Raw genomic sequence first — 72,089 nt, 5'->3', positions numbered from 1 at the left:
GTACTTACAGATTTTCACGGAACCTCCACATTCTCCTGAAATCCTAAAAATAGACATTCCCATTTAGTGCCATTGACATTCAATCTAAGGATTTTATACTTTACTTTTATTAAAGGTACAACACTTTCTAAACAATCAGTTTTACAGACAATTCCAAACGACAATCAAACTAAGTTGTAGAAGGATCTTCCTATTTTAAGATATCAGATTATCACAATGATGCAATATTGCAGTTTCTAAGTGGCCCATTTATCATACTATATTTGCGGCTAAACCTGTTGGCCGCAAATATTAGGTATCTCCTGAATGTATGTAGGAGGGACCGCAGCAGGAATCTCCGATCCCTGCTGCTATCCCTCCTGTACCGCCATCGGCCGCGTCCCCCTTAGGTTTCTATAGGGGATGCGAAGCTGCCCAATGTATCAACATCGGGCATCCCGGCTTCGCATCCCTGGACTTTCGATCATTCCGAGATGGCGATAGCCCATTGTAGCCTATGGGCTCCTGATCGCACTGCTGCCCCCTGGTCAGCTATGTTGGCGGGGGGTCAGCGGTAACCGCTGGCTTCTGGCTGAGCACATTGCAGGGACAGACTACTTTCGGAGCACTGTCCCTGCGAGCGGGGGATTATACATCCTACTGTTAGGATCACATTTTTACAATACAAGATGGTAATTCTTCCATTCCAGTGTGCTTTTGTAATGTTTGCTTTATGGATTTCTTATTAATGAATGGAGTGCCGTCCTCCTACCAAAGACTATATATATATATATATATATATATATATATATATATATATATATATATATATATATATATATATATATACTGTATATACACACAGCAAACTGTATGTGTTTTTTTAGTACAATTCTGAATTTATAGATTTAAGAAGCTGAGTAGATATGTACCTGCACTCCTCTCCTTCCAGTAGTTTCCTGTAGGTGGCGATCTCAATATCCAGAGCCAGTTTGACACTCATCAGTTCCTGGTAGTCTCGCAGCTGGCGAGCCATGTCCTGCTTGGCATTCTGAAGAGCATCCTCTAATTCCTCTAATTTTTTCTTGGCATCTTTAACAGCCATCTCTCCACGTTGCTCAGCTTCTGATATGGCAGATTCAAATTTGGCTCTCTAGTGGGACATATCAGAATCAGAATCAACTTTATTGGCCATGTGTGCTTGCGCGCACTAGGAATTTTGGTACTTGTGTACTATCACGGTGCCCATCGCATCGCAGACCATAAGGCATGCGATGCGATGCGACGAGATTTCCCCCGATGTCATACAATGTTAAAATTGTATAGCATTATATATGGCATACAATGCCATACAATGCGATGCAATGCGATTTTAAATTGTATAAGCACCGTAATGGGGGCTTACAATGTTAAATGCACCCCCACGCCACCCCCACTATGAACGTGAACCCGAAGCGTGGCGAGCGCAGCGAGCCCGCGAGGGGCGGCGGTACGCGTCCTCCGACCTTTTCATACCCCCACTATCCACGTCGGCGTGGAGTTGATTTTATATAGAGTGGCAAGCACAGCGAGCCACCGAGCCCGAAGCATGGCGAGCGGCCGCGGAATACATGTAAAGTAATACGCGTCCCCTTGCGGGGCTCGCTGCGCTCACCACGCTTCGGGCTCGGTGGCTCGCTGCGCTCGCCACACTATATAAAATCAACTCCACGCCAACGTGGATAGTGGGGGTATGAAAAGGTCGGAAGACGCGTACCGCTGCCCCGCGCGGGCTCGCTGCGCTCACCACGCTTCGGGTTGGCGTTCATACTGGGGGTGGCGTGGGGATGCATTTAACATTGTAAGCACCCATTAGGTGCATTGAGACATTACATGCGGTGAACACATACCCGCCAAGCAGCACAGCGCATAGGCAGCCATCAGCGGCGCCACTGGTCGCTGCAGCAGCCTGGTAGGTAACAGTGGCCCTTATTTTGATCGGCACGGTACGGCCCGCGTGCGGCCGTACCGCCGATGTTTTTTGTCTGCACATGCGCAGAGGTCATTCTGCGCATGTGCAGCCCCCTTCGCCGCAGACGGATTTCGTCCGCCGCAAAGGGGGCGTATAGGGGCGTGAGGGGCTTCAGCCCCTCATTTCCCTATGTGTACGCCCCGCGTTTCATGGGCGTTCCCATGAAAACGCGGGGCGTATGCATGGTAATGAGGGCATGACGCCCTCATTACCATGACATGGGGGCGGAAAGCTGACGTCGCCGGATGTCAGCTTTCAGCCCCCTTACAAGCTCCCACACGGACGATTGTCCGTGTGGTCTGAGCTTGCGGGAGCTGCCGCGGCGTGCGGGCCTGCCTTCGATGGTCGTCGACCATCGAAGGCAGGGGGCAGCTCCCACCATGGTGGAGGCGTAGCCTCCACCATTTTTGTGCGGATCGCCAGCCGTCCGTGTATGGACGGCCGTGGCGATCCGTCCGGTGGGCGGCCCTTGGTTTGTGCGGTCGGAGCCCCGTGTGCGGCTCTGACCGCACCAACCAGAATAAGGGCCAGTATGAGCAGGGACAGTACAGTTATCACACAGGGGACACATGCCCGCTGAGCTGCATAGCGCCTAGGCAGCCATCAGCGGCGCCACTGGTCACTGCAGCAGCCCGGTAGGTAACAGTATGAGCAGGGACAGTACAGTTATCACACAGGGGACACATGCCCGCCGAGCTGCTTAGCGCCTAGGCAGCCATCAGCGGCGCCACTGGTCACTGCAGCAGCCTGGTAGGTAACACTATGAGCAAACACATCACAGTTATAGCAGAGACAGTACAGTTATCACACAGGTTACATATAGTTATCACACAGATTACAAATGGCTGAGTGCACAGATCCTAGGCTGCCATTTGCTGCGCTATTTGCGGTGTTTGTAAGGGGGGGGGCGGCGGCAGGGGCGCGGGTAGAGAAAGTCACTGAGGCCTGGGGAGAGTCAGTCATATTAAGCATATATGCAAAATTTATGATTGCTTTCCCATTTTACACACAGATTAAAAAAAAAGGAAAAAGTAGAACTATATTGCCCATGAACGAAAAAAACCTGAAAATGTGGTCTTTGGGTAGTGGTCTATATTCTCTGTCAGCAAAAATATTTTGTGGTAGCCTTATATATTGACATTACAATGTAGTGGTGACACAAACTGAAAAATAAGAATTTAAAGTTCTCGAAGCCTTACAGACTAGGCAGGTCCCACTTGGTACTGTCTCCTATGCTGCCAGCTACACATACGTGGCAGGCCGCAGCTGACGGATCCAACCGCAGCAAGTGTCGCCTAAGCCTAAGGTGTAAATGTACTAAGATGGGAGTTCTATTGAAGATGAAATGTTGCCCATAGCAACCAATCAGATATGAGGCCAGATGCACTAAGCTTCAAAAGTGATAAAATGGAGAGTGATAAACAACCACTTGGTTGGTTGTTTTTCACTCTCCATTTTATCACTTTTGAAGCTTATTGCATCTGGACCAAAATCTGTTCTCTTCTAGAAGGTGCTAAATAAAGAAGAAGTAGAATGAGATTGGTCACATTCAATAATCAATAGAACTCTCATCTTAGTAAATGTACCCTTAAATGTCTAATTCTGAGGAGCCTAGCAACAATAGCAAGTAACTTTCAACCTGGAACAAGTCATGTTGCAATGCAAGGAGTGTAATGCTTATTTTAGTGCAGGGTAAATACTAGCTGCTGTAGTACTGTATGTAGCTAACAAATTCTGGCCAGCTTTATTTATACACTGCACTTGAGATTTGGACGCATCCCTACGAAATTGAAAACTCTGCACCTTTTGCATCTGCCCCACCAAAAAGTGCAACATGGTATTGCCAAGTTGACTTGCTTTATTTTTGCTTAGCTCCGTCCCAGCTCCAAATCACGCCTAATCGTGGCTATATTTTGAAGAAGAAAAAAACTACAACAGAAATACCATATTACTTATTTTTGTGTTATTTTTAATGCATGGTAGTGCTGCACTCCAGAAGTATTTGAAATTATGAAAGCTGCCATTTCAATATATGTTCAATATCACATCATTGAAGTTGCCTGCTTTTCATATTTTATAATCATTTATATTTATAATCTTTAAATAGATTTTAAAAAAGCTTAGATGTAAAAATGCAGCAATGATGTAACTGGAAGAGATTCGACTACATAGCATAGCAGCACTGAAAACATTATTTTTGTATAAGAATTTTTGTGCTGATTTGTTACAGTATATATAAATGACCCTTTTTATGTGAAAATGTTTATAGGTATCAATGCTTTTGAAAGGGTAGTGCTTGTCAGGTATCGAAATGTTTCATTCTTAACAATACTGTATGTGCCAAAACTGAAGTTATACTAAGTCTATGCTTCTTTCCAAATGTAGATCTTTCCATTGACAAGCAGTGGCGTAACCACTGTAAGGCAGCCCCAGCAGCCGCTTGGGGGAGCAAGCAGCAGCAGGGTCTGTGTGGGCGCTGGCACCCGCTCGACGTACTGACATGCTGCTGCCTGCCGCTGCCCACTGACTGAGCACTGGAGGTGAGTCAGTTGCAGCGCGGGTGCGGCCATGGCAGAGATTACAAATCCCCCCACTGATTCAATTAACTGTACACAGAATCAGCTATTGGCTACTGTGTACAGGATGGGCGGGCGGATGAGCCAAGGGAAGCAGCAGTGTCTGCTGGTCTCTCTTCCTCTCTCCTGCCTCAGCTTCTCCGTTATGCGTGTGATGTCATCACATCACGTGCTGGGGAAACATGCTGGAGAAAAGCCTGGAGGGGGGCACCACAAACTTTTTGTCAGGGGGGAGCAAAATTTATAGCTACGCCACTGTTGACAAGCCATTGAGGTCAAACAGCAACTAACTAATTTGTCCAGCGCTAAACAGCCAAGCCATAGGGCAAAAGATTTTTTGATGACATCATGCAATTCAATTTCCATTGAAATGTTTAGATTTTCACCAAGTGGACGGGGTTCTTAAATGAGATGTTGGCATGGGTGGAGGTCCAGAAATTTGTACAAGCCATTGAGAGGCATTAGGGGGAGCGAGTGTATTGCTTTCAAAGTACAGAGTACATTTTGCAGAGTAAGATTATAAAAATGTGATCGATGAGTGGGCAAAGATGAAGGAGTTTGGGTCTCATACTTATAATGGGGCGTGCATTGCCCATTCAAATTGTACTCCAGCCCTTTTTATGAGGTGAACATTACTTTATGTGAAACAAGTGTTTCAAATGCTATCTGTAATAAAACCAGTCCCGATTCCCCCTCAAGCTATTGACATATTATATAATAAAAATAAATGAGCCTAACCCAAACATATTTTAGGCAGAAAACTGAAAAGGTAGTGTATGGGGTGACTCTGGAACACATTAAACCTAGAGAAGTAGCGATTTGAGGTGATGAAAGAACTTGTAAATTAAGGGGAACCTCAACATCTTGGGTTTTGAAGGCCATCAGGCCATCTAAACGACTCTGTACATTGGTATTTTTGTTTTAGGCTATAGATGAGAATTACCTGAGCTTTGGCATTATCAATCTCTCCCTTTAGCCGTTGAACAACTCTGGTGGTATCAGCAATCTCATTCTTAGTACTGCGCAGATCATCCCCATGTCTTCCTGCGGTCACCTGCAGCTCTTCATACTGCAGGGAAAAAAAATTATATTAAACTGACCCATCTACAATTTCCACACACTAGGTTAAGCCTTAATTAAATACCACTAAACCCAGTGCTGTATACAGACAAATGTCTTTCTAGTAGGGTGGGATGGTCAGTTTCTCCAGTGTGCACTTACTTTTGACTTATACCAGGTTTCTGCCTCAGTTCTACTGTTCTTAGCAATCTCTTCATATTGAGCTTTGACTTCTGCAATGATGCTGTCCATGTCCAATACTCGGTTGTTATCCATGGACACAATGACTGAGGTGTCAGAGATCTGAGATTGAAGCTGTTCTATCTCCTGTAAAAGTATTTTAAAAGTTCAGAATTTAGTAGCAATGAAGATATTTAAAAAAAATAAACATTGTTGGCCAAATTTAATAGCTTTCAAGTTCGGCATTACATAGTGACCATAGAACACTGTATACCATATTTGCTTTAAATTTCTGCTCGGGTTATTACCATGTCAAACATAGTTCTTGTGAAGTTGATCTCATCAGTCAGCGACTCGACCTTGGACTGCAAATCAGTCTTGATCATAAAAGCGGAATCTACATCCTGCAATAAAAACACAAGTGTAGGTGATCCTTGTCCACTAGGTCTGTGTTATTTAAATCTGGTACATCCATTACCTTTTTAAGTACTACAAATTCATTTTCTGCAGCTGTACGCCTGTTGAGTTCATCTTCATACCTGTTAAAATAAGTTGAGACAATTCATCCTGAGTTGTATGTTCTAATTGTACATGGCGGTAGCATTTAAGAAACTTTGAGAGTACTTTTTCTTGTAGTCTTCCACTAAATCCTCCATGTTCTTCTTCTCTCCTTCTAAGCGTGACTTCTCACTTCCCAAACTTTCCAACTGTCTCCTGAGATTGTTTATGTAGGACTCGAAAAGTGGTTCTATGTTGCTCTTCACCGTTTTTTGCTGTTGCAGTAAAGACCACTTGGTCTCTAGCATCTTATTCTGTTGCTCTAAGAAGCGCACCTATAGAATTACAAGACATTAACTGCTTAAAAATATTGTCATTATAATGTGCTTGCATTGCATGCAGTGGGTCATATTATACAATAGATAATCAAGGGAGGTAAGAAATAATGCAATAACATACTGTATATATGTATATCCATATATATATATATATATATATATATATATATATATATATATATATATATATATATATATGGGGGGATCCACTTCCTGCGCTTATAATGTCGGAGCAGCACCTCTGAGGGGTCTTCTGTTAGGCAAGACCCAAATGATAGAAATGAAAAAATGAGGGGGTTTTCAGAGGGCGCTTTTGTTAGTAACACAATCACTTTATATTGACATTAACATTTAATATAAAATGTACAAACATATAAAAAGACCATATTAGGGTATCCAACATACACAAATGGTGAACAATTATATGTTAATATAGCTCAATTCAATTCAGTTGGTCGATAAGGTTGAAAACAAGCAGCCCAACGAGTTTCGTCATATCATGACTTCATCAGGGGCAGAGTATGCAACTGACAGTAACTATGTTTGTCCTATAAAAGAGTATCCGTAGGTGGGTAATTCAATATCTGTCCGATACAATTCAGGGCAACATAAGATTTGTCCTCAGACTGAGTGATTAATTGGGGATTTGCAGGATGAGAAATCACCAAAATACAATGAACAGGAGCAGTAGTATACAGCAGGGGTTCACCACAGGATCCTTGAAAGAAACGGCACATATGGTGGATGATATTGTGGACTATATCTTCATATACTAAAGGACTTGTTTTTAGCATAACATATGTGTGGTATTTAGCATAACTTATGTGCGGTATTTAGCATAACATATGTGTGGTATTTAGCATAACATATGTGCGGTATTTAGCATAACATATGTGCAGTATTAAGCATACCTTGTCAATAAAAGAGGCAAATTTGTTGTTTAGAGTCTTGATTTGTTCTTTCTCCTCTTTCCGTACTCTCTGGATATTTGGGTCAATCTCCAAGTTGAGTGGTGTGAGGAGGTTTTGGTTGACAGTAACATTTGTAATGGCACAGTGTCCAGCACCAGCACCACCAAACCCAGCTCCACCAAAGCCTGCGCCACCAAAACCAGAACCTCCAAAACTAGCACCACCAAAACCAGCTCCCCCCATGCCACGGGTAGATCCCCAACCAGCTCCCATACCAGAACCAAAGCCACCACTAGCGCCAGCCCCAGTATGTCCGTATCCACTCATTCCGGGATGATAGCTTCCAACTGAAATCTTCCGTGTTCCTCCAGAGCCAACATTATAGGCACTTCTGCTGTAGTGTGGCTGGAAAGAAGAGCCACCAGTAACATTTCTCCTAGAAGAGCTCACACTGTGCCCACTCACGTTCCTTGGCATAGAGGAAGAGCTAAAGTTTCTGTGGCTAGAGCTACAGTGAGAGGCTTGGTTAGACATAGCTGCACTAACTAGTGATGCGACAGATTGCAGTACAAGCTCTAGAAAGTCCTTCTGAAATATAGTCACCGTCTCTTTTTATATACAGTTAAGTGGGTTTGGCAGTGTTATTGAATCCAAAAAAAATGCCCTATCATTGTATTTTATTAGCCTAAAGTGCTGGCATTGCATGTGAAATTGCCATCTTTCGCAGAAACAAAAGGCAACACACCTTCCACATTAAAATATAAAAACATTTTTACTGTTTGCATTCCCCCACCTATTAATTTGTAGTGGAAGTTAAGAGGAACAATAAAAAACCTAAAATCAAGATTTCATCATTAACTTTCAACATGAATTATGACGTGTCGGCTGTGCTATTTTTACATTTTCTGTTTGACTCGTAGGACTCTTATATTTTACTAAATATCTTACATAAAATTATTTTTAGGAACAGATTTTGTGTCCTTTTATTGGGTAAAACATTTCTGCTTTAATTAGTGTGGTATATATTACTATATATCAGCATAACCTTCAGTTCCAAGGAAGTGTAGAATGGTTGCTGTTTTACTTCCTTTGTGATGTATTGCATTTGTTTCTGGAGAATTTCAGCAGGATGTTTCATGTATGTATGTGTGTGTATAAATGTGGTGTTTATGTTATATGACTCCTTGTGATCAGAGGAGCTGGCCAAGCATGGACAGATACAGAACTTCCATGCTGAGGCTGTGCAGTAGAGACAATGTCTAGATCGACAGTCAAAACGGTCAGCCCCAAAATGTAGACATGCACAAGGTTGACACATGCAAAAGGTCAATATGTGGAAATGTTGACATGCATTTTTAACATTTTTGGTGTCCGTTTCAACACCTGAGCACGGGGCTCCCACAATTAGTGTAGCATGTACCTTCCCATGGCTCACTTCACTCCCCATGCTTCATGCCAGGTGCCTCATTATGCTACCACTGTGCTCGGACCACTTTACTATTCCCAATCAGAGTCCATGTGGATGGGATAAGTATAAAAAGTAAACAATTTTTTTTTTAAATCACGAAAAGTTCATGTTGACCTTTTCATGCATCAACCTTTGCCATGTCAATATATTGATTGTGTTGAAGCTTTGACGATGTTGACCATATGTATGTCAGCCATATGGAGTCAACCTATTGACTGATGACCGTCCTAGACATTTTCTGTAAGTTGTCAGGATATCCAATACTGGATGTGATCTAGCAGTAGTAGGGATAGACCTGAAATTAGCATCCTAGTTTAACATGAGCTCTGTATCTGTGGTATTTGGAACCGCCCGTTACTTCCATGGTATTGGGAACCAGCCATTACTTCTAATAGGATACATTATTTCCATGGGCGGTATTCAATGTGGGGGACAGTGCTGATAGCTCGCCTTCAGAGTATTCACCTCACTCGCTGTTTCCACCTCGCCTGCTCTCTGAGGCGAGGTGGAAACGGCGAGTGCGGCCATCAAAACAGTGAGGCTTGCCGATATATGCAGCGGGTTCCATGCATAGGCAGCAAGCCTTGCCGTTCCGGGGAATCCTCGCTGCCCTCTGACGGCAAGGATTTCCCCAGAATGAAGAATAGGCAGAGCGGCCAGTGAGGGGGTTGGCGGCGAGGATGACATTTACTCACTAAAAAAGCCACTGCCTGGAGGGCAGCTGACTTCTGCTGACATCAGCTGCTTGCTCCCCGCCCCCACATTATGGGCACATTTACATGGGAACGCCCAGCGTTTCCATGGGGATGCCCATGAAACACTGGGCATTCCCATTGGCCCCGCCCCACACCCCTGCTAGGTGCGAATTGGATGGCGAATGAGTACTTAACCACACCCATTTGCACAAAGTGGCTGCACATGTGCATAAAAGTTTATGTGCATGCGCAGTCACTCACCAACGCTTACTGATCAGAATAACCCCAATTGCGATTTGGCCATAGGTAAAATACACTGTATGTGCGGCTTAGTTAAAATTGCATTGCCTGCACTGTCTATTTTGACGGGATATCAGCAAGGCAGGGCCAGGAATTGATATCACCCACAAGCGAAAAAGGGTGCAATTTACACTAGATTTTATTTTAGTCAGGCTCCTCCCAAATCTAACTCACTCTACACATTTTTATTTTTACCCACCTGCATTGCAATATGGTTTTGCCCAGGTACACAGTTACTTGCTCTTTTTGATCTTATTCCCAAATCAGAATGAGACCCTTTAAAAAAGTTTTTTATATTTTCCAAAATACAGAGATTGAGAAATACATAGAAGCATCAAATGAAATATTCTGCAAATTCAACAATAAAAAAATGCCTGTATAATATAATTATAACAAGTTATATTATAAAAATGATAATACAGTAGGTAATTATATCATGCCTGTATAATATAATTACTGAAAATAGATACATATTAGTATTAAGTCATCACATTTTATTCAATAAATATGGAACAACTTTTAATTTATGACCATGACCAATGAAAGAAAAATCAGAAAGTACAGATGCGGGATAATCCCCAACAATCCTGAATTATCAGCTCATTACTCATGCCGTTACCACACTCTGTAATTGCCACATGGTGCATGTGAAACAGGCACTCATATAATATATATATATATATTTCCTTTGGGTTGGGTTCAGACCTCATACTGACACACGGTAGAGTTGGTATGATACAAATATAGAATGCATGCTATACTTTACTCAGTATGGAAACTCTACTGGGTGGAGAGATTGAGAAGCCTTCATTTTTTATAGGCTTTTAGATAGTGTTATTATATTACTTCCTCAAGTCCACTGACTAAGGTAAGGGAACTCAATTAGGTGTAAGTTTGCAAAAGGCTTTAAACTCGAACACTTTGCCTATAAATTTTGCACCCTTTGCCTTCATGTGCGCACTCGAGATTCACGCAATTCATTTAGAAATTACAATTCACATTTCTCTTGTGAATTTTGTCCAAGTGTGAACTGAGAATGCTTCTTTAAAAAAGTTGAATCATTTTTAATTCTTATGAATGAATGAATTTTATTTAACTACAAAGGAATTAAATAAAAAAAATGCCCAAATGAGTAGAAAAACGGTTATTTGGGGGTATTTTAAAGATACTTTATTTAAATCTTTAAAAAAAAATAAGTAATCATCATCGGAATAAATACTTTCGTTATTGGTCTAAACCAGTGCTTCCCAAACTGTGCGCCTAGGCTCCTTGGGGTGCCTCGGGACACTTGCAGGGGTGCCTCGGGTTGGTTTTCCAGGACCAATTCAAATTATTTGTGATCAATTATTTCTGGACAAAACCAGTGCTGGTGGCTGCCAATCATAAAATGTGTACAACCAGAACCAAATCCTGCCATTTACCACATAACTGACCCTAAGAAGCACATATAAACACAATCTACTTAATTTGATATATATTTTTTGGGGTATAGGGGTGCCATGGAAAAATGATGATACTCTAGGGTGCTATGATTAGAAAAAGATTGGGAACCCCTGGTCTAAATAGCTAATTGAAAACATCCAAATGTGTCATTATGGAGGGTGTATGCAGGGTTCTAAAGCAAGTCCCAATTTATTTTACTTAAATCAGATTTTCTATACTTTTTCAGCTGCTCAGGGGGTGCAGACAAAAACAGGTGGATTTACAGTGAAACTTTTTGGAAGGGGGAATAATAAATAAAGTGCAAACATTGCATACAAAATATAAGAGAGACGCACAGATCTGCAGAGATCTAATCTGTACAGATCCCCCTGCTAAATGTATAGCAGTAATTAAAATTTATTAAACAAAGATAACTTGAAGAAGAGCCATAGGTGTGATCCCTTAGTACAGGGGTGTCAAACACAAGGCCCGCGGGCCAAATCCGGCCCGCCAGACCTCTTTATGTGGCCCGCGCAGTCGCCGACAGCCTTCACCTTTTATTCTCCATTTTTTTTTTAAACAAGAAAGCCGCCTCTTCAGCGCATGCGCGGCAGCCTACAAGCCAGAGAACGTCTGCCCTCTAGCGCAGTGCCGCCGGTCGTCAACCCCACCTCCGCTCCCACCTGCTGTATAGGAGCCAGAGAGAGGAAAGAGCAGGTCCGTCGTGGTGAATGGTGCTGCTGCTGCTGTGCGCTCCAGGTCACTTACTGCTGAGTGTGCACTGCACAGTGACCGGGAGCATGCTGCCCCCCACTCCTGGATAGATAGTGCGAGGAGCGCTACTCACAGGAGGAGGGGGAAATGCGCCTGTATGAGAGCGCAGCTGTGTCCTTGGTGGTGGAGCAGCTCAGACTGGAGTGGACGCATCAGAGCGGGTAAGTGTCAAACTCTCTGCCTATGTGTGTGTGTGTGCACTGGCACATTGCAGCCCATCATTAATTGCTGTGTCCCATGATAATAAGCAGGACATATGCCCTAAGACTGAGTGCTGCCCCCCTGTGCAGGCAGCGTGTGCCCTAATGCACTGCAGTTCACAGCAATAGCAGGAGGGATATGCTACTGCTGAGTTACAGTGGTATTATTTGGGACATACTTGTATGAAGGACACTATTATGATAATAAAGAGTGGACAAATAGTCCTACAGATACAACCGGCCCTTTGAGGGTGACCAAACTGCTGATGCGGCCCCCGATGAATTTGAGTTTGACACCCCTGCCGTAGTAGAATAAAACCCCTTTACTCTCGACTATTATAATACCTGGAATCTCTGAGGAGACAAACAGGGGAAAGTATTCCAAAAGATTGATCAGAATACAAAGTAACAAGTTTAAATATACAGCACTGAACAGAAACTGGCAACAATTGCCTAATTTCTAGTGATACATTTATAGCGCTAGTGTTGCAAAAGACAGGAGAGAGTTTGTTAGGCAAACCCCAGGATACTAGAATGTACACTAAACAACTTTCATAATTTACCACATAATTAAATACTGCCACCGAGGGCAATAGCAGCCCGAGCATAAACTGTTACTAGAAGGGCAGACACACACGATTTAACAGTGAAAACTGTTTTTTAAAACACTTTTTTTTTCTTTTTTCTAATCTTCACATATCTATACTTTAATTCTCACCTATATTTTAAAAACACAAAAAAATATTAATAAAATAAAATAGAATATTTACACTCTAATAAAATACATACCCTATACTACAAATGGTATTTTTAGGGAAGCTCAAATAAAAGTGAAGTTTTATAATCCCAAAATCCCCTTTTCAGTGAAATCCTATTATGGTATCTACAGAGTGCACCTAACATATCTCATTCTTTTTCTTGTTCATTTTCATGGGATTTACATTGAAATAGGAATGCGAGATTGGAACTGAATTGTGAATTTGCTGAGAATCCACCTGCCTGCACCAAACTCACAACTAACTGAATTCCCACCTAGATGTCACCCTCAGATCATCCCTCTATTCCTTACACCACATTAATTCTGTATACCAGGCCCTGCTGATTTCCCTATTACAATACCTCCAGTATCTGACCCTTCGTCACTCTGGAGGCAACAAATGTTTTTAATTATATCACCTCCCACCTTGACTATTACAGCCTATCACTATCTGATCTTCCTTTATGCTGTCACTACTATCTTCAATCTATCCTTTATGCTGCTTCCATACCTGATCTTACTGTCTCTGCTCAAATTCCCCTCTTTTTCAATACTTCCATTGGTGATTATTCCCCATACATACATTAATCATGTTTAATCTCATCATTCTAAGGCTTGGTACACACTTGGTCATCCTGAATTGTGGCTGATCAGACCACTGATGTAACAATACATTGATTGTCTATAAAAATTGGATTATATAGATATATTGTTCATTAGCTGCATTCAGCTGCATGCTGCTGGCTGCCAGTTCATCCCAATGGCTGTGCGACCAGGCCAATTCCTCAACCCCGGGCTCGCCACATAGGAGCATGAGATGGTGCGTACATACTACCCAATATGCACAATATATCTGAAAGATCGGATGACATATCACATTGTGTGTACCCAGCTTAACTTAAAGCAATAAATAAGGGGACGCCAGACCTTTATGGACGCCATAGCAGAAAATTGAAGGTGCCACTGCCACCATCTTGAATTACACTTCTCTCCCTAGTAGTGTCCTAGTTTATTTTATGAATTATATTGGTGTCCCTTTTCATATTATGCTATACGTTAGTGCCTCAAGCAGGGGCGTAACTATAGCACCGCAGCCCCCGCCACCGCAGGGGGGGCGCTGTGCATGTGGGGGCGCCGGGGGCTGCGGTGCTATAGTTAAACCCCCCCCCCCCAATCCCCCGCAGACTGTCACTTACCTATCGCGCTGGTCCCGGCGGCTCCGTTCTTCTGCTGAGGACCACCACAAAATGGCCGCCCCCATATAGCACACAGTTCTCTGAAACTGTCTGCTGTATGGGGGCGGCCATTTTCTGGTGGTCCTCAGCAGAAGAACGGCTGTGGGGGATTGAGCGGGGGCTTGCATGGGCGGCGGGGTAGGGGTGCTCGGCGGGGCGGCGGGGTAGGGGTGCTCGGCGGGGCGGCGACGGGGGGGGGCGCCCCCCACTAACGTGTAGCTACGTTACGCCACATACGCCACTGGTCTCAAGTTAACAATATGCCACCTTGTTCTAAAGCCAGTACATACACAAAGGACCCAGGATTCCAGGATCCTAGCAGACAACTTTCTGACTTGGGTGAAGATGTAATAGGCCCCAGAGATGGGCACTCTAAGGGCAGTATTCAATGAGCATTTTGGCGATGTGCGGCGAATCCTGTTTAGGATTCGCTGCACATTCGCCACTGCTCGCCGCGTTCCGGAGCCTCGCCGGCTCCAGTGTTCAACGAGTCAGGGGCTCGCTGCCCCTGACCGGCGAATTTTAACTCCTGCGGCGATGCCGCAGGGAGCCTGAGGACGGCGGCAGGCAGGGAGATGGAAGTCTCCCTGCCTGCCCCAGAACGTTTGTGGGGGGGAGGTGGGCTCCCCGGGTGCCAGGCAGCACAGGCTGCCCCCCGGGGGTGTCAGCAGGGGACCGGGTATATTCACTACACCCGATCATGCATATGTAATGATCGGGTGAAGTGAATATATGAATATCTAATGAGCGGCTCGGCTCCGGCACCCTGCTGGCTGGTCTGTGTAAAAAATATATATATATTTTTTAAAATTACAGCACATGAATAAAAATAGCATGCCCCTCCTCAGAATAAAATTACACCAAATGTAAAAAAACAAAACACTTTATTTTAAAAGTTCACATTCCACTTCACCATAAAAAGATAGCCATTGCTACTCGGTGAATCATGGCGAAAAAAACCTTGAAATGTATTCGCCATCTGGTCATTGAATAGGGTGATTCACCGTTTTAGTCAAAAATTCGCCTTACAGCACAAAATCGCCATAAATACATGGCGAATCAGCCTCATTGAATACCGCCCTAAGTATCTGGGCCCCATAGAATTGGCACTCACTGTACAAACTATAGCTACACCCATGCAATCAATCACTTCTTGATCTACAAACTCATCTTAGTAGATACTTCCTCTAGTCCATTCTATCCTTCAATCCGCTTCTCCCTCCACCTGCCCATTCGATTATATCCCATCCAATATTATCCGTCGTCTCAGTCAGTGGGTCTGCTCTCTCCTGGCTCATCTCTTTAGTCTTTCCCTATCCTCTGGGATCTTCCCCTCCTCCTTCAAACACGCTCTTGTCTCCCCAATTCTCAAAAAATCAAATCTGGACCCCAACTCTCCGTCCAACTACAGGCCCATCTCCCTCCTCCCTTTTGCCTCCAAGCTCCTAGAACGTCTGGCCTATAATCGTCTCCTAAGCCACCTTACTGATAACTCCATTCTAGACCCCCTCCAATCCGGGTTCTGCCCTTTACTTTCCACTGAAACTGCCCTGACCAAAGTCACTAACGATCTACTATCGGCTAAATCCAAAGGCCTCTTCTCTATCCTCATCCAGCTTGATCTGTCGGCTGCCTTTGACACTGTTGACCACCCTCTCCTGCTCAACACCCTCCGCTCCTTTGGCATCACTGGCACGGTCTTCTCATGGTTCACCTCATACCTCTCCAATCGCTCCTTCTCCGTATGCACTCCGAGCCCTTCCTCTCCTACTACCCCACAGCCAGTCGGTGTTCCCCAAGGGTCAGTCCTTGGCCCTCTCTTCTCTCTCTACACCACATCTCTGGGCACCCTCATCAGCTCCTATGGCTTCCATTACCACCTTTATGCTGATGATACCCTAATCTATTTCTCCTCCCCCGACCTATCCCCATCACTCCTGTCCAAGGTTTCCGAATGCCTCACGGCAATCTCAGCCTGGATGACCCAACGCTTCCTGAAACTAAACATGGCTAAAACTGAACTTCTAATCTTCCATCCCCCGAACATTCCCTCTTCTCCCACTATCTCCATCAGCATTGGTGAAACCGAAATCACCTCGACCGACCAAACGCTCTGCCTCTGTTTCATCATTGACTCCTCCCTCTCTTTCACCCCCCACATTTGTGCTCTCTCACAGTCTTGCCACTTTCACCTCCGCAACATCTTGCGCATCAGACCATTCCTCTCCACTGACGCGACCAAAATTCTCATTCACTCTCTTGTCATCTCCCGCCTTGACTACACAACATCCTTCTCTCTGGGCTACCTCTCGCCCGGAGCGCCCCTCTCCAATCCATTCTTAACGCTGCTGCTAGGCTCATCTTCCTCTCCCGCTGCTCTACCTCCACCTCCCCCCTCTGTCTATCTCTTCACTGGCTCCCCATTCCTTTCCTGGTTCTCTTTAAACTCCTCACCACCACCTACAAGGCTCTCTCCTCCACCGCTCCTTACCTCTCTTCACTGATCTCTATCCACACTCCCTCCTGTCCTCTTAGCTCCGCCGCCGACCGCCGACTGACCTCTCACCTAATTACCTCCTCCCACTCCCGTGTCCAAGATTTCTCTCGCACTGCCCCCCTGCACTGGAACAACCTCCCGCCACCCATCAGGCTTTCTGATTCCCTTACCTCCTTCGAGCGCTCCCTCAAAACCCACTTCTTCCGTTTAGCCTATCCCTCCTCCTCCTAACCTATTTTGCTCCTCCTATCCTGCCTACCCTACCCCTCCATCCGTTCCTACTTATCATATTGTTTTTCGTTCGTCCACCCACCTCCTTTTAGTCTGTTAACTCTTATGAGTAGGGCCCTCCTTCCTCACGTACTCACCCTACCTCTTTACCTCACCAGTGCTCCTGCCCGGTTCTTCCCTGCCTCTACTTCATCTTCAGTCTCCTCAACAATTTCCACACCTACTTCAGAACTGATGCTGATTTTAGTTCTACCAGCTATACCCCTATTTATGCTTTATTTTATCAACACACCCTGTACGTTACCTTGTAATTTGTTTTTTTGTTTGCTATGTACGGCGCTGCGGACACTTTGTGGCGCCATTATAAATAAACGTACTACTACTCTCTCAGCTCTTCCTCACAATCTTAACTCGTGCCTTCCAGTTTTCCCTAGTCCCTGCAGTCACCCACTTAATTCTCACCCTGCACTATCTACTGTATGTCTCCAGTGAAACCCACTTTCTCAGCAGCTCTGACCCTGTCTCTCTGCTCTCTCCATACACTGGGTCACTTTTATTATATGTCATTCATTTTTATGTAGATATAACTGTATGATTTTTTTACACCCCTTGTACTATGTCTTTCAAGTTATTTTATTGTTTTTGTGTTTTATTGTAATTTTTATTTTGTTTTGTATTTTACTCACTGCATGGCTCTACAGACATTTTGTTATGGCTTATAATTGAATTATACCATTTATATACCACAAAAGTAGTTTTGATGTCACTCTCCCCACTCCCTGCCTTGGCCATTACTACCCTGCTTACTTTTTGCCCTCAGGCTTGCTCGTGCCTCATGTCACCTGACTGTCTTCCCTCTCCCTATAGATTGTAAATTACTTTGGAGCAAATACCTCTTTCCTCTTGTTCCCACAGCTGCTGCTGCTGCTAACACTACTACTACTAATACAGCTACCTCTACTACTATTACTACTGCACTGCTACCTCTACTACCACTACTACTACCACTACTACTACTGCTACTACTACTATTACTACTACCTCTACTACTACTACTACTACTACTACTACTACTACTACTGCTACCTGTAATGCTACTACTACTACTGCTCTGCTACCTCTACTGTTACTACTACTACTAATACTACTGCTGCCTCTAATGCTACCTCTACTACTACTACTACTACTACTACTACTACTACTACTACTACTACTACTACTACCACTACTACTACTACTGCTACTACTACTATTACCTCTACTACTACTACTACTACTACTACTACTACTACTACTGCCAGGGCTATTTTTCAGCAGGCTTTAGCAGGAACTGAGGCCCTTATTCTAGTTCACTCTTACTGACAAAATATTTCTTATATGGACAAAACCATGTGCACTGCAGGTGAGGCAGGTGTTAAACCCCACCCAAATCTAATTATCTCTGCACAAGTAACACCTGCCTCACCTGCAGTGCACATGGTTTTGTCCATCTAATAAATATTTTGTCAGAAAGAGTGAACTAGAATAAGGGCCTCAGTTCCTGCTGGAGTCTGCTGAAAAATAGCCCTGACTACTGCTACCTGTACTACTACTACTACTACTACTACTACTACTACTACTGCTACCTGTACTACTACTACTACTGCTACCTGTACTACTACTACTACTACTACTACTACTACTACTGCTGCTCTGCTACCTCTACTGTTACTACTACTGCTACCACTACTACTAATACTACTGCTGCCTCTAATTCTACCTCTACTACTACTACTACTACAACTAATACTACTGCTACCTCTACTACTACCACTATTACTACTACCTCTACTACTACTACTACTACTACTACTACTACTACTACTACTACTACTACTACTACTGCTCTGCTACCTCTACTGTGCCTTCTACTGCTACCACTACTACTAATACTACTGCTGCCTCTAATGCTACCTCTACTACTACTACTACTACAACTAATACTACTGCTACCTCTACTACTACTGCTCCTACTACTACTACTACTATATCTATTACTAATACTAATGATACTGCTACCTACTACTGCTACCTTTACTACTACAACAACTCATACCACCACTTAGCTTCTACTAGTAAGGTAAAGGTTGTAATTTTAATTGTTAAAAAATGTAAAGTTTTTTTTTTTAAAGCCACCTCAACAGTTAAGATTCTTAAGGACATTTTTGAAAATAGCACAATCTGAATTATGTTACAATAAAAACAAATACAACAAGCACATTTAGAATGATTGCATTTTACTGATCAGTAAACATAAATGTAAGAATTTTAGCAAAAGCATAGACAAACAGAAATACTGTACAACCCTAATCTTATATTTTACACGCAGATTTGATATAGGTAATATTTGGAAATCAAGGTGATGTGAAAACACAAACTAGCATGGTGAAGGGATTATATGGATAAAATTGCATGATTTTAGTCAATATATTAATCTATACAGAAGAGCTTGTTGATAGTAACAATTTATCTTCTTAAAACGTTTCTATGATAAAATATTTAGAGATTGAGTACAATGCTTTAGCCCAAACTACTGTAGGATCTTAAACCTTCCGGGTGGTTGAGGATGATGTTGTTGTTACAACTTTTAAACTGGAATTACTGCCACTTCCAGAAGCAACGGATGGTTTTAAACTGTTGACACTGTAGGTTCCACCACCAATTCCTTGTCCACCACTAACAGCACCAAGGCCATATCCACCAATAGCAAATCCACTTCCTCCACCGACACTGAATCCGCTTCCACTGCCAACATTATAACCGCTTCCACTGCCAACTCCATAACTGTGTCCTGCTCCACTGGTGCTATAGTTTGAGCTCATGACAGCTGTTGAATGAATAATACACAGTTAGTTATACAGTATGCTTAATTCTCTAGATAACAAACTCAACCTACAAAGTCAACTTACAGATGTTTACCGGCCCAACTCCTTCTCCATTCAACCTAAAAAAAAATAGAACATAATTATAGACATATAGCCACATAATTTAAAAAATATCTGCTTTCAGTAATAATAAAATGAACTTATTACCAATAAATATAATATTTAGTCTTAATATTAGAAATAATATTTTTTTACCTGCTCTCTTCCCCTTCCAGCAATTTCCTGTAGGTGGCAATCTCAATATCTAGAGCCAGCTTGACATTCATAAGTTCCTGATAATCTTTCAGTTGGAGAGCCATGTCCTGTTTGGCCTTCTGCAGAGCAGCCTCCAAGTCAGTAAGCTTCTTTTTGGCATCCTTCACTGCAAGCTCCCCGCGCTGTTCAGCATCAGCAATTGCAGCCTGCATTTTGGCAATCTAGATTCATACATATACAAGTTTAATTAGATCATCTGTATAACAACAATGAAGATTTCCATCGGTCAAGGTGAAAAAGAAGACATAAAACATGACCTTTGTCAGCCTACAGCATATAAATCTTTTTTTTCTTACTTATAAACAGCAGCAATTTGTGGCCTGTGTGAAGGAAAGGCACTGCCACTGCTTATGCTGCCTGGTCTCTGACATCTTGCCATTGCCACCTTGTCCCTATTATCGGACAGGTCGCACCACCTATTCAGTGTAATTGACATGTGCCAGTACTAATTCATGTGCAGTAGCAGTCATGGTACCACGCATAGACAAACCCTCAGGTTCCATGGACTGCATTGGCTGCAGTCCATAGAAACTAAATAGGAATGACAATCAGGAAGGGAGTGCTTCCTACAGGAATACAGCTATCTGCTTATTACAGACTGGTCTGGCGGTCCCGGAGGGAGGAAATACCTCCCAATGGGACTGCCTTTTATGCGGGTGACTGGCAGGTAGGGCTTCCAATAGAAAGTCACTGTCAGTCACAGTGTAGTCAGTGCAGTCTCACGGACTGCATCTGCCTCACTGACACGAGCTAAGGTGGTAGAATTTACTGAGGGGCTACAGTCCTGTAGCCCATAGGTAACTTCTGACATTGATTGTCAATCTAAACATTATCTACGGTAATCAAGATCATTATAGCCATATACTATTTCAACACTATGAGTGGCATGCAATACTTATTGACATTATTATTAGTAAATGTAGTAGCCTATGACGCTAGAATAATTTAGTACTCTAAGGAATTTCTGCTATTAGTTTCATAAAACAAGAACCCTAAATTGCTTAATTCTTGTTCCAGGTATGTTATAAAAGTCTATAATACTTTTCACAGAAATTGTTACAGTATAATAACCCTTATTCTCTAAACCGTAGTATTTACTTCTGACATGTTCAGTATTAATCCCTAGAACTATTCTATTACCTGTTTCTTCACGTTGTCGATTTCAGAGCGCAGTCTGGTAATTAAACGATTGAGCTCTGAGATCTCAGACTTGGTGTTCTTCAGGTCATCACCATGACTTCCAGCAGTGACCCGCAGCTCCTCGTACTGCAGACACAGCAAAAGACAGTTACAGCATTAGGCACTTTGAATTGAGTGAAATCAGATCTAATATTTAAAATAATCTAATCTGTGTGAGACATCAATACTGATGTTTGAAAATCTCTTTTTTCAAATTTAAAATATTGAAAATCTAAATTTTACATAAAAGCAATACAAACATGTTGTATACTGTACAGTAGGTCCTATGGATCCGATATGATTTCCCGGCGGTCGGGATCCCGGCGGTCGGAATCCCGACACTGGAATCCCGACCGCCGAAATCCCGACAAGGGGGGGACATGGATCGCCCCCCCCTTGCGGGCTCGCTGCGCTCGCCACGCAGCGGGCCCGGTGCCTCGCTACGCTCGGCACGCTATTTTATTCTCCCTCTATGGGTGTCGTGGACACCCACGGAGGGAGAAAGTTTCGGGATTTCGGCGGTCGGGATTCCAGTGTCGGGATTCCGACCGCCGGGATCCCGACCGCCGGGAAATTAACCGCATCCCGGTCCTATTTTATGTTGTTGCTGTGATTTCTTTTAGCACACGATGAGTTTATCAGAGTAATACGTTCCACTCCATCAAAATACCAATAGCAAAGATCTATATTCAATGCTGTATATGGAAGGAGGAGATGATCAATCATCATAAAGTGATATTTAAAAAATGCACTCACTTTGTTCTGGTACCAGGACTCAGCTTCTGCCCGGCTCCTGTTGGCGATCTCTTCATACTGGGCTTTCACCTCCTGTATGATACTCTGTAGGTTTAGATCTCTGTTATTGTCCATGGACAATACAACAGAAGTGTCTGAGACCTGGCTATGCATTTGGGCAAGTTCCTGAAATAAGAACAAAGATTAATTAATACTAATAGTAGTATATCTAGTCCATGCTCTGGTCCTCAGACCTCAGTTACCTCAGAGGTGGATTTTCCACACATCAGCAGCAGGTGCCAAGGGGCCCTATAAAGATAACCTGGCTGTCTAAAATATTAAATTTACTTAGTGCTATGGTTTAATCCATTTCATTGGTATTTAAACTATATATCCACCCAGTTCAAAGCTTAAATCCAATATCCTAGGGGCAAAGGCATCCTGCTGTGGTGCCATAAATGTTAGAATGGGTTGGGCAATGTTCTTTCATATGTTCTTATTGTTCATAGTTTTTATTCTTTCACATTTTTTACTGAAAAATCTGCCACAAACCAAACATCTAACACATCCACAAACAGGTTAGTAGCCCTGGCCATCCACTTTGTTACTGCCAGTGCTATCTTTCAGCAGGGACCAGCAGGAACTCAGTTCCTGAACCTCTAATTTATTTAAATATGACATCATCAGGAACTGGGCCCCTGAACTGTTCTGGAGTGCCTCTGTTTCTAAATAAAATATATACATCTCTCTCTTTCTCTCTCTCATTCTCTCTCACTCTCTCTTCATTCTATTGATCCACCCCCCAGATACAGAGTTCCTGGACCTATTTTTCCAGAAAAATAGTACTGGTTACTGGTGGTCATTAAAGGAGGCCATGGATAGTCATTGTTGACATGTTATCATTATATATATATATATATATATATATATATATATATATATATATATATATATATATATGTGGCCATCCACTTTGTTACTGGTCATTAAAGAAGGCCATGAATAGTCATTTTCGATATATTATCATATTATATTAGTGTGTTATACTGTACATCAGCAATAACTAGAGTATTACCGCTTCATATAGAGCTCTCAAGAAGTTGATCTCATCGGTCAGTGCAGACTCCTTGGATTCCAGCTCTACCTTGCTCATGTAGGCAGCATCCACGTCCTAATAAAATAATAGAATCAGACATCATTGCATATCTTATCAGCATTGAATTGATGGATGCCATTCTTGTCTCGTGTTTACCTTTTTAAGCACCACAAATTCATTTTCTGCAGCTGTGCGCTTGTGAATTTCATCTTCATATCTGTTGGCATGCAGACACAATAATACTATTTAATGATTATTACTGTTACTATTGCCAAATAACTATAAAAATAGAAACTTCCTTGCACTATGTACAGCTATGTACAACTAAGTTGTAAGTGTAGAAAACAACTGCAGGTTGAGTATCCCTTATCCAAAATGCTCGGGACCAAAAGATTTTTTCAGTATTTTGGATTTTTTTTATATTTCAATGATATATCTTGAGGTATCTTGCATTTCTGTTGTACAAAAACATCAAACACATGAAATAAACACAAATATATTTTATTTGAGCATGAAATAAGGTTTCAAAACATGGAACAAAGTTTGTGTAGTTTCTCAGGCCCTGACTTTGAATTTATTTACAGTTTCTTATATAGCGCAGCAGATTCCGTTGCGCTTTACAATAGTATGCCAAGCAATCATTTTCTTGCACATATTTAGTGCCAGTTACACATCATGTCCTCAGCAGTGCTGATACAGATGTACCCATTTACCCATTTACGTGTTTATAGCAAGACATTTTATTGTCTTACTTTCTTGAATGTATGGTTTTCGGAATCATTTGGATAACAGATTTTTGGATAAGGAATACTCAACCTGTACTAGAAATTATTAGATTTTTAAACATTCTATAACTACTTTATAGTTATGACTGTCATTGGTGCTGATGTACTACACATCCCGGCTAGGAAAACCGTATTACACAACCAGGGCAGCCGAGAGGAATGCCGGGCCCCGGTAAAATTTGGGGGGCGTGGCCTAAGTGTGTGTTGTGGGAACCTCCCACACTTAGGCCACGCCCCCAAAATGTTTAGAGGAGGGTGAAAGAAAACTCTAAAAACTGTAATCTCAGAAGCAGCACACACCTACAGCATATGCTGTGCTGACAGCAGGCTCAGCATGACCTCTCACGCTGTCAGTGCTGAGCATGCTGTCAGCACAGCACATGCTGTAGAAGTGTGTGCTACTGTTGCTACCCGGGAGGGATGGAGGGGGAAGGGAGGGGTCAGACCAGGGCCCCTGCGGGGCCCCTTCAGCAAGTGTGGGCCCGGGTAATTAGTACCCGCTCCCCCCCTCTCTCGGCTCCCCTGTACACAACCACTACTGGAAGATCTCCATATGTCATCTGATTGGACATACAGAAAGACTGATATGCATGGTAATATTAAATGATATTTGGTGGACTCCATGTATGAACAGTGTTGTTTTAACCCGTTGAGTGCCAACATATTTGTGAGAGATGTGCAAAATATCTGCTAAAAATGCTAGCGCCGCTCACATTTGTTATATAAATGCAAAGAAATAATGTTGTGTAAAACAAGATTATTTTTCCTATATAATGTAAATATTCCAGGTCAATATAATAATGAATAAAAATATTTCCTTGGCTATTTTCACACCTATTTTGATAGATTCAATTGGCACTCAAAGGGTTAATGTACCTTGTACTATTAGACCAGGAACAGTCTTTATTGGTATATTTAGTTATAGAAGTTGACTTACTTGGCCTTGAATTCCTCTACAGCATCCTGCATGTGCCTTAATTCACCATCCAAACGTGTCTTATCACTAGATAGGCTGTCTAGCTGTCTCTGCAGTCCATTAATGTAGGCTTCAAAGAGGGGATCAATATTATTTTTCACGGTCTTGACTCCCTGCTCTTGCAGAAGCTTCCATTTGGTCTCCAGAACTTGGTTCTGCTGTTCTAAGAATCTGACCTAAAATAAAAATAACCAGATTCTAAATAAAAAGGCCAGCAACAGCAGGTTAGCAAGAGACAGAAAATTGGGGTATAAAGGGAAGCCGGTAATAAAGCAAAAGTACACCTTGTCGTTATAAATAGTAATTGCATGTTCTTACCTTGTCAATGAAGGATGCAAACTTGTTGTTAAGAGTCTTAATTTGCTCTCTTTCTTCTGTGCGCACTTTCTGAATTGCTGGGTCGATTTGCAGATTAAGAGGTGTTAATAGGTTTTGGTTAATCGTAACCTGTTGGATTCCACCAGGTGGGCACACCGGAAATTGAGAACTTCCACCAAATCCTTGACCAACACCAAACCCAGAATTGTTTCCAAATCCTGAACTACTTCCAGCTCCAAAACCAGAACTATTTCCATAATGGGACTGAAAGCTTGAATTGGAAATTCTTTTGTTTCCTGTTAAATTGTATAGGCTTGAGCTACCAAAGCCACCAGAACTAGCCCGGCCACTATTTACACCTCCATAACAAGAGCGAGTAGCCGAGGATGAGCTAAAGTTGCGATTGTTTGCCATGGTTGGGGCAGCAGAAGCAGCACTGAAGCCTTTTCTTGTGGTGCTGTATGTTGTTTGGCGGCTCACAGACATGGTCCTCTAGAACTGATGCTGAGGTAGAGCACTGAAGAAAGGCAAAGTAAATGGCTCAGTGATCAAACTCCCCTTTTTATCTGTCTTAGCAGAAGGGTTTGGTCACAGAGTTGTCGATGCATCATCTTGCATCAATGATGGGTTTGGTATGCCTCCTAGCAATACAAACACTGAGCTTATCTGATTAACTCACACCTTTAATATAAAGTGCAAAAATTCTGCCTGTATGGGAAATTACTGTTATTATTATTATCCATTTCTAAATTTTAGAAAAACTTTTGTCTTTACAAACAAGAAGAGACAGGACTAAGATGAATTAGTGGGAACTCTGGAAAGCAATAGCTCACATTAGATAGTGATCATCGTGATTTCAAGACAACAATGTGAATATAAAAAAAAATCCTAATTAACTAAATTAAATGATATAACTGTAAAAAGAAACCTGAAATAATAATAAAGAGGGTGTGCTGCTCAAATGCTAAAACAATATAAAGAAATGAAATGAATATTTATCCTTGCAGCCATAATAAATGAACATAAAGAAATGTCATCATTGGGTTAATGCAGTGGTTCTCAAACTCGGTCCTCAGGACCCCACACAGTTAATGTTTTCCAGGTCACCCATCAGGTGCACTCATTACTGTCTGACACGCTTTAAAAGATCCACAGGTGGAGCTAATTATTTTACTTGATTCTGTGAGGAGACCTGCAAAACATGCACTGTGTGGGGTCCTGAGGACTGAGTTTGAGAACCTGTGGATTAATGTATATTGTTGAAGTACTGATATAAAACAGTCATCCACTGAATAATACAGTTAAAAAGTACATGTTACAGTAGGTGTACAATTTGTCATCATTTTAGAAAAGTACAACTTGTGCGAGAGGCATACTATTTATGTTGTCAACATTAAATCGACTTATATTTCTAATAACAGAATGACAATGACAATATGAGTATACATGAACTCGCCCTGCAAATCGCCCAGGATTTAATATAATTGGGGAATCATTAGTTAGAATATGCAGGTCATACCATGTGACATATATGCCTCTTTATAGTATAAATGTGATTGGTCAAAAAATCCTGGACTAGAGTAAGTTACCAGCACTGGACAATTCAGTCAAACCAAGGCAACAATTGTTTTAAAATTAGGAAAGGATAAAGCATTTTTAACTTAAGTACCCCATACACTAGAATGATTTTGTATGATTTCATTAGATTTACATTTTTGGGCTGATATACAGTATATCATTTAAAAAGTGTCAAATCGTTTGTGTTTTCCATCCAACCTGGTCCAATGCGCAGTCCCATGAGTGTCGGATAGAAGCCCCTAGATTGGGGCTGCACAAGTTACATCTGCCCCACCTGCAGTGCACATGGTTTTGTCGTTTTGTCCATCTAAGAAGGAATTTGTCAGAAAGAGTGAACCAAATGAACCCCCTAAATTTCCCCCTAGGTATTCACTCTGTATACCAATCCTTCTGATTTCCCTATTACAATACCTCCAGTATCTGACCCTTCATCACTCTGGAGGCAACCAAATCTTTTAATTATATCACCTCCCACCTTGACAATTGCAGCCTATCACTCTCTGGTCTTCCTTTATACTGTCACTACCATCTTAAATCTATCCTTTATGCTGCTTCCTTACCTGATCTTACTGTCTCTGCTCTAACTCAACTTCCTGTTTTTTTCAATGCCTCCATTCGTTATTAATCCCAATACATAATGATGTTTAATCTCCTCATTCTACTGCTTTGTAAACATTAGGTCATCCTGGATTGTGACTGAGAGAACTACTGATGAAACAATACATTGTTTGTCCATACACACTGGATTATATAGAATGCTGCCAAGTGACGTATTGTTCATTAGCCATATTCAGCTGCATGCTATTGGCCGCTGGTTCATCCCAATAGACCAATTCAATGATCCTGATCTGACATATTGCCTGGTGTGTACAAGAGATGAGCGGTTCAGATTTTAAGAAATCTGAACTGCATCAACTTTATGGATCTTGGGTGATCCAAGCTGTAGCTCGGATCTGTATCTGACTTGCACTATATCCGAGGCGCAATGTAATACTGTGTGTGTACTGGTACAGTGTGGTGGAATCCTGTGTTTGAGTGTGGTTTAACCTCATTGTGTGCTGCTCGGGGGAAGGAAAGGAGGAATGATGATGAGGTATCTACCATGGTAAAATGTGTATAAGTGGCTTTAGTGTAGTGTAACATGTATAAGGGTATTCCTGTGGTGTAAGGGTACTACTGTGTAGTGTATCACATATAAGGGTACTAGTGTGTTGTGTAACATGTATAAGGGTACTACTGTGTGGTGTAACACGTATAAAAGTACAACTGTGTGGTGTACTGTGTACTGGACAATACTGTGTGGTGTATTGACTACTGTGCTGTGTATTTGAGCCTCTGCTCTGTCATTTAGCATCACCCCCAACCCACTGCAGCCTTTGACCATAGAAACAAAACAGGCCAAAATTCTGTGATTTAAAAATATATACAGATCCAAAACCAGCAAGGGCCCAACTTAAGTTTCAAAGTAATAGGACACCATAGCAACAAATTTGAAGGACCAATTGTTCCCATCCTGAGACACCTCTCTCAATAGTAATTGTTTATTTTAAGCCCCATTGTAGTGCATTTTATGAATGATAGTTGTGCCCCTTTTATATTATGCTATATTATTGTGCCCCAAATTAACAATATGCCACATTGTTCTTAAGCCAGTACACATGTCACACAGAGAGTGTTCACGGTATACCACACAGGGCTTAGGGTGGCAATTACAGGATCCTAGGAGACAATTCTATGCCCTGGGTGCAGATGTATTAGGCCCAATAAGTGAGCCCTCTAAGTATCTGGGTAGGGTGACCAACTCATCCCTTTAATCCGAGACACATATTAATTACACAGGTTCTGTGGCAGTTTAAAACCAGGTGAAATGGAGTCTTGAGGTGTGGCAGTTTAAAACCAGGTGAAAGACAGCCACAGATCATGTGTAATTAATATGTGTCCCAGATTAAAGGGATGAGTTGGTCACCCTATATCTGGGCCCAATAGCAATGGCACTCTCTGCACAAATTATAGCTACACCCATGTAATCAATCACTTCTACATCTACAATCAATGGCTGTACTGGCTTGGTAGTACACCAGTTACTCCTTGTATATTGGGATTTGTAGTGTTATTTGTTACTTATGTTACATTTGTTTTGGTTACAGTAATGTGATGTGGCGTTTTGGTGTTTACCCTGTATTGTTCTAATGTGTGCCACACTCTATGTATGTCGCTGCAAACTACTTGTGGCACCTTATAAATAAAATGTAATAATAATACTACTACAGCACTAATATTACTACTGCTATCTCTACTACTATTACTGTTACTTCTACTACTACTACGACTACTACTACTACTACTACTACTACTACTACTACTACTACTACTACTAATAATAATAATAATAATAAAAACAACACTGCTATATATAAGCAGTTGAGTATCTCTTATCCAGATATCTGTTATCCAAATTATTTTGAAAAATATGTTTTTCGGGATGACCTTTTTTTTTTTTTTTGCTAAAAGTCATGTTGACATGAAATGTAAATGGCACTACTGGAGACATCTGTAACTGGCACTACTGGGGACATGCTATGTAACAGGCACTACTTGGGACATGATATGTAACTGCCAATAAATATGTGCAATAAAATGATTGCTTAAAACTAAAACTCAGTGCCTGATATAGTACACAAAGTTGTTTAATGTTTTGCAATGTGCCGAACAAGAGTATATAGCTTCAATTAGTAATATAAAGGCTGTACTTTGATATGGTAAAAATATATATAGTCCTTTTTAAAGCCATCTGAACAGTTAGGATACATGAGGACATTTTTGAAAATAGCATTAGCTGAATTATGGTCAGGGCCGGCGCTACCCGCTCAGCAGAGGATGCAGAGCAGGAAGGCGCCAGGCTGCAGAGGCACCACTGTAGCCGCTCAGCATCCCCTGCTGCTGTGTGTTAAGTTGATCATGCTGGCTGCTGCTACTGCTGCTCCTGCCACAGCGTAGGACAGGCAGAGCAGAGGCAGTTAGGAGAGCCCTCCCAGGAACCCCTGAAGTCTGAACAGCTCCAAACAGCGGGTCCCAAAAAGGGGCAGAGCTACACAGATTGAAGGGACGGGGCTAAACGGCATAAAGGGATGGAGTTACACCTGAGAAGAATTGATGTATTTCCATGATCAGCATACTTACTGTAGGTAAGTGGAGGGAGAATCGGTGAGTGATTAGTGTGTGTGTGTGTGTGTGTGTGTATGTGTGTGTGGCCATTATGTATGGTAGCAGCATACTGTGGGCATCAGTCGCATAACTATACTCCCGCAGCCCCCCGCCATGGCGGGGAGGAGTAGAGAAAGTGTGGGTGCCAGCGGGTCTGCATGGCTATAGTTACCCGCTGCCGCCATCAGCCGTGACCTGCCGCCAGCTCATCTGTTTGCAGTCACGGACTCACGGCTCTCCTGGCTCCCTCCTGCTGCTTATGAAAAGAGACACTCAGAAAATGGCTGCCCCCATTCTGCAGACCATTTTTGTGGATGCTAGAGGAGGCGGTGGCCTCCTCTAGCATCCTTAAAAATGGTCTGCTGTATGGGGTAGCCATTTTTTGAGTGTCCCTTTTCATTAACAGCAGGAGCTGGGAGAGCCGGGACTGGACCGCAGACAAGACCAGCAGCGGATGTGGCGGATGTGGGAGGGGTAAGGGGCGGGGGCAGTACGGTGGGGTAAGGTGGGGGGGGTTTGGGGTAGGGGAGAGTGCTACTAACATAATATAATTGGGGGGGGGGGCGCTGCCAACATTTTTGGCAGGGGGTCGAAAAAATTATAGTTACGCCACTGGTGGGCATCATAGGTGTAAGCAGCACTGCTACAGGGGGCCTTACACGTGTAAGTGGTGCTGTTACTGGAGGCATTATGGGTATAAGACAAGATTTACAGAGAAAGAAAGAATGTCCTTGGTAAGGTGCACCTCGAAGAAAATGTAAAATTTAACTTTTATTAGTACATACTTAAAAGGCTGCGAAATTTATTAAAAATAACATATAACATATACGGGTGGGAAACACACAATATTTAAAAAACTATGGTGGCAGGCAGAGATGGCTATCCAGTATTAATATTAGGCTGATTGATGCAGGCTACCTAAGTCCATGGAGTTATCGCGAAATGTGCACACTGGAGTTAGAAGAAGTTTTTTAACCCACTCCTACCTGGCACCTTATATCTATAACTCCATGAGTAAGTGTCGCGATCTACTCTCAATTTCGCGATAACTCCATGGACTTAGGTAGCCTGCATCAATCAGCCTAATATTAATACTGGATAGCCATCTCTGCCTGCCACCATAGTTTTTTAAATATTGTGTGTTTCCCACCCGTATATGTTATATGTTATTTTTAATAAATTTCGCAGCCTTTTAAGTATGTACTAATAAAAGTTAAATTTTACATTTTCTTCGAGGTACACCTTACCAAGGACATTCTTTCTTTCTCTGTAAATCTTGTCCTAAACTGTTGTGTCCAAAGGTAGCACACCCCTATAGGTCCTATATAATATCACTTATGACCATATGCATTAAGGGGTCCGGATTATCACTAATCATCTTGTGCGACTGACACAACCTATCCCTCTAATTATGGGTATAAGGACAGCTGGTACTGTGGGGCATTATGCGTGGAATCAGCGCTGTAACTGGGTGCATTATGCATGTAAGCGCTGCTGTTACTGTAGGCATTATGTGTAAACAATGCTGCTCCTGGGGGCATTACACATTTTAGTGGTGCTGTTACTGGACGCATTATGGGTATAAAGACAGCTGGTACTGCGGGCATTATGCATGGAAGCAGTGTTGCTAATGGGTGCATTATGCATGTTAGCGTTGCTGTTACTGCAGGCATTATGTGTACGTGATGCTGCTACTGGGGGCAATATAGGTGTACAAAGCAAGCAGAACCCAGTAAGCTTGGTGGGGTGATGCCAAGTCAAAGAGGTGTTCCCTTCAACCAGCTATCCCGCTCTGGATCCCCAGCCATCCGATTCCTGATGTTTAAATGAAACAAATCAGAAGCTGGGATAAGCAGACAGGGAGCTGCACCTTAGGGGCTCAGAGTTGCTGACACCATGTTATCCCACCTGGGCAAGAAGAATGTAACTCCCCCTCGGCAACAAGCATGTAATCCACCCTGGGCAACTAGCATGTAACTACCTATGGCAGCGAACATGTAAACCCCGTGACAATGAACATGCATTTACTGTGGTAGTGAGCATATAACCCCCGGTAAGGAGCCTGAAACCCCCTGGCAATGAGCATGTAACCTCTGGCAACGAGCATGTAACTCCTGGCAACAAGAGTGTAACTCCTGGCAACAAGCATGTAACTCCTGACAATGTAGCTAAGCGCATTTATGTGGAATAATATGGAATGGGCCTTATGGTGTGTGTCATAATGTGTATTGGGCAATATGGTGTGTGGTATAATATGTAGTGGACATTATGGTGTGTGGCGTAATGTGTAATGGTATTACGGTGTGTGACAGTGTGTAAAAGGCATTACAGTGTTTGTAATCTTGGAGTATTGTGTCTAAGGGGCTCTTTATTGTGCAGTGTGTCTAAGGAGCTTTAGCTTGCACAATACGTATAAGTGGCATTACCATGTGGTAAAATGTGAAAAAAAGAAACTACTGTTTAAAGTAATGTAGATTGGTAATATTATGTGGCCACGCCCCTTCCCCGCTAAGTATTATCCTAAACTTCCCTGATTTTAGTATGTGTGTGTGGGCACCAATTGCTTTTTGGTTCAGGGCACCGAAATGTTTTGTTACGGCACTGCTGCTACTAGGCACATTATGTGTATACAAATTACTACTGTTACTTGCATTCTACACCTTTTTTATGGGAGGGCGCAATTTTATATTGTGCAGGGGGGCGCCGAACACCCTAGCACCAGCCCTGATTATGGTACTAAAAAAAATGCAAATACAACAAGCACTTTTAGAATGATTGCAGTTTACTGATCAGGTCCCATAAATGAAAGCATTTTAGCAGAAGCATAAACAAAGCAGAAAATCAGCACTGATTTTATATTTTACACACAGATTTGAGGTAGACAATATTTTCAGGCGTTGAGAAAACACAAACTATCATGGAGAGTCACACTAGTGCCTAACACTAGTGTAGTTTTCCTTAAGCCCAGTCCTCGTGGAACATTATCATTGCGTGTTTCATAGATCATATTGCTGGAGCACAGGTATATTAATTGACTAAAGGTGCCCTTAACGATGTATTGGGGCAATCAACCAATCCCAAGATTGTCACAGTGGGGATCAGGGAATGGAATCAGACATTTTGAATATGCAATCATACAAGCCCACCGCTCAGCACATCCTGTTGGTGGATCAGTACTTTCAGCAGGTCAGCAGAGTGGAGGATTGTGCCCACTATGAGCATCTTAACCCAACAGATCTAAAGATGGTACTAATAGTTCCTGAGGATACTTTGAAAACATGCACTCTTAGGGTTCCATGAGGGCTGAATTTGAGAAACCCTACAATAGTGTTTCTAGAATCCAGCCCACATGGCACTCTGACATGCACAAACAGGTGAAATAATACATATCACCTGTTAATCTGGTAAAATGTGCAAGTCAGTCATTAACACAACTGTGCTATAATAAGGTGATATAGAAAACATGCAATGTTAGGGATAAGAACTTGATTTAGGAAACACTGGAACATTATACTATTCAAAGCCAGTCTTTGCTTTGCTCTAAACAATAAGTGCACATCATTGTGTTTTTGTTTCTGGTGAAGGGGTTATATGGATAAGTTTGCAATAATTTAACCCATACAGAACATGTTGTTGATAGCAAAAATTTAACGTCTTTAAACATATGTCTAATTTCTATGATAAAATATTCAGTGGATGGGTACAATGCTTCAGCCCATACTGTAGGTTCCTAAACCTTCCGGGTGGTTGAGGATGTTGTTGTTACAACTTTCATACTGGAATTTCTGCCACTTCCAGACACAACGGATGGTTTGACACTGTAGCTTCCACCACCAATTCCTTGTCCTCCACTAATGGCACCATGGCCATATCCACCAATACCGAATCCACTTCCACCACCGACACTGAATCCGCTTCCACTGCCAACATTATATCCGCTTCCACTGCCAACTCCGTAACTGTGACCTGCTCCACTGGTGCTATAGTTTGAGCTCATAACAGCTGTTGAAGGAATAATAGACAGTTAGTTATACAGTATGCTTGATTCTCCAGATAACAAACTTAGGACCTAATGCTGGTCGACATGCAACGCTGCGAATTTCGCAACATTTTGTGTGGATTAAACGCCAACCACCGCTCGCACAGATGCCTGAAAACCCCCTCCCCCCTTTGCTTACTGAGTACCCCACATGGTTGCGAATGGATGTTTTACATTAACATCTATTCACAGCCTTGGGTGTGGGGGACAAATCATTGATTTGGAAGGTACACGCAAAACTAAGGCTCTCTCTGGTTTCTTAGCTTTTTGTGTTCCCTGTACGGGAAGAGCAAGCTGACATCCGGTGATAAACTATACTACATTCGGTGATACACTGGTAGTTGTGAATGGGATGACAAACTAGCAGTTCACTGTGCCAGTTCACACTCAGCATATGCACAAGAGCAGAAATGCGCATTAGGAACACATTGCTCCCCCATGCAAACGCGTGGAAAGAGAACGTATCACAATAAGGCCCTTAATCTGCAAAGTCAACTTACAAATGTTTACTGGCCCAACACCTTCTCCAGTCAACCTGAAAAAAATAGAACAAAATTATAGACATACAGTATAGCCATATAATTTTAGCAATATCTGTTTTCAGGAATAATCACATGCTATTATTACCAATAAATATAATGTCATTATTAGAAAGAACCAGTTTTTACCTGCTCTCTTCCCCTTCCAGCAGTTTCCTGTAGGTGGCGATCTCAATATCCAGAGCCAGCTTGACATTCATCAGTTCCTGGTACTCTTTCATTTGGAGAGCCATGTCCTGCTTTGCCTTCTGCAGAGCAGCCTCCAAGTCAGTAAGCTTTTTTTTGGCATCCTTCACTGCAAGCTCCCCGCGCTGTTCAGCATCAGCAATTGCAGCCTGCATTTTGGTAATCTAGATTCATACATATAAAAGTTTAATTAGATCATCTATATTACAACTATGAAGATTTCCATTGGTCAAGGGGAAAAAGAAGACATAAAACATGACCTGTGCCAGCCTGCCACTGCTTGTGCTGCCTGGTCTTTGTCATCTTGTCCCTTTTACCTCATCATCTTCATTGGCTAGGTAGCGCCACATATACAATGTAACTGACAGGTGCTGGTACAAACTCATGTGCAGTAACAGCGATGGTACCATGCATACACAAATCCACAGCTTCTATGGACTGCATTGTTAGCAGCCTATAAGAACCAGCTAGGGATGACAATCAAGAAGGGAGTGGCTTCCTACAGGAAGCCAGCTCTCTGGTTATCAAAGCCCAGTCTGGCAATCACGGAGGAAGGAAACACCTCCCAATGGGACTGTCTGTCATTCGGGTGACTGACAAGTAGGTTTTCCAATAGAAAGTCAATGTCAGTCACAGTGTAGCCAGTGCAGTCTCACGGACTACATTTGGCTCACTGAAATGAGCTAAGGTGGTAGAATTTAGGGGTTGCAATCCTGTAGCCCATAGATAACTTCTGCCATTGATTGCAAATTCTTATATTAGGAAAAGAAAGGTATGCAGCGCTGTCAAAAATCACAAATGCATTGGATTGACTTTACGTAATTTTTATATTGATAAAATAAATGACAATTTAATATACCATTGGATTAAATATATTAGCATAGGTGTGTAGGAGATTCCGGTCCGTCCAGGCTGGCTCAGGCATCTGCTGGTTCGGGCATCTGCCCAGGTATCGGCTGGTTCGGGCATCTGCCCGAACCAGCCTGGACGGACTGGAAACTCCTACACACCCAGCAGCATCAGTGGTGTTTTTCCACACCTATATTGGATGTTTAAACATTTGTTTTTAACAATATAATTTTTAAATGTATTCTTATTTTATGCCTATGCTAATATGTTTTATCCAATGGTGTATTAAATTGTCATTTATTTTATCAAAATAAAAATTATGTAAAGTCAATCCAATGCATTTGTGATTTTTGACAGCGCTGCATACCTTTATTTTCCTAATTTTGGTTTTCTTGTCCCAGGTTTGACACACCTGGTATTTTGCAGCTGCTACTTAGTCAAGCAGCTCCTCCGTATTGCGCCTCTACGGGTACACTTTCACATACCTGGTTGAGGTAGAAAGGATACCCTTTTATTTTCCCAAATCTATATATTATCCTATATGGTAATCAAGTTCATTAGAGCCATAGACTATTTCAAAACTATGAGTGGCATGGAACACTTATTGACATTATTGTTAGTAAATGTAGTAGCCTATGATGCTGGAAAAATTAAGCACTCTAAGAAATTGCTGCTATTTGTTTAATAAAACCAACCCCCTAAATTGCTTAATTCTTGTTCCAGGTATGTTTTCTAGGCTATAATAATTTCTACAGAAATTGTTGCAGTATAATAACCCTTATTCTCTAAACAATAGTATTTACTATCTGACATGTTCAGTATTAATCCCTAGCACTATTCCAATTACCTGTTTCTTCACGTTGTCGATTTCAGAGCGCAGTCTGGTAATTAAACGATTTAGCTCTGAGATCTCAGACTTGGTGTTCTTCAGGTCATCACCATGACTTCCAGCAGTGACCCGCAGCTCCTCGTACTGCAGACACAGCAAAAGACAGTTACAGCATTCGGCACTTTAAATTGAGTGAAATCAGATCTAATATTTTAAATAATCTAATCTGTGTGAGACATCAATACTGATGTTTGGAAAAATCTGTTGTAATGTACTGTATGTAGCTTCTCTTTTTTTCAAAATTAAAATATTGAAAATCTAAATTTTACATAAAAGCAATACAAACATGTTATATACTGTACAGTACGTCCTATTTTATGTTGTTGCTGTGATTCCTTTTAGCACACAATGAGTTTATCAGAGTAATACGTTCCACTCCATCAAAATATCAATAGCAAAGATCTATATTCAATGCTGTATATGGAAGGAGGAGATGCTCAATCATCATAAAGTGATATTTAAAAAATGCACTCACTTTGTTCTGGTACCAGGACTCAGCTTCTGCCCGGCTCCTGTTGGCGATCTCTTCATACTGGGCTTTGACCTCCTGTATGATACTCTGTAGGTTTAGATCTCTGTTATTGTCCATGGACAATACAACAGAAGTGTCTGAGACCTGGCTGTGCATTTGGGAAAGTTCCTGAAATAAGAACAAAGATTAATTAATGCTAATAGTAGTATATCTAGTCAACAATCTGATCCCCTGACCTTAATGCTAGCTCAAAGGTGAAATTTCCACAAGACAACCTAGAAGCCTGCCTAAGTCACCGCAGGTCCCAAGGGGCCCTATTAAGAGAGGAGCATTACATGACTACCACTTGAAGTTATAACATCAAGTGTACCTGCCCACACTTTCATAATCCCTGAAAATCCCTGAGCATTTATTGGTAGACTGTACACACGCCAAAGTACTCTATTGATGTTGCCTGCAATCAGCATAAAAAATGTTGCGCTATGGATTGTGGGAGGGAGGAGGACGCCAAACCATTATTTTGACAAGAGCCATATGAGGACTAAATCTGCCTCTGCCTAGCTTAAATCCTGCTGCCCTTCCATTTGCTTAGTGAATAGTTTAATCCATTTCATTGGTATTTATACTGTATAACCACAAAGGAATCCCGCTGTGGTGTCATGAATGGTAGAATGGGTTGGGCAATGTTCTTTCATAAGTTCTATGAACAGATGTTGAGATCCTTCTTATTTTCATTGCTTTAATTCTTTCACATTTTTTTCTAAAAAATCTGCCATGATGTAGATGTCACAACCCAAACATCTAACACATCCACAAACAAGTTAGTAGCCCTGGTCATCCACTTTGAAACTGGTCATTAAAGAAGGCCATGAATAGTCATTGTTGATATATTATCATATTATATCAGTGTGTTATACTGTACATCAGCAATAACTAGAGTATTACCGCTTCATATAGAGCTCTCAAGAAGTTGATCTCATCGGTCAGTGCAGACTCCTTGGATTCCAGCTCTACCTTGCTCATGTAGGCAGCATCCACGTCCTAATAATACAGTATAATAGAATCAGACATCATTGCATATCTTATCAGCATTGAATTGATGGTGGCCATTTTTGTCTCATATTTACCTTTTTAAGCACCACAAATTCATTTTCTGCAGCTGTGCGCTTGTGAATTTCATCTTCATATCTGTTGGCATGCAGAAACAAAAACATTATTTAATGATAATTATCTTTACTATTGCGATATAACTATAAAAATTGCAACTCACTATGGGACTTATTCAGCTTGGTTTGGGACGCAGCGAGGATCACTGCTTACCAAGCCATGAAACACGCCCCGATAAGCACCTGCCCCCTGACTTTTATTCCCTTCTGTGACTGCTGACGAGGGGGCGTGCGCTGACATCCTAGGCCCATTTGTGTTCCCATCGGAACGCCCAGCATTTTCATGGGGACGCCCCTAAAACACAAGGCGTTCCCATGGGCGATCCCCATTTCTGCCCCGGTCTTCCCTCCCTGCAATGGATGGCTCAGCGGGATGTGCAATGTGCATCTTGCTGGGGTCTTGACATGCGCACACCCCCTAACAACGGTACAGGGCCAATTTGCACCCCTTCCAAATCATCTTGAATCAGGTCCTATGTACAACTAAGATGTAAGTGTAAAAAACAACTACTTAAATTTTTTTATTTTTAACCATTTTATAACTTAATCCTTTGAGTGCCAATGCTGCTGTGAGATATGTGCAAAATAATTGCTTAAAATGCCAGCCTCACTCACAGCTACTGTTTTTTGGGACACAATATATAATTAAGCTTCAATTGTTGACTTTAGATCATTTGCCGGCAATAACTAAACTAAAAACTCTTCGAATACGGCCCTCTCATATTAAGCAGATATTTTGCACATGTTGGAACTCAAAGGGTTAAACTACTTTAAAGCTATCACTGTCATTGGTGCTGATGTACAGTACCACACATCCTGGCTTGGAAAACTGTATTACACAAAAATTATGTATTTACAGTGTCATTTTAATATATTTTGTACTTCCAGACCAGCCACAGTCTCTATTGGTATATTTAGATATATAAGTTGACTTACTTGGCCTTGAATTCCTCTACAGCATCCTGCATGTGCCTTAATTCACCATCCAAACGTCCCTTATCACTAGATAGGCTGTCTAGCTGTCTCCGCAGTCCATTAATGTAGGCTTCAAAGAGGGGATCAATATTATTTTTCACGGTCTTGACTCCCTGCTCTTGCAGAAGCTTCCATTTGGTCTCCAGAACTTGGTTCTGCTGTTCTAAGAATCTGACCTAAAACAATAACCAGATTCTTAAAAAAAAATATCCAGCAACAGCAGGTCAGCGATATAAATTGTGATATAAAGGGAACCCGGTAATACAGGAAAATGAGAATAGATCTCGTTGTTATAAATAATGATTGCATGTTCTTACCTTGTCAATGAAGGATGCAAACTTGTTGTTAAGAGTCTTAATTTGCTCTCTCTCTTCTGTGCGCACTTTCTGAATTGCTGGGTCGATTTGCAGATTAAGAGGTGTTAATAGGCTTTGGTTAATCGTAACCTGTTGGATTCCACCAGGTGGGCACACCGGAAATTGAGAACCTCCACCAAATCCTTGACCAACACCAAACCCAGAATTGTTTCCAAATCCTGAACTATTTCCAGCTCCAAAACCAGAAGCATTTCCATAACCAGACTGAAAGCTTGAATTGGAAATTCTTTTGTTTCCTGTTAAATTGTATAGGCTTGAGCTACCAAAGCCACCAGAACTAGCCCGGCCACTATTTACACCTCCATAACACGAGCGAGTGGCTGAGGATGAGCTGAAGTTGCGATTGTTTGCCATGGTTGGGGCAGCAGAAGCAGCACTGAAGCCTTTTCTTGTGGTGCTGTATGTTGTTTGGCGACTCACAGACATGGTCCTCTAGAACTGATGCTGAGGTAGAGCACAGAAGAAAGGCAAAGTAAATGGCTCAGTGATCAAACTCCCCTTTTTATCTGTCTTAGCAGAAGGGTTTGGTCACAGAGTTGTCGATGCATCATCTTGCATCAATGATGGGTTTGGTATGCCTCCTAGCAATACAAACACTGAGCTCATCTGATTAACTCACACCTTTAATATAAAGTGCAAAAATTCTGCTTGTATGGGAAATTATTGTCCATTTCTAAATTTTAGAAAAACTTTTGTCTTTACAAACAAGAAGAGACAAGACTAAGATGAATTAGTGGGAACTCTGGAAAGCAATAGCTCACATTGGATAGTGATCATCGTGATTTCAAGACAACAATAAGAATGTAATAATACTGAAATAACTAAAATACCTGAAATAACTGTAAAAAAAACCCCTGAAATAACAAAGAGGGGGTGCTGGCCAAAGAGCACTAATATTAAAACAAAACAAAAAAAGATTCATATTTATCCTTGCTGCAGTAACAACTGAACATAAATAAATATCATCATTGGGATAATGTTTACTGTTGAAGTACTGATATTTAAAAGTTATATACTGAATAATAGAGTGAAACAATACATTAAGTATATAATTTGTTCGCACTCAGACTGGCAGATCTGGAGATCCCTCCACGGCCCCAGCGGCTGACGCCGACTGGTGACGTCATTCAAACTCGCCGGGTGGACGCCGCGGGGCGGGTGGACGGCTCAGATCAGCATAAAGGTATGTTTGTATTTTTGCACACTGTTGTCTCTTGCACCTTGATAAAAAGCCTGCTACAGGCTTGAAACGTCGGGAACTACAAGGTCTTCTGTGTCCTGTTATTTCAAGTAGAGTGCCGCCATCCTACTGTCTATGTCCACAGCCCGTCGGGTACCGGCTGTGTCTCACAGAGGGCACCTTATCTTTCAGCTTCCGTTGCTAACTTGGAGTGCTGCCCGTATGCAATTGTCTATTTAAGTATATAATTTGGCATCTTTTCAGAAAAGTACAACTTGTTTGAGAGGCATACTACATGTTATCAACCTTAAATGTAATTATATCCCTAATAACAGATTGACCAGTGGTGTAAGTTCAACCCAGTTGCCTGGGGGCAAGATAAATAATGGTGCCACCCCCCCCCCCCTCTACGCACACACACCTTATATAATTATATTTATGCATGTGTGTATGTATGTATGTATGTATGTATGTATGTATGTTATGTATATTATATTTAAATAAAGAGAGTGTGATGTCTATGGTCCTGCTAGGAGAGGGAGTCAGCTACAGAAGTGATAGTGACGGCTTTCAATTCGCTGATTCAAACTTGTAGGGGAGGATAGATGCCCCCTTGGGAGCAGGAGGTCAACGGCATATGATTCCATCGCCTCCCAGAGTTCTGCCTCTGAGATTGACAATGACAATATGAGTATACATGAACCACAGTCCCAGCAATCACCCAGGAGGTAAAATAATTGATACAATGTGACATATATGGATTTTTATTTATTTGGTTCCTAGCGATAAAGCCAAAATAAGATTATAAATATGATTGGTCAAAATCCTAGACCTAGAGTAAACCACCAGTACTGGACAATTCAACCAAAAACACATGAAACAATGTGGTCTTAAAATCTGACATTTTAGCAGCCATTGCTTACAAGAATACTGTAATATAGCAGATGACTCATGTGACTAAAACAGATATTGACATTGGCTTGATCTGTTGGTTGGTTGGTTGATTGATTGATTGATGTGTAAAAGTATGCTTGATTATAGGATAAAGTCAGTATTGTGCCATACATGTTAGTGTCTAGGTGAAAACCATGATCCCATAGGGTGTGGCTATGGCAAAGAACAATAAGAGGTGTATACTGTACATTAAAGATGGGTGGGTTGTGGAATGAACTTAGTGACACAATATTTAGCTGAGAAACAGCATTCTCTTTTACTAACATGATGCTATCAGCTAAAATGCAAAGCTAAACAGAAATAACTTTTCATTTGCACTTTAAAAACACAAAGGCTTAACTCCTACTTTACTCAGTTCTATCTAAACTCTTTGATATAGAGGATAGTTTGATTTTGACGAGAGACTCCCGGCTCTCAGAAAAGTGGACCACTCTCACACCCTGCACTCGCCATGCACAGTAACTATGATGATACAATTTGATATTAAGGGAATTCCTTGTTTTTGCCATTGACCTTGACTTTGTATTGTAAGCGCAATTGTGTATTAAATATCCTTGATTTAAAAAGGTTACCTGCACTATTGTTTCTTTATCTACGTTTCCCATAATATACTATAATATGAACTATGCCATGTGGTATGAGAGATTGTTTCCATAGATTGAATCACTTCTGTAGATTGAACCTCTGTATTATGTGCATTGTTTTTAATGTCTGTAAAGCGCCTTGAGTCCTGTTGGAGAAAGTGCGCTATATAAATTAAACTTACTTACTTACTTACTTTGTTACCTGCTTTCGGGGAACACATTTAACATTTCCTTGCGAAACAGCAAATAATGTATGTAGATACTATTACGTGGTGCAATATATCATATATATATATTTATATATATATATATATATATATATATCTGGGTGTGTTGCCACATCAGGAGAGTGCAGGGCCTGGCTGTATAGGCAATCTCCCTGCTTTGCGACTTTGCCACTGTGTGCAGGGATGTGCGGTGCTGATGGCTGCACCTGTCACATGTATGACAGGCAGTGGTGCCGGCAGCAGAGGGGAGTGAGGGATTGGAAGCTGAGAGCAGCAGTATGGTCAGGAGGGCTTACATCAGAGAGTAGCAGCAGGGGAAGTCCCTGTACCTTCCACACTGTGGTGCCAAGCTCCTCCCCCTGATCTCAGCATTAGGTTTCAGGACAGCATTTGCCGAGCTGTGATTGGAGGAGTTAGATGAGCCACTGATTTGAGGAGCATAACGCATGCTCCTCTGATCTCACTGCCCAGTATCTGTCCCCTCTCCCTTCCCAACATATGCCTCCCCTTTCCCTGCCTATTATCTGCCCCCCCCCCTATTTGCCCATCATCTGTCGTGTCCCCCATCTCCCTGCCTAGTATCTGCCCCCCACTCCTGCCCAGCATCTGTCCTCCCCTCCTGCCCACCATCTCTCCCCCTATACCTGCCCAGTATCACATTCACCCATCTTCATCCTGCCACCGCCACCAGCACTCCAGGGGCTGTTCTCCACATTATCTGGGACCCAGTGCAGGATATATGAGCCCAGCTCCCTGGCGCACCATGTTGCTGTGACCCCTTACCTTTGCCAGAGCCCTGAACCTGCCTGCAAGCTACTTGCCAAGGGGTTCACTTTGGCTAAAGACCAAAAGTCTGGGTAAGTGTAGCCAGCACCAAACCTCCATCTGGCCCATGCTGGTACTCTTCTGTAAAGAAAAGCCTCCTGCCTCCCTCCCTGTAAGTACATTGCTGGGCCCCAAACCCAGCACTGCAGCAGTAATTAAGAATATATAAAAAAAAAAAAATAATAATACAGGGTGCAGTGACATTGCATTTAGCCCCCCCCCCCCTCAAGCCTCTCCTCCCCTAAGCCTCTATGCGCCATATAAGCTGCATCACCTGCACCCTGATCAGCCATATCTGTCTGTGTATGCCCCTCCCATCCATCTGTCTATTTTTCCTCTACTGTCCCTCATCCATATTTATTTATTATTCAATTTTTTTTACAATTTAATGCCATCAGATACCAACAATACAGAATTTGATAGTGTTTCAGGCGCTCAACCCAAGAGCTTAGAGTGACACTTACACATAAACTGCAAAATGTCCTTTATGTTCAAGTACTCCTAAATAACAATGTAAATTAATTTTCTTTTTCTGCAGTTGCTTCTGGTGAAGTCCGAAATGCATAGAGCTGACTAATCCCTGGCAGTAGGAGAAGTTGATGCCGCACAATCGCACTCTCTTTGGAGTGAAGGCTTCCTGCACTTGCACTTTGTGACCGATTTACTGTGGAGATTCCGGAATTCCCTGTTAATCGTTCTAGGAAGTTGGGTGGTGAGACCCTGAATCTGGCGTATTGTGATCTTCATTTTATCACAAATCGGGTGTTACATGCTGTTTTAATTTCTTTGTAATGTGAGTGCAATGTGTGAATAAATTTCTTCCCTTGAATTGAAGGTGTTGCACTATTGGATATTCTTTGTATTCCAGAAAGAGTTATACTGTAAGTCAAGGAGTCTGTCAGTACCTGCAGAAAAAGAACATTTATTTACATTGTTCTTTAGGAGTACTTGGACATAAAGGACATTTTGCAATTTATGTGTAAGTGTCACTCTAAGCTCTTGGGTTGAGCGCCTCAAACACTATCAAATTCTGTATTGTCTGTATCTGTTTGGAAGAGTTTTGTCAGACCTCTTCTATTATACAGTAGTGTTGGCTGCTGACCTCCATCCAGCGCATTGTGTAAAAAATCTTGTGTTCCAATTTATTGCCATCAGCCCGGTGCTCACCACCCAGGATCACCGGGGACACCCCTGGGCTTCAGCTATGATGATCATATGGCTGGGCAGTTGGCAGGGGTCAGTTGGACAGGTTTCCAGTGGAAGCTGCAGGATATCTGTGATGGAGAAACAGCTTCACAGCAAAGCAGCTTCTTTATTTTTTTTTTGGCTCCTCTTCATCATATTTTTTGGTGCAGGTCATTAGAAGAGGTCAACTTGTCAGATGGTGCAATGAATGGTGGGGGAGGTCAGGTTGGGTTGTTAGGGACAGCCTATTAACCATCATGGCAAGTGGGCTGGGGCAATAGCAGGGTGGGCTCAAGGAATATAGGAGAAATAACTCATGCCTTTTCCATGTCACCCTTTTGCGATAATGTGAGACAAATGTTTTTATGTAAGGGAACCTTTATGATAAGCTTTACGTGATCCAGTTATCGAGCCAAAATCATTACGCAATCCAGTTGTTAGACCCTGCCCCCTTCCCACAGCTCTCACAATTGGCAGTGAGTAACATACAATCCTGCCCAATAGGAAGCAGGCTAGGTGCAGGAGAGCCACCTACACTTCAGGGCTGTGGGGGACTATGCCACAAATTGGGAGATTCCTGAAGTTTCCAGGAGGGTAGACAAGTAAGTACTACAGTATGTGTACATGAAAATAAACGATCCTCCTAAATATATAGTTTATATGTATTATCTAACAGAGGAGACAGCACCATATTTAAAATAGGATTTGATCTTTGTTGTTTTATCACTAATGTATTACATTTAAAAAATATTGCTTATTTGTGCTAGAATCTGAAGAAGAGGAGATGAGCAGCAGAGTGACAGAGGAGAGCCGCAGGATACACAGAGGAGCAACCTGCATCCACAAGCAAATCGCTGCAAATCTTCTAAACTTATAAGGAGGAGAGAAATACACAGCAAAAGAGCCTTCTGCATACATGAGACTTACAAAGCCAGTAAGAGGAGCAGATAGCCTGCAGAGCACTGGTCCATTGGATGCAGGGTGATTGAAGCAAATGGGACCCTGAGTAATGGTGGTCCATGCCACAAGAGAAGTTTGTAAGCACCGTCATTATATCTTGTCAACTCGTTATGAACAGTTTCCCAACAGATGTCACCAATATTCAGGAATGATCTGTTTTCTAATATTCATTCTTGCAATATTACTGCAAATGTTCCCAATTATAAAGTACAGTAGTTTATGTGAGCACTATATAATCAAATGTCAATAAATTATATATATATTTGTCTAGTGTCTGATTGCGTGTCTCCGAAACACTGCCAACTGTTGGCAGCGAGTGAAACTAGATCTCTTTTTCTGTCAAACATGAACAAACACAGAGGCAATAACAAGGTACTGTAGCAGACTAGCTTTCAAAGCATTTGGTTTGAGCAGGCTTACTAGTATACAGGAGCGGATTGGCCCACCGGGAAACCGGGACATTTCCGGTGGGCCGGACCAAAAAACATTAGAATTGGGCTGGCCAGGCCACTCTCCCTCCCTGGCTGGGCAGCGGACAGGGTGACCGCAGTCTCAGAGGTTAGCGGCCGCGGCTCCAGCATTTTGCCCTAATCCAAAATGGCGGCAGTCGGGCTGCTGTAGAAGCCCGGACGCGTGAAGCTCCTCCCATGGTGCTTTGTGGAGCTCGTGAGTGTCGGCTCATGGCTTCGCCCGCAGCGTCTATCACACTGTGTGACAGATAGCGGCGCTAGCAACAGCAGCATCTCACCCCCTTCCCCTCCTCCGTCCTCCGTCCCCTGTGAATATACATTACAGGCACCGCGCCCCCCCCATTACATTAAATCCACGGCCGCCAAACCCCCCCGCATTACATAAACCACCGCCCCTCCCCCCCAAAAAATTACATACACCGCAAACTACCGCATTACATCCAAGGATGGCACATCCCCCCCCCACCGGGCAGCTGTACGATTGTTCTCCCAGGCTGGATTGGGGTCCCAATCCGCCCCTGCTAGTATATTATAATGTCCTATAAACCTTGCAGTTCTGTATACTGTATTAGATTTCTTATAAATCGTATAAAGGTGCGGGATAAGCATGAACAGTGTAATAAGCCTGTTAAATCATGATAACTTCTGTTAATCCTTGATATTTTATATACTGACATCTGTTGGTTGTTTGCTTACATAATTCTGATTTCATTTTAAAGCATATTGAAACTCAAAGTAGTAATATCTAGGCTAAATTGGTTTATCAGAAATAAAGGTTTTTAACTTGCACAAACCCAAATATAAAGGTCTTCTGAGAGGATGCAGTTAGAATCCCGGCGGTCAAAATCCCGACGCCAGAATCTCAACCGTCGAAATCCCGACACTTTCTCCCTCTATGAATAAATTAGAGTGTCGAGCATAGCGAGGCACCGGGCCCGCTGTGTGGCGAGCGCAGCGAGCCCACAAGGGGGGGCAATCCACAACCCCCCTTGTCGGGATTTCGGCGGTCGGGATTATGGCATCAGGATTTTGAACGCCGGGATTCTGACCACCGGGTTTTCGTACCAATCCCCTTCTGAGTGCTATGCTAGCTAGTAGTGTATCGGGATCCGTACATCAGCAATGAGTTGGGGGAATTCTGCATTTTGCAGTTGATTGTGTAATAATACCGAAATAGTTTGAGAGCTGATCAATCAAATTAATAATGTCCCTCAGGTGCTGAAAAGCAGCACACTAGTAATAAGATTTTAAACCCCAAAATAATAGAAGGTAATTCAGAGATCTTTATATAGTTACATATATTTAGCAAAAAAATATAAGCCTTGAGGCCTCGGGAAGGCTTCTCTGATACCGGGGGTTCCTAAAATGCATGATAACAGCACCCAGTCTGGGTATATATAATACTGTATAATTTTCCACTGTAAGGCTACATGATAATAGCACTTACCAATGCTGTATATATAAATTGAGAGCAATCTATTAGGAGTTACCCCTAAATCCTCCTTGTAAAAAGATTTGCAATGTATGGGTTTCTCCGATCACCAATTCCAACCAAAAACTGATCAGAATTGGTGAATCGAATTGTCCAACAAGTTGTATTTCCCAGATCAATCTGTGCTGTAGATTACTAGCGTGTAGTAACGATAAGCCAATTTGCACATTTATTAATATTCTACTTATAGGATGGGCACTTTCATGTTCACACATATGATTTTTCGATTAAACAAATCTGCGAATCCCTGTAAAATAACAGCAATGGTGTAGGTGCACATTGGTGTATAGGGGAATGGCTGAATTGGGTGAGGGGGGGGGGGGGGGGATTCAAAATGGTCTTTTACTTTGAGACAAAAATCTAACACACTCAACCATTTTTGAATATTCTTTTGTATTACAATTACATTATGTTTCATGACTACTAGAGTACACAGTATTCATTAAACTAAAGGAAATGTGTCTATATATAATCACTGCTTAGAGTTTGTTAACCTTAAGGAATCAGTGCAACCATAAGACAAATAAGTTCTACTACAGCCAACCCTATAGGCATATTGGGCCTTATTCTAGTTCACTCTTTCTGACAAAATCCTTCTTAGATGGACAAAACCATGTGCACTGCAGGTGGGGCAGATGTTACTTGTGAAGAGAGAATTAGATTTGGGTGGGGTTTTACTAAAGTGAGATCTATATTGCAGTGTAAAAATAAAGCAGCCAGTATTTACCCTGCGCAGAAACAATAACTCACCCAAATCTAATTCTCTCTGCACATTTTACATCTGCCCCACCTGCAGTGCACATGGTTTTGTCCATCTAAGAAGGATTTTGTCAGAAAGAGTGAACTAGAATAAGGCCCATTGTCACACCATAATACCCGGATGTAGCCCACACTTCTATAATGATTTCACATTTCTCCTTTGAAAAAACAGCAGAAGTCAGGAATACGGTGTTAAGAATGATTGCAGTTTATTACAGAGTATATAAGACATTTAAGAGTATTAAACTTAAGCGACAGCTAAATTACACATTCTGCTTTATAGAAGCATGAAACACATCTGACAAGTTATCAAGTAAGAAATGGATGAATTATCCTACTGGTTGAAAGGCCAATGTTAAAGAATAGTAGGTCAGTAAACAAGCAAAGAGTTTCTGAAACTCTTCATTTTTATATTGGTTGTGAATGGCATAGATCAAGTTAGACTCATGTAGTGTTAATTAATACAATATGTATCTTTTGTGATACAAAAACCATATCCATGAGGTCTCATGCTTAGCCTGAACACTGTAACAACTTAATACAGAGCATTGTTAGGATCTCAGCCCATGATGTGTAAAGTAGCATTAGGTGACCATGCGATACTGTATCTGCCATGGGGCAATGTTTTAACATTTTAATACCTCCTAGAACTTGAAGAGGTTGTTGACAAGATTTTCACACTTGAGCTGTTACCACTTCCTGAGCCAAAGTTTGACATTTTTCCACTGTTAGAACTGAAATTTCCTCCACCTACACCTCCGCCCATGCCATATCCGCTTCCGGAACCAGCACCAAATCCACTTCCGCCTCCAGCTCCATAGCCAGCACCGAATCCACTTCCACCTCCAGATCCATAGCCAGCACCGAATCCACTTCCACCTCCAGCTCCTCCTCCATAACTGTAGCCTGAACCGCCACTGGTACCATAGGTTGAACTTACGACAGCTATTTAAACAAAAAACAAACCAGTTCAGAATATGGTCAGTAAGCCTGAACATTAACATATACAGTATATAAAACATTCACGCATGTGAGTAAACAGAATAAACTTACAGATATTTACAGGTAAAACACCTTCTCCTGACAACCTGTAAATAAAGAATTAATAAATTAATATAAAAATGTCTTCATATATTATAGATCGATGATATTAAATACATTATATATTATGTTAAAGATAACTGTGATGTTGTGATAACCCGTTATAATGGGTTATTTTAATATTCTACCTTATAATAATGTTCTGAGGATTCTCATTGGCTAGTAGCTCACAGCTGACATTCTGTGCTGTCATATATATAATATCTAGAACCACATCTTGTTTCCTGTGGTATTCAACGTTTTCCGATATTTCCAATACTCAGAAATATTGTCCAGCACCTATTCAATCCTCCGGGACTTTGAAAAGCCAAATCTGCATTTGTGGAAACGGTCGCTAAGGGGGGGGGGTATTCAATCCTAGCTGCTATTTGCGATTTGGGGGAAATAGCGGCGACAGCCTATTAAATGCTGTTTTTGCCGACAGCATCGAAGAGGCAGATCAACAGAATGGGCCCGACTTTAGAAGCAGTCGGGCCCGACTTTAGAAGCAGTCGGGCCCGTTTTGTTGATTGGTTTTAATTTTGTTTTTGTTCCCAATCTTTCCGGTAATTCCACATCAGCACAGAGGATTCATTTCACAGTTGCCTGACATATATAAAATTTTCATAGTAATCCATTATTAGTTACTGACAATATTTATCTTGTATGTTATATTGCTGAAGCTCCAATGCCAGTTACCTGCTCTCTTCTCCTTCCAGCAGTTTCCTGTAGGTGGCGATTTCAATATCCAAAGCCAGCTTAACATTCATCAGATCCTGGTATTCACGCAGCTGGCGAGCCATGTCCTGCTTGGCCTTCTGTAGGGCGTCCTCTAGCTCGGTAAGCTTTTGCTTGGCATCCTTCACTGCAAGCTCCCCGCGTTCCTCGGCCTCAGCAATAGAGCTCTGCAGCTTGGCACACTGTTTTAATAACGAAACAGGAACATCATGTAGAGTTTGTTTCAATGCATACATGAGTACAAAATGTAATAACTTCTGCCAAAAATATTATGCTCCTTTCATCCATTTAAGGTTGCTTCAAATCTGAAAGTTTTTGAGACAACAAAGATGCCAATCCAGGTTTATGGGCCTGCATTTATGTTCCTTAATAAATTCTTCCTGGCAGACAGTAAATGCTGAGACAATGTCATACTATAATTACCCCTCTGCTTCAAGGGAAGTATTCACAAAGACACTTTTTTTTTAATCCCTAGAGCTATTTCACCTACTTGTTTTTTCACGTTGTCGATTTCAGAGCGCAGTCTGTTAATCATACGGTTTAGCTCTGAGATTTCAGTCTTTGTGTTCCTGAGATCATCACCGTGTCTTCCAGCAGAGACCTGGAGCTCCTCGTACTGCAGACAAAATAAAGAATAAGGATGGTGAGGTAATAAAAGGTTTATTTAGTTCACATAGAGTACAGTAATAGTGTGTACACATGGTAAGATTTGGCTTTCAATGTTCCCGATATAGGGAACATCGGAAGCCATATCGCATGCAAATCACATGCCTTTTTAGGGCTTGCGAGCCCGATGCGCTGCCGATGCACGCTCCCGTGTGAGCGCATAGCGGCAGCCAGATAGAGAGGGCAGACAAGACTATAGAGTGCAGATCTGCACTCTATAGTCTAAATTGTGCCCCTCTAGCATGCCGTGAGATGCGAGTCCCGATGCGATCTGATCGCGTCGGGACTCGCATCTCACGGCAGGATCTGCCGTGTGTACACACCATTATTGTCAATTATTATTAAGGATAGTTTTGTTTCCTGTCATTTTCTTGAGTCTACTGCTGTTGTTAAACTGCAGTTCTCACTTATTTCCCCCCCTATTTTTAGGATACACATTGGGAGAAATTTACTGAGATGGGAGTTCTATTTCACATGAGATGTTGCTATGGGCAACCAATCAGAATCTACTTCTTATTTTTTTTAGCACCCTCTAGAAGATAATATACAGGATCTGTTTGGTTGCCCATAGCAACATCCCTTCAGAAATAAAACTCACATTTTAGTAAATTTCCCCATTGTATGTAATATAGTCAAAAGAATACATTATGACCAGTGGCTGCTGCCACATCTGGGGCATCAGCACCGACAACATAGTGTAAGGGGGAACATCTTTGTGCACATAATTAACCATACATGTTATTATGTACATAATAAATGTGCTGTCTGGTTCTCCCCAGGGTCAAGTGCAGTGACTGTATCTAGCACCATGCGGCCCCCGGGAATCAGCATATGGTTCCACATGCTCCCGAGCCCACCCCCAGACTCCTGTGAATTTAGCCAATGGGAGTCTGGGGGCTGGAATAGAAGCAGTGTGTGAAGTCTCATGGCTCCAGATACATTCAGTGCAGCCGATCCCCGGGGGAACCAGATAACACATATATATTTCATATATCTATTGTCTAGTGTCCATGAAACACTGCCATCTTTTGGCAGCAAGTGAAACTACATCAACTTGCTTTCAATGCATTAGCAGGCTTAATACTATTACATATACTGCACTGTATGATAACATGTATGTTTACATGTTCCCCTCTGCATTGTATGGATGGCACTGCAACCTCCGTTGGTTATGACCCAATGTATAAGATACAGTCTTCTGAAGACCATATAATTCCAAAATCAAAGTGATGTTATCAAAACATTCCATAATGGTCATATACTGTACAGTAGATAATTGATAACTACCATAATAAGTACTCACTTTGGTTTGATACCAGGACTCAGCTTCTTGACGGCTTCTATTGGCGATTTCCTCATACTGAGACTTGACCTCAGCAATGATGCCATCAAGGTCCAAAGCTCTGTTATTGTCCATGGTCAAAACAACTTGTGTGTCTGATATCTGTGATTGCATCTGGTTGATTTCCTAAAATAATCATAGATAATTTGATTAGTTCATGTAGGTCAGATATGTTATTTATGTTAACTGAGTAATGATAATGGCTCAGCAAAAAAATAAAAAATAAATTATATATATATAAATATAACAATCCTGAACTATAAGTACTGTGACAAGCCAATATTCTTTATGCTGAAATAGCCATGAGACATATTTTAGAACCTATTCCTGTTATTTTTTTTTTTTTTTTTAACTGTCTCCCTCTCTAGTGGTTAAACGAGTCTGGGATTGCCTAACATTATGGGATTGGCCAGTCTGAACCTAGTTCTGTACTGGATTCCAGTTATTTACAGAATCATAAATAACAATTATAACTGTTAACCGTGTCCACGCAGTACATAGTGAATAGCGTATTACAATTACCATTTCAAACAACGCCCTCAAGAAGTTGATCTCATCATTCAGAGCATCCACCTTGGATTCCAGCTCTACTTTGTTCATGTAGGCAGCATCCACATCCTAAGGCAACACAATTATTGACATGACTACATGTTACACAGAGCACATACAGTACAGTAGCTTTTCAATGCCTACAAAGCTGTCAATCTGTGATCTACCTGGGACATTGTTTATATAATTACCTTTTTAAGCACCACAAATTCATTCTCTGCTGCTGTGCGCTTGTTAATTTCTTCTTCATATCTTTTTAAAGAGAAAATATCATGAAGATGATGATAGCATCATACACGACCAATACACATCAAGTTTAAAGTTGTCCTTACCACTGATGGCATGCAATGATTTTACTTGATGTAACTTCAATAACAATACAATTGATTTTTTACCAAAATCGCCGGCTAGAGATTAATTCTGAAACCATTATTATAATAGACATTGCGTAAGATTCCTAATAAAATGATCTAGATTTATCCTTCTTTCTCTTTTGTCTAGCTGCCAGATGAGTGAAATAAGACTCCCCATTATTATTAGGAACAAGTCAGAAATAAATGTTAATTTAAATTCTAGAATGTTAATTTTTGAAAAGTTATCGGCATCTACAGTTTGTCAAGAAAATATTTTGGGATGGACTAATTAGCATGCAAACAGGTGACTTCTACACTTACTTGTTCTTGAAATCTTCGACAGCATCCTGCATTTGTCTTAGTTCTGCATCCAAGCGGGATTTGTCACTTCCTATTCCATCTAGCTGCCTTCGCAGTCTATTAATGTAGGTTTCAAAGAGGGGCTCGATATTATTTTTAACTGTTTTGACTCCCTGCTCTTGCAAAAGGCTCCATTTGGTTTCCAGTACTTTGTTCTGTTGTTCTAAGAAACGCACCTACATGGCAACACAAGAACAGATTGTTAATATTCAATCATGTCAGGATTTAGCAGATTATCTAATCCAAGGGGGGGGGGGGGGTAATGAAAGAGGGATATAACTTACCTTGTCAATGAAGGATGCAAACTTATTGTTGAGAGTCTTGATCTGTTCTCTTTCTTCTGTGCGTACCTTTGAAATGCTTGGGTCAATTTCCAGGTTTAGAGGGGCTAAAAGGCTCTGATTAACTGTAACTTCTTGAATACCTCCGGGTGGGCACACTGGAAATCCAGGTCCACCACCAAATCCTTGTCCACCACCATATCCTTGTCCACCACCATATCCTTGTCCACCACCAAATCCTTGACCAGCACCGAAGCCGGAACTCATGCCAAAGCCTGCTCCACTAGCAGCTCCACCACCAAACCCACCACCGAACCCAGAGCCATATCCATAACGGGACTGAGAACTTAGCGACATTCTTTTGTTTGTTCCTACATTGTGAAGGCTTCTGCTGCCAAAGTTACCTGAGCTAACCCGGCTGCCACCCCCACCGCCAGATCGATTAATAGATGCAGAGCTGAAGCTGTTACGGTTTGCCCCTGACGGAACAGCAGAAGCAGTACTGAAGGTTTTTCTGACAGTCGTTTGGCGTGACATCGACATGGTCCTGTTGGAAGTGTGATGCTGAGGATGAGCAGAGAGAGAGGCAGAGTGAACGGCTCATGAAACTCACCTTTTTATTTGTCCCAGTCTGTGGGTTTGGTCCAGGACGTGTATGTATCATCTTACCGCAATAATGGGTTTGGCATGCCCTGCAGCAATCTAAACACTGAGCTCATCTGATTAACGCACACCTCTATTATCTGTAGTGCACAGAATATGCAATAGCTTGTTGTCTGTGTGAATTCCTTCACCCCTTCTAGACTCCTGACTGTTACATGTCAGCAATTGTTCTAAAGACAACATTAACTCTCCCATCCCATATTTTATATATGAAAATAACTGTCATTTATACGATAGAATGACAAGATAGATAAACATATAGATGATATACAAACTGATAAATATTGCTAAAGTTGGCATAGAAATATGCACATTGCAGACTCCCCACCCCCACCCAGGGAGAGGCTTATGTAGTCATCATTTGTCAGTTACAACTTTGCTGTATCTGCATGTAGAAGACTGCAGATACCGTAATGACTAAATGCAACAGTGTCACCTCCCCAAATTGTGGTTAGCAAAGTATTTTTTTTACAAACAGGTAAAGAATGTTGCTAAGTTGCTGGGAAATCTGTGCAGGGAATTATTCTGTCATATGGAGCAAGCAATGGACAAAGGATTCCCTGTTCTACACAAAGAGGGACGAGTTTGAGGTTAACAAAGTGTAAAAAAAAAGTGACGTACTGTACTAGAAACACATCTGCTTGTTCTACTCATCACTTCAGTGGCAACAAGTGTTAATATTATACTGAAGCTTTATTAATGGAAAGTGAAAACACTGGGATGCTGTTTTTGTTAATTGTTTTTTTTTTCTTTTCTTTTTTTTGGGGGGGGGGGGGGGGGGGTGTTCTGTAGTGCATGCGTTAACCTCTACAGTACTTGTTGCTCGCAATGCATCCATATGTAGACTTGGCCTCAGCTTACTCATACGATTCCTTACAATAGGTGGGGTATTTATAAAAGTGTGGGGTTACTAAGTGGAGATATTGCCATTGGCCACCAATCAAATTCTAACTCTTATCTTCTAGAAGGAGCTAGATTGACCCTTTGAGTGCCAACCTCTCTGTGAGAGATGTTCAAAATATCTGCTAAATATGGCAGCGTCGCTCACATTTGTTATATACATTCAAATAAAAATGTTTTGTAAAGAACATATTACACATAGGGACAATTGTGAAAGTATAGGGCAAGAAAAGTAACGTTGTACGTTACTTACGTGTGGTACAATCAATTTCGGAAGAAGGAATGGAACAGATTTGTCTCAGTATAGTCTGATAATGATGAACATTAGCACAGTTTTTGCACATTTATCATAGCAGTTGCAGGGGAATAAGGATAGGCTTACCATACTATCCCTTTAAAGTAAAAAAAAAAAACTATACCTATAAATCTGGTCACTAATGAATTTCACAGGTCCTGTGGCTGTCTGGAAGCCAGCATTTCACCTAGATTTAATTAGCCACAGAACCTGTATATTGCATGAGCGGCCCAGTTTAAAGGGATAGTATGGTAAGCCTAGATAAGGATCAATGGATTATGACAGTGGGAGCTGGTAACACTAGAACATGCACTCCTCTTCCCCCAGGGACATAACAGCCTCACTTGGAAAGCACTGGAGCTCTTTTATACGTGTGTGTGTGTGTGTGTGTGTGTGTGGTTGGATTTGGGGTAAAACACTGTTATTTTGTATACGACTGAATACGGCTGTTATTGGAGTATTTCATTTACACATTCGTATTTTGGAGCATAATTTACAAAGGTGACATATTTTGAAGATTTGATTTTTCGATGCCGTATGGAGTCGTATTTTTTTGGAGTGTTCTTTTACAACTTTTTCAAGAATACGCCTAGTATACACATGTTAAAAATCTGATTTTGTGAAATACTCCTGCAATTTAAAGTGTATTTCTTTGGAGTATTTTTTTTACAACTTGTACTAGAATACGCCTAGTATACTTCGTATTTTGAAATACGACTTGATAGTAAATTTCAAAATTACATCGGAGTCATGTAAAATTCAAGGTGTATTCTTTCAATGGCGTATTCATTTGTATTTTTGTAAAAATACGAATACGGTTCTACGGTTGTTACGGTCGTAATATACAAAATACTAATGTTATTTCACATTAGTAAATTACAAAAATATGAATACGTGCCCGAATACGACTGAATACAAATATGCCAAATCCTACCGTATTTTGCTTAGTAAATTTCCCCCTGTTGAGTGTAAAAGATAAAGCAATTCTGTGTATGACACTACATGATCCCAGCAAGCTCTTGTATCCATAAACTGATTTTTTAGTATGGTAGCTCCTCTATATAGCTGCCAGAATATGTTGGTGCTTGTTAAATCCAATGAAATCTCAAGTCCGATGAAAAAACCCTCCAGCAGTCGCGGGGAGGCGCTGTGTAAGTGCGGGCGCCGGGGGGTTGCGGGGCTATTGTAATGCTCCCCCCCATCCCCCGCAACTTTACCTGTATTCGCTGCGGTGGTCCCGGCTCCACTCCTGGCTTCATTCTGATGATATGGACTGGAGACGGACCATCATAAAATGTCCACCCCTATATAGCAGACAGTTCTCTGACACTGTCTGCTGTATGGGGGCTGACATTTTGTGATGGTCCATTCTTCATAGCATCAGAATGAAGCCAGGAGGGGAGCCGGGACCACCACAGCAGCGAATAGAGGTAAATCTGCGGGGGATGGGGGGGATTATAGGCGGCCAGGGGGGGCATGGGCGGCCGGGGGGGGGGCTGCTTTACTATTAGCGGGGGGGGGGGGGCGCTCAAAGTATAGTTACGCTACTGGTTGGACATCCAATAGGAAGTCACTGTCAGTCGCAGTTTTAGCCAGTGCAGTAACGGACTGCAACTAACTCAGTGAGGGTTCTGCGGTCCTGGTCAGTTCCTGGTCAGCTCTACTCTCCCATGTCTGAACTAACCTTATGGCACAATGATGTTTTTGCTTAGTAGAAATTTCCACATAACTATTTAAAATCATGTGTACACCCCAAACATAAAGCTACAGTATAAAAACGTATTAAGCAACAAAGCCATAAATTATAATATTGCAAAAGAACCCAATAAAAAACTGAAATGCATAAATTATATTTTTTTTATTCTAAAACAATGTTCTACATTTGACACTTTTTAAAATAAATATATAAAACATTGAACTATTGTTTATTTTTTGTCAGGAAACATATCAGTTTCAGCTGTACTTCCACGGCTACAACTGGGTAAGAGTTCTGGAGGTGATGTTATTTTCTGACTGGTGGGCCTGGTAATTGACAAATTAACTTCTCGTGATGCCAAAGCATTTGCAAACACACTGCACCCATCAATACATTCCCAGTAACCATCATTTTGGCCATAAGTGCCAAAGATTTATATGTTCTAACTAATTTGGGTGTGTAGGATGCTGTAATGTATCACACCCTGAAAATTCTCTCCTATGGTGCACTTTTGTGATATTTGTTTTGCCATGAAACTATTTTATATATATTTTAAACTGCTCAATGGCAAAGTATACAATTGGGCTGGGGCACTTTGAAGCAGATTGCTTCTAATTATAGTACTCTTCTTTATAAGGTTGCAAAGATGGCTCCTGCATCGAATTCAAAGTCACCTCAGAACTATCCTGGACTGCAGGCAGGAATCAAATGCTGCACAGAACCATGTAAAGAGAAACAAGAAACATTTATGTTTGTAACAGGTTGTCTGAAAATATCTCTATTGGCTGAACTTCTTTTGTGTCTGTTGGCTGGGGAAGAATATGAGATTATTATAAGAGTTATATCTATATTTTTACTAAGGATACTCTTTGGCTACTTCTGCACCACCCTGCTCAGCTTGTTGTATGGAATGGCTGTGGGAAGAACATATGGGTGTAAGCACTGGCTCTTTAACTTAGCCCTATATGCCCCTATTTTATGTTCTCCAAGTGTACGGTGCTAGGTCAGCTGTTAATGGACACCAACGCCCACTGTGTGACTTTGAGGTTCTCAGTGAACATGTTGTTACATTTTCTGAACATGCTTCCCCAGATTTGGGCTCAGTTTCACAGTACCCAGATTAGAAATAGCGATACAACAGGGTTGCCTACCCTCCCGGAAAGGCCAGGAGTCTCCCGAAAATCAGGTCCCCCTCCCGGCCCCCCGGAAGGGTGGGCAACCCTCCCGGATTCAGGGGGGACCCCCGCTGCGCCCCCGATCGCGGCATTTAAATGCCGCAATCCACGGGTCACAGAGCAGGGGTCGGAGCTAAAATGGCAAAATCACGTCATTTTAGCCCCACCCCCTCCACGGAGATACGCAAATTCAACTGTTTAACATCTTGGGGGCAGGGCTTAGTGACATCACACTCAAGCCCGGCCTCCCCAAGCAGCTGCTAAAACTCTCCTCTCCACCCTTCTCCCGGAGAGGAGAATATTCAAGTCGGCAACCCTGCGATACAACAAACTGGGTATTTACACAGACAGTTAAAAAGATAGGAGGGCCCTGCTCATATATACAGACATCTTTTTTTTATGTTTGGTGTGCATGTGCAGTATGAAAATACATCTTATGCAAAAACATATTGGCATTCATCCAACTCTAAGGGAGAAATTTACTAAGATGGGAGTTCCATTTGAGATGGAATGTTGCTATGGGCAACCAATCAGATCCAATCTATTATCTTCTATAAAGTGCTAAATAAATAAGCAGATTATGATTGTTTACCCATAGCAACATCCCATCTCTAAAAGCTCCGTACACATGGAGCTATATGATCCTTGAGCAATATACTGCTCGGTGTCCCAATTTCATCAGCGACCAAAGATGGTCACTGATAAAAATGAGACTCTCTTCAGGGGGAAGCTGCTAGTGGCAGGAGCATGCTCCTCCGACCAGCGATCACCTCAGAGCTGGTCCTGGGAGCGTGATCCCGGCAACAGTCGCCTCGTACACAGTGACCATATCCCCGGCGATTATGGATAAATTCGCCCTGTGTGTACGGGGCTATAGAAATCCCATCTTAGTAAATGAGCTCTTAACTGACAGACACTGGTCCTAATTTCTCTGCAAACTTCTTCGCATAGACTGTGCATACAATCCATAGAACTAGATAAACACTTACGTCCTGTTATACAGTAGCTTATTGGTAGAGTTGGTCAAATTCCAGTGGGAGCAGTGAATGGGAAATGAGTCTCTTTGTACTCATTCCCTGTCTTTACATTGGATAATGACTAAGCAGACATTATAGCTGGTTATATAGGTGTATAGGTCATTCGGTTGAACCATGTTAGGTTGACATGCATTGGGTCGACCATTGAAGGTGGTCGACACATGAAATAGATCGACGTGGCTCAGGTCGACAGGGTTGGAAGGTTGATACAAGTATTAGGTTGGAAAGGTCAACCGTCTAAGTGTACCACGGCCTGCTTCGGGCAGTAGTGGCTGGTAGGTCATGAAATATCACCAGTCGGCACAATGGCTCCAAAAAATTTGAAAGACTTGTGTTGACCTTTTGACTGTCGACATTCCCATTGTTGACCCAATGCTTGTGTCAGCCTAAATAGGGTCAACCTAATGACTGTATTCCGGTTACATATGGCAAGCAGTGATTTCATATTCCAGGTAAATGTCTGTGTAAACGGTCATGCCTTGAATTAAGTTGTGAGTCATTTGGTATATTTCCGTCATTACAGACTGAAGTACCTATTTCATCATCTCCTGTAGCAACATGGATACAAACAGTAAATGAAAAAATAATCCAGTGCGTTCAAGGCTGCATCAGCGCCTCAGCCTATAAAGTACAGAATCTTTGGAATATCTTAATATGAAATACTGTATATACAGAACCAATAATGAAAAGCCATTTCCATTAATAGATATCATTGTGATATTGATTTAATGGAGTTAAGCAGAAATCTTTGCAAATACATTCTCAGGTGCTGTAATGCCCTCTTGTTTAACACATTAGTCATAAAACATACGTTAACGATGTACAGAGTTACACATGTTTGAGCAATATGTCAATTAGCAAATGTTGGGCTTGGCTAAGAATTTCCTTCAGAGGCAAAAATATTAACACTGTCCTACTATTATTTCCCTAGAAAGAAGAACACATTTCCAATAACTGAATATTGACGTTTATCTATGATACTGTAGGTACAACAAAGAAAGCTACCACTGTACTACATGTGAGAGATAGGTGATGTAAGGATAAGAGGGGATTTAAGAGGTGTAGGATGATGGAAGAAATTGTTCCTATGAGGGGAAATTAGATGGGAGTTCTATTTTTCATGGACTGTTGCTCTGGGCAAAACCTGTCTATTATCTTCTAGATTACCCATCTATTATCTAGCTAAATATATATGAAACAGATTTTTATTGGTTTCCCATAGCAACATCCCATGTGAAATAGAACTCCCATCTTAGTAAATTTCTCCCATCGTGTTTGTAATGTAAACAGCTCTGTACAGTAGATTTCCAAGTCTGCGGTTTTTAAGACGAGTTGGGCAAGATCACATGTAATGTAATGTAAATCAAGAATGTAATAGTGGATAATGTGTCAGAAAATGAAAAAAATTATAATAATAATTTATGGAAAACCAGATTTGTTTTACTCTGCAAAAAACAGACTTGTTATGTTACTCCTAACCACCTCAATAAAGTTCATTTGACTTGATTTTTTTTTTAAACAAAATACTTACTTAATCCCTATTAAACTATTTAATAACTTTTGGAAAGTAAAAGTACAATAGTGCGAATTTGCTCCCCCAGCCCGATGTGCAAGTCCTCAGAGCGAACGCATTGGGCGAGTTTCACACTCACCTGTGCCTTTGCTCACCGATGGGTGGGCAGGGCGCATATGCAGGGGACCACCCAGCATTTTCTAGGAGTGCCCACAAAAACGATGGACACACCCATTGAAACGCTGGGTGTACCACTGCGAACGCAGGCATGCTCATGTATCCTCGGGAGGGACGGCTGACATCACATGACGTCAATGCCCGCCCCCAATTCAGCAGAAAGTGGCAATCTGTAAAGTAAGTAAAGACTTCAGAGTGAAGGCTGGAAGAATCATTGGATGGTGAGCGACCATTGAATGATTTTTCATCTGTGCATCCGCTTGCATGCTAGATTCGTTCGGCAGGGGGGGGGGGGGGCGTGTGTACGGGGGGGGGGGGAGGTAGCTTTTATCTGCTCGCTATGCCGCCTCACAAGCAGGTCTGAATCAGGCCCTTTATTTCAAGTGTGCTTTTTATTAAAGTATCAGCTTTGTAGAGTTGTATTAAAACATTAAAGACAGGTAATGCAATTTAAAAATACATTTATTTTACAATAACACATTTAAAAAAAAGGTATATTGAATAGCTTAAAAAAGCCGTATATAAAAAGAAGTAATTGGGCAAGAAAAAATTGCTGCAGTTATTCGTGCACGTTTTAGTAAGATTTTGGAAACGTCACCTTACATTCAGGTGTGTCCCGTTCCTTTTTGGGCCCAAAAGATGTTGTAAGTCCTGATATCAGGTTGGTGTCAGGAGTATGTGGTGGCCCTCCACAGTGCTTCCTCCAATCAGGGTGGTAAGGATGGCTTTTCCCCACAGGGATGGATTACCAAGAGCAAAGGACTTGTTGGATCTTGTTTAGGCAAATTAGAGAGGCGCCGTTCCTCCACAATAAACGACTGAGTCTGTATGACGATCCTGTAGTCCAAGGTTGCACAGTTGAGACTTGTTGCTACTCCACTATTATGGCACCTGGAGACACACTCTGGAAAGGGGGAATACTGGCAGCAATACTGGTGTACCAAAACCAACGCATTTCTCTGCTCCTGCAGCTTTTTCTAAAAAGCTGCAGGAGCAGCGAAACGCATTGAGAACAAATTTGTACTGCGATCAGATCTAAATAATAACCATTGTTTTAATTACAAAAATGAATCAGGCCATATTTCTTGTCTGGTAATTGATTTACCAAGTTCCGCCTGTTCACAACCCACATGCCCAAGGTGCGGGGGGATAAAATACAACAACTCAAGGAGAAAGAAAAGGGAATTAATGGAGATGCTCAATATGGATTATCTCAAAAATATAAACAGAAGATGCTAACTAATGAAGGTGATCTGAAAACAAGAAAAGGAATAAAGGTAGTGTTAGTAAATTGTGTATTTTAATGAACAATAAAATAGGTGCAACAATTATATCTGAAAACTATCAAGCAATAAAGGTAAAGTACAATTTATAATAATCAGATTGTACTGTATCTATTATCTTATTTATGTATCTATTATCATCTAGAAGGTGATAAAAAAAAAGAAGTGATAGGTTGCCATGGGCAACATCCCATATAGATCTCAGATCTTAGAAAACGCCCATCTTAGTAAATTTACCCCCATCACATGATCTGTGTCTTTGACAACTCATCCAGATGATCACACCTGCCAATTTTATGTTTCTTTATGCACTTGTCTACTTGTTCACCGACAAGAATGCGTCTGATTGGGCGGCAGCAAGTACTATTCAGATAACGCCACAAAAGTAGAATGAGTATGTTTCTGTTGGCAGGGCAATGGATTGGCATTATGAATAAACACTGTGTAACTTGTTCTTATGGGCACACCCTTCATTAAATTGATTTCCTTAAAGCATCATCAATTATCTACATGTTTCACATATGTTTTATTAGTATTTATTAATTTAGCTATGATTCATAGTTAATAATTGACATTATCATCATTATCTTCATTCTTTTGTTGTTAAGGTGCCACACAAAGGAGAACATGTACAGATGAATGTAATTGGCTTCTAAATCACAATTGGAAAATGCACATCACGAAAAAGGGCATATTTTGCAGCTTGCAGAACTGGCCATATGTCAAGATGTGTGCGGATCTGAAAGACTGTAATATACTGTACACCTGGTGTATGCAAGGAGCAATTAGTATTAGATTCACCCTTTTGCAAAGTGTTCAGGAGCTTGGACCTGATAGCTAAAGTTTCTTGTATTGGCGTTCGACATTGTAGCCTATGGGCTAATATCTGCAAAATGTACCAGAGAGGAGTTTATTAATAAGCATTATAGGGAGATAACATTGTTGGAGGTACCAGCCAATCAGCTCCTAACTGTAACATGCAGTGTTTGAAAAATGACAGTTACTAGCTGGTTAGTTGATACTTTAGGGCTAATTCAGGTTTGATCGCTATATAAATAAAACACTGCCAGAAGGAGAGAATAAAAGCCCATTGCAAATTTTTGGAATGCATTGCTAATCATCGCAAGTTTGCAGATCCATTTGCAATTCCCAGAACACAGAAGAGTACTAGCTACCTGAGGAAATGTGAGGAAGTCTGAGGCTTCCATTAAGTTGCAACTGAGATGGGCTGGAAATGGTCAGTGCTGACGTCAGAGACCCACCCTAGTGTTATTTCAGACACACCCAAAAATACCATGTTTCCACCACCAAACGCAGGCTAACTGCCAGTCAAACTACGAATGCACTGCACTGCTGAGTATTTTATTTTGCAATTTGAGGTTGCACACTGAGAGCCATATGCACTAAGCTTCAATAGTGATAAAATAGAGAGTGATTAGCAACCAACCAATCAGCTCCTGCCTGCAATGTCACAGACTGTGTTTGAAAAATGTCAGGCAGGAGCTGATTGGCTGGTTGTTTATCACTCTCTAGTTTATCACTTTTGAAGCTAAGTGCATCTGGCCCTTTATCTCTCTCCAAGGCTTAGTAAATAAAAACCTAGTTATAGGTCTGAGGAAGAAGACTCCCTATGAATGTCAAATTTCATCGCTCACACTGTCATGTTAACATTGCCAGAATAATAACTTTGTTAATGCTGACAGTCTGCATATCAACAACTAACTATACACTGAATATAACCATAACCACAGCCTTACCCTAACCCCAATTCTAACCCTAATAGCTGGTGTTGACATACTGACCTGTTTTTCATCTGGTTCACACTATAGTATATTGGTGGCTCAGAATTGCCTGTTGTCTATTTTCCATATTCTTTGTTTAGCCTTATCTGCAATCTGCCCAGTGGTGTGGTGAAGCCTACCCTCATGAGTAAAGCCTACCCTGGGAGTGCTGTGGCCAAGAGCTTGACCTATGGTTGGCAAATGCTGGCATTTTTTTCTTTCCTGAAAAATAATGGAGTCAAATTATTGGAAATACCATGTGTAGACCTATGTGAGGTCAACTTTTAGACTTTTGTATAGCAGTTTCGATTGTAAGCTTGTGTTTTTTCATGGATTTTCTCATTTCGGTAAAAAGAAAATCTTTTCTTATTGATATTGTACACAAACGTTTACCATTGTATTTAGGAGGCAATTCACTGAACAGTAGGCCTTTTGCACTATTCTGTGGCTGAATGGCTTTGAGTGTAGACCATCCGTATGTCCTCAGACAACCAATCAGCACTCTGATAATAAATTTAATTCAGATGAAAATTTGTAGTTTGTGAGGTTGAAAAAAAAACCAATTGTCTATCGAGTTAACCCTATATTAAACATATATTTTTGAAGGGAGGAACACTGAAGAGTTGTGGAAAGCCTTCAAATTGACACTATACACTATACACTTATACATTTTATTCCTATGGCTAATAAAGGGAAAAGTATTAGATTAAAACAGATGTGGATAAATAAATGGAAGAAATAGAGAAAAAGAGAAGAACATTCAAACTGTATAAGTCAAATGGTACAAGGAAAGTAAGAGAACTTGTATAAAAAGAAAATGAAAGCAACAAAAAGGGATATAGAAAGGAACTTTGCTTTAGAAAGAAGAAAAAAATAAAAAAATAACTAAATGGCAAAATGGGTACTTGTTTCCTAGAACGGCCACAACGATTTAGATCGTTGTGGTCGTAAGATAAAAAATCGGATCGGTCGCATCGCATGCGATTTGGTCGCATACGATGCGACCGATCCGATCTGCCGATTTTTCACCCGATTTTTTTTTTTTTTACACCAGATTTGTTTAAATTGCCCCCCCAAATGTTAATAAGTGTGCTAGACCCCACGATAGACGTGAACCCGAAGCGTGGCGAGCGCAGCGAGCCCGCGAGGGGCGGCGGTGCGCGTCCTCCGACCTTTTCATTCCCCTACTATCCACTAGGGCGTGGAGTGAGAATATAATAGTGTGGCGAGCGCAGCGAGCCACCGAGCCCGAAGCGTGGCGAGCGCAGCGAGCCCCGCGAGGGGACGCGTCTAACTTCACAGGTATACGCGTCCCCTCGCGGGGCTCGCTGCGCTCGCCACGCTTCGGGCTCGGTGGCTCGCTGCGCTCGCCACACTATTATATTCTCACTCCACGCCCTAGTGGATAGTAGGGAAATGAAAAGGTCGGAGGACGCGCACCGCCGCCCCTCGCGGGCTCGCTGCGCTCGCCACGCTTCGGGTTCACGTCTATCGTGGGGTCATGGCGGGCACATAAAAAATGTGAAATGGGTCATATTGGCCCATTTCACCTTTTTTATCATTTTTCCCTATGTGAGATGGACTTAATCAAGTCCATCTCATCTTGTGCCATTATAATGGCACAAGACCGACCGATTTCAATGTTAAAAGATTTTTTAACATTGAAGTCTATGGAAAAATCGGGTCAATCGGTCGGTCGCATCGCGGCCGATTTTAATTGGTCGCGACCGACCGATTGACCCGATTTCTGTCAATCAAATGGAAAAAATTGTAAAAAATCGGCCACATCGTGAGGATCGTGTCCCTTAATTAAGAGCCACGATCACTCACGATTGTGGCCGTTCTAGGAAACAAGTACCGCAAAATGTTAAAAAGGACAATACTGGACACATAATAAAGGTGACAATAAAGCAATTAGCAGAATAATTAAACACGTTTTTTGCATGTGTTTACAAGAGAAGAGAGTATGGTGGAACTCAAAAATACCAGTTAAAATAAAAACGCAACGTTATTAGAGATAGACTTTTCGGATGAAAAGTGCCCTGACAACTCATTAATATTAAAATAAATAAATCGCCAGATGGTATTCACCCAAGGTTTCTCAAGGAACTGAGATCAGAACTAGTTAGGCTATTACACTCTATTTTTGTAAACTCTTCATCTGGCTTAGTACTAAGGGACTGGTGTATAGCAGGAGTAGTCCCAATATTTAAAAAAGGAAATAAGTCACACCGGGGGCCAAATGTAATAGGGTGAGAGTTTCAGAAAGTGAGAGATTTTGGGAGAGTTTTCCCATTTTTTTTTAAGTGCCAATCATTGACAATGCAAAACCAGGTTGATTTTGCCATGTAATTTATTGCTGCTTTAAAAAAAATGGGAAAACTCTCCCAAAATCTCTCACTTTCTGAAACTCTCACCCTATTACATTTGGCCCCTGGTAACTATGGACCAGGAAGTCTTACATCAATAGTCGGGAAGTTATTAGAGGGTATACTAAGGGATTACATTCAGGAATATTTAATTTGCAACAAGATTATTACTGGAAATAAACATGGATTTGTAAGGGACAGGTCGTGCCAAACAAACTTAATCAGTTTTATGAGGAAGTTAGTGTAAAATTGGACCAAGGTAATGCAGTAGACATGGTTTATTTGGACTTTGCGTTTGATGCGGTGCCAAATAAGAGGTTGATCCATAAAATGGAGGAATTAGGTATAGGAACTATCATTTGTATTTGGGTCACAGTGGTGTACCTCAGGGTTCGGTGCTGGGACCACTTCCTTTTAACATATTTATTAATAATCTTGGGGATGGTTTACCAAACATAATGTAAATTTTTGCAGATGACACTAAACTATGTAGGGTAATAAAATCAGACCAGGATGTCACCACTTTACAAAGGGACTTAAGCAGACTGGAGACTTGGAAAGGACGCGGTCGTTAGGTAGGCACAAGAAAGGTTGCCAGGGTCCTTAGGTCAACACTGGAAGGTCGACAGGCAGAAGCTCGACAGGGACTGAAGGTCGACAGAGTCCTTAGGTCGGCAGGCAGAAGGTCGACACAAGTTTTTTTTTTTTTCACCACTGTGGTTCCAGAACAGGCGGTAGTTTATGGTGTACCATCCGCTAGGGAATGGAGGGAGAATAGAATAGTGTGCTGAGTGTAGCAAGCGATGCGAGGGGACTGTCATATACTTAGACAGTGTCCAGAACTAGACGTCTACATATAGACACCTAAAAAAATAAAAAAATAACTGTCGACCTTCTGCGTTGTCGTCTTTCCACCGGTTGACCTAAGTACGTTAAACCCTAAACAACAAGAATGGTGGGCATGACCATAGAAATGCTGGGCGGGCCTCCAGCAAATGCAGGTACTCCCCTGCCTGCACCCGATTTTGCATCGCTACAAACAGTTGCCGAGTGATTTGACAATGGATAGCATAGTAAATAATATTAGAGGGGATGCAGTTACAATCCCGGCGGTCAGGATCCCGGCGTTCAGAATCCCGACGCCGGAATCCCGACCGCCGAAATACCGACACATTCTCCCTCCGTGGGTGTCCACGACACCCTTGGAGGGAGAATAAATTAGTGTGCCGAGAGTAGCGAGGCACCGGGCCCGCTGCGTGGCGAGCGCAGCGAGCCCGCAAGGGGTGGGCGATCCACGTCCCCCCCTTGTCGGCATTTCGGCTGTCGGGATTCCGGTGTCGGGATTCTGAACCCCGGGATCCCGACCGCCGGGATTCAATACCGATGGTGATGGTGATAGAATCCCCAATTGCCGCTGTGCGCCATCCACCAGAAGGGGGCGCGCACGCACACAATGCTCACAAGCCCCATTCTGACAGAGACCGCCGCCGCCCTCTGTTGGCTCCCTGCAGCTCCCCTGTCTCCCCTGTAGCCCCCACTCACCCTGCCCATCTTCCTGAAGCAGAGACAGGCAGGGAATTCGCTCACCACCAAATCTGGTGATTCCCTGAGCTGGCTGAGAGGCACCCCATCTGTATGTTCAGAGTGAGATAAGATCTACGTCTTACAGTAGTTATTGCAAATATGGATAACACTGAGCATGACCACCCTTGTGCTATTAAGAAACATGCATAATATCCGGTATCAGCCTCATGAAGAAAAAAAGGAAAAGAAAATACCCCCAAAAAATAAAGAGCAATTCTGCTGTGATTCCGTCCTCTAGCATGATCCCTGGGAGGGAGATTATCGCTAGCTTAGTGTAAAGTTTGCATAAGATCCAGAAAGCACTTCACACTGAATTATTTGCCAATGTGAGCACCAGAGCTTGCGGTCATACATATGGGGACTGTCACCAATAACTATCATGGACGCTGCTCTAGTGTAGTACCTGAACGGTCCAATATTGTTTGCAACAAAATAAAAGATAGATGGGCATAGGTGTATAATGACCAGTGCAGAGTATGCATGCTGGCAGAGAAGCAGGATACAGCGGCAATTCCCAGTCCGTATGGGTTATGGTACCATACTTCCATACAGTATGTGGTGTGTACATTGCGGTTTAGCACTATTCTGACAGCAAGTGGTTTCACAACTAAAGGCATGGTAAGATTACATAGAAACATCTAGAGAAACTCAGAGGCATCTCAACAAGCATGGCAAGTGGCAAAACTATTACTCCAACAGATAAAGGGCATAACGTGGCATCTGACGGTGGCAGTGTCATCTGGCACATGTCAGTGTGTACCCGCAAGATAATATACCGTACAATACTGATTGAATGCGCATGCCATGTCATAAAACAAATAATATCCATATGTACATATAAATATTCAGGCTAACAGCATTGCCTGCATGCTCAAACTTGGCACATGGCTGCCGGCATGCTGCTTGAGCCAGCAGGTGGTGTAAGCTGACCAGCAGAGGGCTATATCAGCTGCAGTATTACAATCCTGATGTAAGTTATGAGGGCATGATGGGACCTGTAGTCCTCCTGTCTGGCCTGTCAGACCTGTTGTCCAACTTCATACAGCTCTCAGGTGATGCATACATCTCGGAGGCTGGCTGCAATCAGCAAAGGGGAGTTTAACTAATTTACAAGTACAGGTATAGGAGGCCAGCAGGGAAGAATGCAAGGGAAAAGCTAGGAAAAAGACCACCCTGTCCAGCAGCCCTCTAATACTCACTATTCCTAGCCAGCCTGGAAAGTTCCTCCTCTGTCCATCAGCTCCTCCCGAGTTAAACCAGCGAGTGTCAGGCAGGCAGCTTGCACTTGGAGCATGTTGTCTGACTCAAGCTGGCCAGCGCCCTCTGCTGGCTGGCTGGCTATTTGCACTTCTGCTGCATAAGGTAATGGCCAGGCCAGCCCTGCTCACGTACGTGTCTGCTAACGCCGGAGCTGTGCTGCGCTAGCCGGCTGCACCTTTACATTTCATGTTGCACGCTGCCAGCGCTCATAGGAGCATTGGCAGCCAGCAGCAATAGCGGCCCCTGAAAGAAGATAATTAGCAGAGTCGGGAGAGCGCCTCTCCAGCACGGCGCCTCCCTGCTCTGCATCCCCTGCTGAGCGGCTAGCGCCGGCCCTGGTCAAAACTAGCGTAAGATACAAAATAAATCTGACCTGGAACCCAGCCATAAAAATGGTCTACTCCAGCAGAAATTAATACTCTTTGGCAGTTTATGTCCAACAGGAATCTCAGGACATGTGCTGATCCAGAATCAAACTAGACTTTTGATAAATTGATTTCCAATCATGTGACACTAAGGTCAATGATGCAAGGTTCAGCAGATTAAAAAGAAAATTGTCCTAAATTCATTTGACCAGGATACCATCCAGTCAGGGGTGGATTGGGATGGAAAAGCAGCCCGGAAAAAGTATGGTAGCAGCCCTAATGGGCGGGGTCTTTTGAGGGGGTGGGGTTTGTAGAGCTGGGTGGGATTACTCATCATGAGGCCTGTTTCTGGGTTAGATACAATACCGGCCTTCCTTGAATATTTGCTGCAGTTGCTGTGTCTGAGTCAGACCTCTATATACCTGCTACTACACTACTGATTCTGCTATAATCAACACTACATTATTGATCTCGCTGTACCCACCACTACATTACTGATCCTTCTACATCCTACAGTGCATCACTGACCCCCATATACCCGCCCCTACATTACTGACCCCTCTATACTCTATACTACATCACTGACCCCTCTATATCCGCCACTACATTACTAATCCTGCTATACCTGCTGCTATGCCCTCTATTTTCTTCACTACATTACTGACCCCTCTACACCCTACAGTACATCACTGAACCCCATATACCCGCCATTACATTACTGACCCCTCTATCCCCTACACTACTTCACTGACCCCTCTATACCTGTCACTACATTATTGACCCCTCTATACCCGCCACTACTGACCCGTCTATACCCGCCACTACATTACTGACCCCTCTATACCCGCCACTACATTACTGACCCCTCTATACCCGCCACTACACTACTGACCCCTCTATACCCACCACTACATTACTGACCCCTCTATACCCGCCACTACACTACTGACCCCTCTATACCCGCCACTACACTACTGACCCCTCTATACCCGCCACTGCATCCTCACCACCAGGACACACTACATAACAAAAACATTGTTAAAAATAAAACCAAGGATAAAGTATTGACAAAATGGTAAGCACCCCCTTAAACTGAAAACTCTGGTAACCACATATTATCATTATACTGGTGAATCTAACATACACATCCCCCTGCTGGGAACCCTCCCCACACTGACAGGTCCTTCACACACACAGCCCCACTGCTCCTCTAGCAATAGACACACATGGATAGCACACAAACATACACACTGACATAGAGGTGGATCTAGCAAAAAATTACAGGGTCATTGTGATTAGCAATGCCATGATTGTGGGTGAAGCGGGGATGTGGTCCCATATATCTTGAAAGGTCCCCCCCCCCCGCCATTGTCACTATGGTGCTCCTTAGAGGGCAGTAGAAAGATAAAGCGACAAAGAGGGTCAAAAAGAGAGGGTAAAAAGGGGTGGTCATGAGAGGGAGTGCTTCATGGAAAAAGAGGGAGGAGCACAAGAGAAAAAGTGGGGAGAGACTGGAGAGGGGGGTGGCGGAGAGAGAGAGAGAAATACAGGAAGGAAGGCAGAGGAAGCATGAGAGGGAGAAAAAGAGAGGAGTAAGAGTGAGGGAGCTCAGGGGAGAGAAGGATGGGAAGCATTGAAGGGAGAAAAAGGGCAGAGAACGAGAGGGGGAGAAAAGGGGTAAGAAAAAGTGAGGAGAGAAATCAAGCGAGGGGGTGGCTGGGGGAGGAGCAGATGAGGGAGAGAGGGAGAGAAAAAGAAATGAGAGTCAGATGCAGTGGCGGATCTGCCCCGGGGTGACAGGGGCGGTCACCTTGGGGCCCCCACATATCAGGGGCCCTCACACCAGTCTGCAGTGGGTGGGTGTCAGGCAGCGGGGTCTGGGCAGCATGTCCCTGGGGTCTAGGCAGCGTGAAGCGGGCAGGGGGTCCCTGCGGGGGCTGGACAGTCAGCGTCGGGGTCCTGTGGTGGATGGGAACTAGTTCCCATCCACCGCAGGACCCCTCCGCTGCCGATGCGCCACAGGGACCTTCTGTCTGCCTCGTGCTGCCCCTGATGCCTCGTGGTGGATCCGCCACTGACATGGCACTGTAGAACCTGTAAGAGGAGAGGGCGGGGGAGAGCGAGGGGTGTGTGAAAGGAGGGGGCCCCCACAATTTTTATTGTCCAGGACCCCCACAGCCCTGGTCTGTACGAATGTATAGTACTTACTAATTAAGTGGGTGCCTTCTGCACCCAGGCCCCACCCCACTTCAGTGTTGGGTCTCCTCACACCCTCCAAAGCTCACTGCTGCTGCTGCTGCCGGGCCTCCTTCT

The 72,089-nt window shown here is 42.3% G+C and overlaps 4 protein-coding genes across 4 annotated transcripts in view; all 4 read right to left on the bottom strand.

Moving 5' to 3' along the window:
- The window catches only part of LOC146059160 (keratin, type II cytoskeletal cochleal-like), an 8,457-nt gene extending 371 nt beyond the window's left edge, over window positions 1-8,086 (bottom strand). The window contains exons 1-8 of the mRNA XM_083171281.1: window positions 7,553-8,086; window positions 6,430-6,638; window positions 6,284-6,344; window positions 6,114-6,209; window positions 5,788-5,952; window positions 5,510-5,635; window positions 912-1,132; window positions 9-43 (exon numbers count right to left, since the gene is read on the bottom strand). Of these exons, the coding sequence (XP_083027407.1) occupies window positions 9-43; window positions 912-1,132; window positions 5,510-5,635; window positions 5,788-5,952; window positions 6,114-6,209; window positions 6,284-6,344; window positions 6,430-6,638; window positions 7,553-8,086 (1,447 nt within the window). The remainder of the gene's footprint in view (window positions 1-8; window positions 44-911; window positions 1,133-5,509; window positions 5,636-5,787; window positions 5,953-6,113; window positions 6,210-6,283; window positions 6,345-6,429; window positions 6,639-7,552) is intronic.
- Window positions 8,087-19,713: 11,627 nt separating this feature from the next.
- Window positions 19,714-25,885, bottom strand: LOC146059159 (keratin, type II cytoskeletal 75-like). The gene is made up of 9 exons (XM_083171280.1): window positions 25,400-25,885; window positions 25,043-25,257; window positions 23,477-23,537; window positions 23,300-23,395; window positions 22,246-22,410; window positions 21,451-21,576; window positions 20,251-20,471; window positions 20,080-20,114; window positions 19,714-19,997 (listed from the first exon to the last, which is right to left on the bottom strand). Exons 1-9 carry the CDS (start codon window positions 25,883-25,885, stop codon window positions 19,714-19,716), a joined length of 1,689 nt encoding a protein of 562 aa, XP_083027406.1.
- Window positions 25,886-33,358: 7,473 nt separating this feature from the next.
- Window positions 33,359-40,099, bottom strand: LOC146059158 (keratin, type II cytoskeletal 75-like). The gene is made up of 9 exons (XM_083171279.1): window positions 39,614-40,099; window positions 39,258-39,472; window positions 38,283-38,343; window positions 38,101-38,196; window positions 37,159-37,323; window positions 36,642-36,767; window positions 34,889-35,109; window positions 34,721-34,755; window positions 33,359-34,183 (listed from the first exon to the last, which is right to left on the bottom strand). Exons 1-9 carry the CDS (start codon window positions 40,097-40,099, stop codon window positions 33,912-33,914), a joined length of 1,677 nt encoding a protein of 558 aa, XP_083027405.1. The 3' UTR covers window positions 33,359-33,911.
- An 8,395-nt stretch (window positions 40,100-48,494) lies between these two features.
- LOC146057859 (keratin, type II cytoskeletal 75-like) lies at window positions 48,495-54,289 on the bottom strand. The gene is made up of 9 exons (XM_083169635.1): window positions 53,682-54,289; window positions 53,359-53,573; window positions 52,876-52,936; window positions 52,658-52,753; window positions 52,097-52,261; window positions 50,618-50,743; window positions 50,089-50,309; window positions 49,363-49,397; window positions 48,495-49,254 (listed from the first exon to the last, which is right to left on the bottom strand). The coding sequence occupies exons 1-9, from the start codon at window positions 54,219-54,221 to the stop codon at window positions 48,944-48,946; spliced, it is 1,770 nt and encodes a 589-aa protein (XP_083025761.1). The 5' UTR covers window positions 54,222-54,289; the 3' UTR covers window positions 48,495-48,943.
- Window positions 54,290-72,089: the final 17,800 nt, after the last annotated feature.

Source organism: Crinia signifera, chromosome 2 (assembly GCF_055691185.1).
Source record: "Crinia signifera chromosome 2, ASM5569118v1, whole genome shotgun sequence".
Classification (NCBI taxonomy): Eukaryota; Metazoa; Chordata; class Amphibia; order Anura; family Myobatrachidae; genus Crinia; species Crinia signifera.
Note: the sequence above shows the minus strand (reverse complement) of the source record. Positions and strands in the feature narration are given on the sequence as shown.

Excerpts from the sequence above, each read along its gene's own strand:
- LOC146057859 (XM_083169635.1), bottom strand. The coding sequence starts at position 54,221 with ATGTCGATGTCACGCCAAACGACTGTCAGAAAAACCTTCAGTACTGCT. Across the intron at positions 52,754-52,875 it reads AATTTGTGGTGCTTAAAAAG|GATGTGGATGCTGCCTACAT; the intron begins GTAATTATATAA and ends GTGTTGCCTTAG. Across the intron at positions 50,310-50,617 it reads TCGACAACGTGAAAAAACAA|TGTGCCAAGCTGCAGAGCTC; the intron begins GTAGGTGAAATA and ends TTATTAAAACAG.
- LOC146059159 (XM_083171280.1), bottom strand. The coding sequence starts at position 25,885 with ATGTCTGTGAGCCGCCAAACAACATACAGCACCACAAGAAAAGGCTTC. Across the intron at positions 25,258-25,399 it reads TTGCATCCTTCATTGACAAG|GTCAGATTCTTAGAACAGCA; the intron begins GTAAGAACATGC and ends TTTTTATTTTAG. Across the intron at positions 21,577-22,245 it reads AGTCCTGGTACCAGAACAAA|TACGAGGAGCTGCGGGTCAC; the intron begins GTGAGTGCATTT and ends CTGTGTCTGCAG.
- LOC146059158 (XM_083171279.1), bottom strand. The coding sequence starts at position 40,099 with ATGTCTGTGAGTCGCCAAACAACATACAGCACCACAAGAAAAGGCTTC. Across the intron at positions 39,473-39,613 it reads TTGCATCCTTCATTGACAAG|GTCAGATTCTTAGAACAGCA; the intron begins GTAAGAACATGC and ends TTATTGTTTTAG. Across the intron at positions 34,184-34,720 it reads TGTTGGGCCAGTAAACATTT|CTGTTATGAGCTCAAACTAT; the intron begins GTAAGTTGACTT and ends TTCCTTCAACAG.